General features: G+C 43.7%; 1 protein-coding gene and 1 long non-coding RNA gene across 2 annotated transcripts; one reads left to right on the forward strand and one right to left on the reverse strand.

The window, feature by feature from the left end:
• Positions 1-12,826: 12,826 nt before the first annotated feature.
• LOC109151955 lies at positions 12,827-13,576 on the reverse strand. The gene has a single exon (XM_019299546.1). The coding sequence runs from the start codon at positions 13,574-13,576 to the stop codon at positions 12,827-12,829; it is 750 nt and encodes a 249-aa protein (XP_019155091.1).
• Positions 13,577-36,176: 22,600 nt separating this feature from the next.
• LOC109151950 lies at positions 36,177-39,315 on the forward strand. The gene is made up of 4 exons (XR_002049312.1): positions 36,177-36,250; positions 38,797-38,836; positions 38,943-39,005; positions 39,151-39,315. It is a non-coding gene; the product is annotated as an uncharacterized LOC109151950 (long non-coding RNA).
• The last annotated feature ends 32,774 nt before the right edge of the window (positions 39,316-72,089 follow it).

Consider the following 72,089-nt stretch of genomic DNA (forward strand, 5'->3'; position numbering starts at 1 on the left):
GTGCTGGGTCGATCTCAATTTCCTCTAGCTCGACGGCCGGCTCTGGGCGAGGTATCACTGTTTTCTTAGGGGGCCTCTCGGTGATCTCGTGGACCTGCATCCCACGCTTGCCCATTCCTCTACATGCTTGCAGATAGCAGTCGCGGGCGACCTTGCGGTCACAACGCACCGTTCCTATTCCGTTTGGCGTGCGAAACTTCAAGCATAAATGTTCAATTGAGATCAGGGCCCCGAGGTCTTCCAAACCCGGGCGGCCAAGTATGGCGTTGTGTGAGCAGGCTAGATCGACCACGATAAACTTCATGCTCAACCGTTGTACGTCCGGATAGCTGCCGATTTCCACAGGAAGAGTGATGGACCCTTCCGCCTCCACCGAGTCCCCGGTGAAACCGGCGAGAGGGGTGTTCACAGGCCTGAGCTGTTCTCGGGTCAGCCCCATCTTGGTAAAGGTCTCCAGGTACAGTACGTTGACGCTGCTCCCGGTGTCGACCAGGATTCGGCGAACAACCACACCGTTGATGTCCATGGCGATGACCAACGCGTCTCGATGCGGGGTTTCCCCGGCTGGCAGGTCCTTATCGGTGAACACGATGGGCTCCCGGCGTATCTTTTTGGAGCTCTCTTCTCGACCATAGACTGTTTCGACATATAGCTGCCGAGCCCAGGCTTTTCGGGTGTTCGCGGAATCGCCGCCTTCTGGCCCGCCGACTATCATGTTAATGATCGGCTTCTGGCGCCATTGGGCTTCGTCCTCTTCGGAAGCCGGCTGCTTGCCTCGGCTGTTTTCTGAGTCGGCGACGGGTCCCTCACCTCCTCGACTGGTCGACCTCCGCTTCCATTGGTTAGGGGGCGGTGTCCCTTGCTGGATGATCCCCTCCATAATCTTCTTTAGATAGTAGCATTCTTCCGTGCTGTGAGTATAAGATTTGTGATAGCGACAATATTTAGAAGTCTTACCCGTATCCTCGCCCGCTGCACGGTCGTCCATCGGCGGAGGCGGAGGCGGGGCGACCGCCTGTTCTTCGTGGACTGGTCGCTCTGGAACCGGTCGATAGGTGTGAACGACGGGTCGGTCATACGGTCGCCTGACCTCGGGTCGCCGGGCGGCATCCGAACGCCTTTCTCTCGTTTCCACCCGCGTCCTTTTTCCACCGACCTCGCGCTGCCGTTTATGCTTCATGGCCTGCTCTGTGTTGGCCCTCTTGTTGGCCATCTGGACAGCCTCCGCGTATGTCGCCGGGCGGTTGTCCCTTAGGTCTCGATACAGCTGTCCGGATCGCAAAGATTCAATGAAGAAGGTGAGCGCTGTTTGGTCCTCCACCTCTTCTATCGACTGGATCTCCTTCTGCCAGCGAGCAAGATAGGCTTTCAAGGACTCGCCTTCATCCTGATAGATGTCGCCTAAGTGCGTCAGATCCTTCTGTGGCTTGATGTTAGCGGCATAGTGGCTCATGAAGCGGTCTGCCAGTTCTTCAAAGCTGTGAATCGACCCTGGGGGCTGACTTACAAGCCATCTTTGGGCGGGCCCCTTCAGCGTAGGTAAGAAGGCACGGCACATGACCGGATCCCGCACTCCCAGGACTTGCATCTTAGCTTGGTAACTCAATAGATGTTCTCGCGGGTCGCCTGATCCGTCGAATGTGGCTTGCTCCGGGAACTTAAAGTCGCTCGGTATCTTAAAGGCCATAACCTCGTCTGAGAAGGGTAAGGCGGTCAGCAACGTACGTCCTGGGGATTTGGTTTTTCCCTCCATCCGCTCTTTCAGACTTCGTACCTCCTGTACTAGGTTGGCCACTTCGATCCTCTCCCGAGTGCGATTTCCCGTGGATTCCGTGCTTTCGCCGACTTCAGATTCAGCCGGTTGGACGGGGTTGCGAGGAGGTTGCTCCACACGACGAGTCTCAGTCCTGGCTCTTTTGGTTCGGCTCTTCTCTCGTGCAGCTTGTCGGTCGCGGGTGACTAACGGGGCACGACTGGGCTCCCTCCGGCCTAATCGCTCTCTTGCCGACCGACGTCCGATGCTGGGACCTAGCCGGGAATGAACGGATTGCACCGGTTGGCTTTCAGCCCGTCGGCTCAATTGCCGGTTGTCTGGCCTCTGAGGCGGTTGCAACTCGCGTTGCAGTTGGCGAGTGATGGACTGTTCTCTCACCCCTAGGCTCGCTTCCGCGCAGGCGCGTCCGATTGCACGCAACTGCTCCGGGGTGAACAACACTTGAGGTAATTGCGGGTTTCTCAGCGGTGTCGGCGGCGGTGTCGTCTCGTTTTCATGGCTTCGGGCATTTCTTCTATTCAGCTGGTTTCTCAAGTCGGCCTCTCGTCCGTTGTCTTGACGGCTCGACTGTTCCCCGCTTCCAGCCATGTCTGGAGTTTGCCTGATTCAACTATTGTTTCTCGGACTCGCCTTACTCAAGAGGACACGCGACTCTTCGTTTCGATTCCCACGGACGGCGCCAGCGATGGTTTTTGGGTTTTCGGGCCCAAGGAGGTCCAACACAACCTTAAGCTGGAGGATACACCTTTCACAAAAAGTCCAGATTTTAGTGAAGTATGATGCTTAATAGTGCTCTCTATTCCCTCTCCGGGTTTTCTCAATCTGCCTCTTACAAGGGTGGAGGAGCCCTTTTTATAGTGGCTCCTCCTCTACTGACTTAAAGGCTCATGATGGCCGACTTCAAGATTACATTTAATGTGCCGAGCCGTTGGGCGACGTTACGGACTCTGCCAATGGCTCTCTTTGGCTAGTAACTGGCGGACCGAGTCCGGCCTTTAATGCCTCAACGGCTCCTTGCCTTAACTGCTTTGAAGGTTCCCTCAACGGCTCTCTGGACCGAGTCCTCTACTGGGCCGGGCCTGGGCCGACTCCTCGTCCCCGTTTGGCATTGGGCCGTCCTTCCGGTCTCTGAACTGGGCCTCCCTCTTTGGACATGGGCCGAGTCCTGGACTCGGCCCATGCATTCTTTCTGGGCCTCTTTTCTTGGGCCAGGGTTCTCACCCCATCAATAGGCTTGCTAACTCTATTCCTTTTAGGACTAGGGGTTGGGTTTAGAGAAGAGGGCCCACGGACTATGGTGGGCCTTTTCCAATTTAATTATTGTAATTTAATTCTTTCTTTGGATAATTGGTTAAATGATTAATTGGTTTTAGGGGTCGTAACACGGGGTGTTACACTCTCGCCCCCTTAACGGGAAGCTTCGTCCCCGAAGCTTGGTTCTTGCCGAGCGACTCCCTCTTGGTTACCTGGTGTGAAGAGTTCGGGGTAGCATTCCTTCATCGTGTCCTTGAGTTCCCATGTTGCTTCTTCGGTCCCATGGTTGGTCCAGAGGACTTTTACCATTTCTATAGCCCGACGAGGGTGGTTCTTGTCTTGGTGTCCAGGATTCTTACGGGTCTTTCTTCGTATGCTAGAGACTCGTCGAGGTCCACGACCTCGGGTTGTAGCACGTGGCTTGGGTCGTGAAAGTATTTCTTTAGCTGGGATATGTGGAATACGTTGTGTACTCGTTCTAGTTCGATGGGTAGAGCGAGGCGGTAGGCTAGTTTCCCGACCCTTTCTATGATTTCATAAGGGCCGATAAATCGAGGGCTGAGTTTTCCTTTTCTTCCGAATCTCATTACCCCTCGTGTGGGTGAGATTCTCAACCAGACCTTGTCCCTGGGGTTGAATTCGGCTTGTTTTCTCTTTAGGTCGGCGTAGGATTTCTGGCGGTCCAGAGCAGCCTTCATCCTTTCTTGGATGTGTTTGACCTTGGTTATGGTGTCTTGTAGGTATTGGGGCTCTAGTGTCACCGGGTCGACCATGTCCTCCCAACATAAGGGGGTTCTACATTTTTGTCCGTATAGGGTTTCGTAGGGTGCCATACGGATGCTTGCGTGGTAGCTGTTGTTGTACGAGAATTCAATGAGGTCTAGGTGTTCTTCCCATGTCCCTTGGAAGTCTAACACACAGGCCCTCAGCATGTCTTCGAGAGTCTGAATGGTTCTCTCGGTTTGGCCGTCAGTGGTGGGGTGGAACGCCGTGCTTAGTTTTAGTTGTGTCCCCAAGGCCGATTGCAGTGATTTCCAGAATTGTGAGAGGAACTTGGAATCTCTATTGGACACAATGTTTCGGGGAATTCCATGGTATTTCACCACTCCGGTTAGGTAGGCTTGGGCTAGTTGTGTCATCGTCCATGTCACCTTCATGGCAATGAATCGCGCCGTTTTGGTTAGTCGGTCCACTATGACCCAAATTTTATCCTTGCCGGTTTTTGTTGGGGGTAACCCTCCGACGAAGTCCATGGATATGGAATCCCACTTTCCTTGTGGTATCTCAAGGGGTTGCACGAGTCCCTTGGGTTTGCATCGTTCGGCCTTTACCCTTTGGCAGTTCAGGCATTTGGCCACGAAATTTGCGACTTCCTTTTTCATGTTGGGCCACCAAAACGACCTCTTCACCTCTTGGTATAGTTTGTCACCCCCGGGGTGCACCGAGTATGGGGCGTTGTGTCCCTCCTCCAAGATTTGTTGTTTTAAGTGGGGGTGTGTCGTGGGCACGCACCACCTACCTTGGTAGCGGAGACTGCCATCTTCGTGTGTTTTGAAGGGTCCTTCTTTCCCTTGGGTTAGGTCGAGGGGTATTTTATCTAGTTCCGGATCCTGCTGTTGTCCTATTTTGATTTCTTCGAAGAGTGTGGGTATGATTTGTGCGTTGATTAGGTGGATCTCGGGGTGGGTTTGATTTTGCTCTACTATTTCCAAGTTCAGCTTCTGGAAGTCTTTATACAGCTGGTCGGGTAGGACCCAGGTGGCGTTGAGGGAGTGGTTAGCCTTCCTGCTTAGGGCATCTGCCACAATGTTAGCTTTTCCCTCGTGGTACTGAATGTCTAGGTCGTAGTCTTTTATGAGTTCTAGCCACCTTCGTTGTCTCATGTTTAGGTCTTTCTAGATGAAGATGTGCTTTAGGCTTTTATGGTCTGTATAGATCTTGCATTGCACTCCGTATAGGTAGTGCCTCCAAATTTTCAATTCGAATACGATAGCGGCTAGCTCGAGGTCATGGGTGGGGTAATTTTCTTCGTGGGTTTTGAGTTGCCTGGATGCGTATGCTATTACCTTGCCTTTTTGCATTAGCACGCACCCCAACCCCTTTTTGGATGCGTCACTGAAGACCTCGAATCCTTCCACCCCGGAGGGGATGGCTAGTACGGGTGCCGTGGTTAGTTTATCTTTCAATTCCTGAAAGGCCGTGATGCAGTTGTCGTCCCATCGGAAGGGGGTCTCCTTTTTCAAGAGTTTGATGAGAGGTTGAGCTATCTTAGTAAAGTCGGGTACAAACCTCCTGTAGTAACCAGCCAGGCCTAGGAAGCTGCGGACCTCTGACAGCGAACTTGGTGTGGTCCATTCCTTAACGGCATGGACCTTGGCGGGGTCTACCTTAATTCCCTCTTTGGTTATCACGTGGCCTAGGAAGGCCACGCTGTCTTTCCAGAATTCGCATTTGGAGAACTTAGCGTATAGTTGGTGTTCTCTTAGAGTTTGCAAGGTTATGCGGAGGTGCCTTTCATGTTCTTCCTTGTTTCGGGAGTAGACTAGGATGTCGTCAATGAATACAATGACGAAGTCATCCAGGTGGGGTCGGAATACCCGGTTCATGAGGTCCATGAATATGGCGGGTGCATTGGTGAGTCCGAAGGGCATTACTGTAAATTCATAGTGGCCGTAACGCGTCCGGAAAGCCGTTTTCTGAATGTCTGGTTTGGCCACTTGTATTTGGTGATATCCGGATCTTAGGTCAATCTTCAAGAACACCCCTGCCCCCTTAAGTTGGTCGAACAAGTCATCTATCCGGGGAAGGGGGTACCTGTTCTTTATTGTGACTTGGTTAAGTTCCCTATAGTCGATGCATAGGTGCATGCTCCCATCTTTCTTTTTAACGAATAGTACCGGTGCTCCCCATGTGGAGGTGCTGGGGCGGATGTAACCTTTATCTAGCAATTCCTGGAGTTGTGTTTTCAGTTCCTTCATTTCTTTTGGTGCTAGTGTGTAGGGTGGTTTAGAGATCGGGGCAGCGCCAGGTACGAGGTCTATGGTGAACTCGACTTCCCTGGTTGGGGGTGCCCCGGGGATTTCGTCTGGAAAGACGTCGTTGAATTCGTTTACCACTAGAATGGTTTGTGGTTCGGGTGGTTTGGTGTTGAGGTTCTCGACCGAGCATAGGAAGGCCTCGCTTCCTTGGTTTAGGTACTTCTTCATTTTCATCATGTTTACAAGTTTGATCCCGGGATCCTGACGGGTCCCGCGATATGACACCCTTTTACCGTTCGGTCCCCGTAGGACCACTTTTTGTTCTCCGCACAGGATTTGTGCTTGGAATTTCCCTAGCCAGTCCATGCCCAAGATCACTTGTACCCCATCCAGTTCGAATTGTATTAAGTTGCTGGGAAACTCCACTCCCTGGATGGTGATCATTACGTTCTCGTACATGCGGTTGCATTTTATGATTTCGCCAGAGGCCACCTTGACCTGGAGTCGGACCTTGGTGCTGGCGTTAAGGCTGAGTTGAGTGGCAAACTCGGTTGCTATAAATGAGTTGGTAGCCCCTGAATCAAATAGTATAGTGGCGGGGGTGGCGTGTACTAGGAAGGTTCTGGAGACTATGTTGCTGTCTCCGATCCTGGCCGTGCTTAGGGTAAGGATTCTTCCTTGAGTAGTCGGTGTTGTGACCTTGGGAGGTGAGACGGTCCTGGAGTTTTTAGGCCCTCGGGTGGGATTTGTGTGATTCCCCTCAGGTTTCCTTTTGTACCCCAGGTGTGTAACACCCCGTGTTACGGCCCTAAAACCAAATAATCATTAACCAATTATCCAAAAGAAAGAATTAAATTATAATAATTAATTAAGAAAAGGCCCACCATAGTCCGTGGGCCCTCACCTTTAAAATCCAGCCCTAGCCCTAAAAGGAATAGAGTTAGCAACCTATAGTACCTAGACCCAAATTAAGACTCTAGGGTATATAAATAGGGAGCATGAAAGGCACCTAGAACCCCCACCACAATAATCTCTCACCACACCAAGAATTCCAAGAATTCCCCTAGGAGAAATCAAGAAAGAAGAAAGCTTAAAGAATGACCCTTCATAGCCAATGAATTAATTAAGGCTAAGAGGTAACCCATGTCTCAACAAAACCTATTTTCATAGCTATGATTCCCCTCTTAGGATTTCCCCCATATTCTTGTGTGTTGATGATTCGTTATAATGATCTTGATAATTGGTGCTATGATTCCATGGGTAATTGTGATGATATGATGTTCTTGATGATTATATGATGTTCTTGATGTTTATGTGATATTCTTACCGAATCTTGATATTAGAAGATGAATTGTGTTTTTGTTGATTTAAAAGTGATTAGAACCCTAGGTTGTATCGTGAAACACGTATGGTATTATTCTTGGTGTATTGGGTGGGAATTTGCATGTTTGGGTGTTGATTATGTTTAGAAAAGCATGATAGGTTACGTTCCGTATGTTTCTTGCGTTTGGATCCGTTAATTGTCCACGTGTTGTTGTCAATTGCGTTTAAAAGTGTCTGAGCATGGTTTCGGGTTCCACAAAGGTTCCCGGGACGTTTTTTGGTGATAAAAGAGTCAGTGGGGGGTAGGTGGGGGTAGGGGACCAGCCACCTACCCGCGGCCATTGTTGGCGTCGCCGGCAGCGGGCAGCCGGCGGCCGAGCAGCTGCCCGCCGGGCAGCCGCTGCCCGGAATCATCGTCGCCGGCGGGCAGCCGGCGGGTGATCCCTCACCCACCGGCTACCCGCTGGAAAATACCCCACTTGGGATTTTGGCTTCCCCGTTTGATGTTCCCCCAATCCCAGTGGCGTTCCAACGGACTCCGTCTATCGTGCCTATGCCTAGTTTGATATTTTGGGTACCGTTCGTAGGTTGTATGAGTCTCATATATTGCATGCTAGTTGAATTGGTATCCCGTTGACCTAGGTGAAAGAAGTATGAACCCCTTAGGATTATTCTTAGTATGTGAAGGATCACGCATAGGTTTTGTTATACGTTTCCCCCCCCCCCCCCTTCCCAATGTGTTAATCTGGGTTGCATGTGCTTGCTATGTGTTATGTGTGCATGATACCCCAATCCGGTTGCGATCGGATTGGTTATTCCTGAGCTGCGGTTCAGAAGCTGGCTGCGGTCAGATTTACACTCTCGGGCTGCGGTCCACCGTTTGGTTGCGATCAAACGTTTCTACATGAGCTGCGGTTCATATTTCCTGGCTGCGGTCAGATGACATACCCTTGGGCTGCGGTCCACTGTTTGGTTGCGATCAAACTATGATGAGCTGCGGTTCATCGGTCGGTTGCGATCGACCCCTCCGTGTTGCGATACGGGGCAGGGTGCTGCGGGGCCGTGTCAGAGCTATATGCGCTGACCCTCATGTATCGGCATGCGATTGGTCTTGTGGCGCCAACAAAGTGCGCTATGTGATGAGATATGGATGAGTTGTCGTTATGAGCGTCTCGGGAGGTGACTTCGGGATTTATGCCGGGAATAGTATATGTTGGGTTATGGATATTAACTGTGCTTATCCTTATCTGCCTTGCCTGTTTCCATATGCTTGTGAATTGTTTATGCTTGGTTATGTCCGTTGTCTGTGCTAAGCCCTATCTGTTGAGTCTATTCCCTGTTTTGAAAGCTAGAGTCTCTTAGGATATATCCTCATGCTTCGAAATGGTTTTTTGTATATCTATGTATATATCTATATATATATTGTATTTCAACGCGTTGGAGTGGGTTACCAGCATCTCTCGCTGAACAGATATATTTGGCTTTCAGGCACAGAAGAGTAGACACTGGAGCGCGCTAGAACCTTGAAGCGTAGAAGTAGTTAATTTCCCGTTCGACCTGCGTGCCATGATTATGCATTTACATTATTGAGGATAATAGTTAGTTAGCCTATGCACCTGAGTTCTCTAGCTCAGGTGTGGCATAGCACCTGGTACTCTTTGTATTATGTTTTGGGAATTAATGAGATTTCACCTCTATTATATAAGCTTCAAAAGTTTAAAAATGTCGGGGTGTTACAAGGTGTGTCTCCCGGGGTTGGTTTGTTACTTGTTGTAGTTGGAATGCCTTGGCATAGGCTTCCCCGAGGGTCCTTGGTTCTTGTGTGGCCAGGGCTTTCTGGTGTTCGGGATCAAGGCCTGTTATGAACTTCTTGACCTTGATCATCTCGGTGGGTACTAGCTCGGGGGTGAGGCGAGCCAGTCTGCGGAATTGCTGGTAGTATTCTGTGATCGGGGTTGCCCCTTGTTTTAGGTGGAGAAACTCTTCGTATATGGTGGCTTTTAGATGGTCGGGGTAGAATTGTTCTCGCAGCCGTGTTTTTAGCGTTTCCCAGTTGAATTCGGGGCTTTGTTCGTATGTGGGTCCCTCGGGAGCCCACCAGGTGTCGGCCTCGTGTCTGAGGTAGAAGGAGGCTATTCTGACTTGGTGGTTTTCTGGGCATTCAGTTGCCCTGAATATCTTGTCAAAAGTTCCGATCCACTCCTCGAGGATCGTGGGGTCTTCGTTCCCTGAGAAGGTGGGTGGTTGGTGTGCCGAAACTTGGTGGTGGATTTCCAAGTTCTCGTTTGTTGGTAAAGGTTGGGGAATGGTAGTACTCAGTGTCTGGGCAATTTGGGCCAGGCGTTGTAGATTCTGAGTCAAGAATTCCTGAGTGGGGAGTTTCGGTGTTCCTACTTGTCTCCTTTTCGGTGTCATCCTGGTGTTCATAGGTCGATGTTATTTTGCATTCTTACCTTGATGCGATAAGCGGAGGGGGAGTTTTCTTTAAGTAAGTGAGGGAGGGTTATGTGTAGGTTTCACAATCTCACCGTGCGTCCTAAGCTTCCTGAGTCCTATGTCCCTAAGTACCTAGAGTTCAAGCCTAATGTCTTAAAGTTCAATCTTAAAAGTCTTATCCTAGGGTCAAACTTAGGCTCTGATACCAACAGTAACACCCCGAAATTTTTAAACTTTTGAAACTTATATAATAAAGGTAAGTTCTCATTAAATCTCAAGACATAAAATAAATAGTACAGGGTGTTATGCCACACCTGAGCTAGAGAGCTCAGGTGCACAGGCTAACTAACTAATATCCTCAACAAGCTAAAAGCATAAGCATGGCACGCAGGCCGAAAGGGGAAACTATCTACTTCTACGCTCCACGGTTCTAGCGCTCTCCAGTGTCTACTCTTCTGTGCCTGAAAGCTAAATATATCTGTTCAGCGAGAGATGCTGGTAACCCACTCCAACGCGTTGAAATACATTACATATAGATATATACATAGATATATGAAAAAACCATTTCGAAGCATGAAGATATATCCTACGAGACTCTAGCTTTCAAAACAGGGAATAGACTCGACAGATATGGATAAGCAGAACCAACAGTCATAACCAAGCATGCACAATTCACAGGTGTAGGGAACAGATACGACAAATACAGATAAGCACAGCCAATAGTCATAAACAAGCATATACAGTTACTAGCATGTATCCTAGGGTCACGCGTTCATAACAATCCAATCACCCATATCTCATCACATAGCACACTTTGTTGGCGCCACAGGACCAATCGCATGCCCATACATGAGGGTCAGCGCATATAGCTCTGACACGGCCCCGCAGCACCCTGCCCCGTATCGCAACACGGAGGGGTCGATCGCAACCGACCGATGAACCGCAGCTCATCATAGTTTGATCGCAACCAAACAGTGGACCGCAGCCCAAGAGTAGTCATCTGACCGCAGCCAGGAATATGAACCGCAGCTCATGTAAAACATTTGATCGCAACCAAACGGTGGACCGCAGCCCGAGAGTGTAAATCTGACCGCAGCCAGCTTCTGAACCGCAGCTCAGGAATAACCAATTCGATCGCAACCGAATTGGGGTATCATGCACACATAACACATAGCAAACACATGCAACCCACATAGGCACATTGGAGAGGGAAGAAATCGTATAACAAAACCTATGCGTGATCATTCACATACTAAGAATAGTCCTAAGGGGTTCATACTTCTTACGCCTAGGTCAACGGGATACCAATTCAACTACCATGCGATATATAAGACTTATTCAACCTACGAATGGTACCCGAACATCAAACTAGACATAGGCACGATAGACGGAGTCCGTTGGGACACCACGGGGGTCGGGGGAATATCAAACGGGGAAGCCGGAATCCCAAAGTGGGGTAAAATCCAGCGGGTAGCCGGTGGGTGAGGGGTCACCCGCCGGCTGCCCGCCGGCGTAGTGGTTCCGGGCAGCGGGTGCCCGGCGGGCAGTCGCTTGCCCACCGGCTGCCCGCTGCCGGCGACTTCAAGGTTGGCCGCGGGTCCCCTACCCCCCACTGACTCTTTCATCACAAAAACGCCCCGGGAACCTTAGTGGAACCCGGAACCATGCTTAGACACTTTCAAACGCAATTGATAACATCACGTAGACAATTTAACGGATCAAAAGCAGGAAACATACGGCACATATCCTATCATGCTTTTCTAAACATAATTAATACCCGAACATGCGAATTCCCACCCAATACATCAAGAATAACACCATACGAATTTCACGATACAGCCTAGGGCTCTAGACACATCCAATTTAACAAGCACACGATTCCTCTTTAAACATCAAAAACAATCAAGAATGGCACATAACCATCAAGAAACTAGGTTCCATCAAGAATCACACAATCATCAAGAATCCCTTTTCATCAACAAGATTATCAAGATCGCCCATGGAATCATAACACCAATCATCAAGAACAATATAACGAATCATCAATACACAAGAATAGGGGGAAATCCTAAGAGGGGAATCATAGCTATAAAAATAGGTTTTGTTGAGACATGGGTTACCTCTTAGCCTTAATTAATTCCTTGGCTATGAAGGGTCTTTCTTTAAGCTTTCTTCTTTCTTGATTTCTCCTAAGGGGATTCTTGGAACTTCTTGTGTGGTGAGAGATTATTGTGGTGGGGGTTCTAGGTGCCTCCTATGTCCCCTATTTATATATCTAAGAGTCCTAATTAGGGCCCAAATACTATAGGCTTGCTAACTCTATTCCTTTTAGGACTAGGGGTTGGGTTTAGAGAAGAGGGCTCACGGACTATGGTGGGCCTTTTCCAATTTAATTATTGTAATTTAATTCTTTCTTTGGATAATTGGTTAAATGATTAATTGGTTTTAGGGGTCGTAACACGGGGTGTTACAAGGAGGCTCCTTCTTCGTGTTGAACAATCGTTGTAGAGATGTTCCTTCCTTCATACGTTCCATGGACCACGGTATGTTCTATCTCTGCCGCCGCTTGGTTAGGAGTGACATTTCTGCCACCCCGACCTTTGAATCCACCCCGAGTTCCTTTTCTTTGGTATCGAGGGGTTCCTGCTGGAGCTCTTGGTCTTTGCTCTGTTGAGATGTCTATTTGCTCAAACCCAATGATTGCCGGTCTGGCTGGTGTTCTGATTCTGGGTAGAGATTGAAAAAGAAAGGGGTGTTGGGGTTTATGATTAGCAAGCTGATTGCGGTCGGGTGTGCTTCGGGAAGGCAAGTTGTTCGTTCTGGATTTTGGTGAACGTTGAGACTGGGGGTGTTGTGGCTGCATCACAGGTTGAGACTGGTAATGTTGTGGCTGCATCACGGGTTGAAGGTTAGGTGCAGTCTGGTGGTTTTCTTCTATGTCCGCAAGAGATGAGAATCTTGACTGAGTGGCGAATCCTTCCACTGCTGGTTCCTTGCCCTTCGTGGTGGGTTGATGCCTTGTATCTTGGTAGGCAGGTGTTACAGAATTCTTATTCTTGTTCTAATTTCTTCGGTCTTTTCTTGTCACCAGCATCCACGCTCCATATTTGCCCGGCGGTCCTTGCTTTATTGCGTTCGGCCTGTTCTCAATAGTCATTTCTTTTTCACCTGTTGTTTGGCAGATTTCAGTGATGGGATTTTCCTTGCCACATTGATCCTGGCGATGTCCATAAAGTCCACAGTCGAAGCACACCATGTGGAAACCTTCATATTCAATAGGCCATTCTTGAAAGTCCAAAACAAATTTGGAGACAAGTGGCTTTGTGATATCCACCTCCACACATACCCTTGCAAATTTGCCTTTGGAGGCCAGGCTAGTAGTAGTATCGACTCTGATCGGTCTTCCAATTTGCATTCCTATTCTCTTCAAGAATTCATTGGGAAAAGCAGGGAACCTTATCCAGACTAGCATCTTGCGCACCTTGTTGTTCTTTGGGACAAAGTTAGGTACCCACTCCTGGGAGATAAGATAATGGCCTAGCACCAAGTATGGACCCCCAAATTTCACAGATTCATAGTCTTTTAGGTTTTCAAATCTTACTAGAAAAAAATCTTGATCTAGGGATATTAAGTCGAAGGCAGCATCTGTTCTCCACATCCGCTGTAATCTTTGCAACAAGAAGTTGTATCCCACTGTTCTACCCAAAAGTTTGATGATGAGCGATCTTCTCCAAGGCCTACGAAGTCTTTCCTTTTCTTTTTTCGATACCAAAATCACCGGGTATTCAGACTGTAAATATTCTTCGGTCATTATGTCATCATCTGAGTCATTCGTGGTATCTACTACAGTGCTGTAACACCCCAGATTTTCAAGATATTTAAAACTTATAAAATAAAGGTCAAATCTCATTAAATCCCAAACAGAGTACCAGAGTACGAGGTGTTATGCCACACCTGAGCTAGAGAACTCAGGTGCACAGGCTAACTAACTAATGTCTCAATAATGTAAATGCATAAACATGGCACGCAGGCCGAAAGGGAAACTAGCTACTTCTTCGTTTCAAGCACTAGCGTGCTCCAGTGACTTATTCTTCTGTGCCTGAAAGCCAAATATATCTGTTCAGCGAGAGATGCTGGTAACCCACTCCAACGCGTTAAAATACAATACATATATACATATATACATAGTTATACGAAAAGTCATTTCGAAGCATGAAGATATATCCTACGAGACTCTAGTTTTCAAATCAGGGAACCGACTCGACAGATAGGGGTACACACAATCAATAGTCATAATCAAGCATGAACAATCCTCACATAGGGAACAGTTATAGATAAGCACAACCAACGATCACAATTAAGCATTACTAGTAAGAGTCCTATGGTCACGTTTCCATAACAGTCACATCATCAATTCTTGTCATCTCATCACATAGCACACTTTGTTGGCGCCACAGGACCAATCGCATGCCCATACATGAGGATCAGCGCATATAGCTCTGACACGGCCCCGCAGCACCCTGCCCCGTCTCAAAATTACGGAGGAGTCGATCGCAACCGACTGATGAACCGCAGTTCTATATAATATTTATATACCTGACCGGTCTTTACCAGCCTGGTTAACAGTTGGGATGGTTCTCAACCCATTCAACTGCCCGTATAGTGGACCTTTGTCCTATATAATATTTATATACCTGACCGGTCTTTACCAGCCTGGTTAACAGCCAGTATGGTTCTCAGCCCATCCGACTGCCCGTATAGTGGAACTTAGTCCTATATAATATTTATATACCTGACCGGTCTTTACCAGCCTGGTTAACAGCCGGCATGGTTCTCAGCCCATCCGACTGCCCGTATAGCCCGATTGGTCTCAACCAAATCGGGGTAACATGCACACATAACACATAGCAAGCACATGCATCCCATATTAACACATTGGGGAGGGGGAAAACGTATAACGAAACCTAGGCGTGGTCATCCCCAACTAGGAATACTCCTAAGGGGTTCATACTTCTTATACCTAGGTCAACGGGATACCAATTCAACTAGCATGCAATATATAAGACTCATACAACCTACGAACGGTACCCGAAACATCAAACTAGACATAGGCACGATAGACGGAGTCCGTTGGGACACCATGGGGGTCGGGGAAACATCAAACGGGGAAGCCGGGGTCCCGAGTGTGGGAATTTTCAGCGGGTAGCCGGTGGGTGAGGGTTCACCCGCCGGCTGCCCGCCGGCGTTACTGTTCCGGGCAGCGGGTGCCCGCGGGCAGCTGCCCGCCCGCCGGCTGCCCGCTGCCGGAGCTGCCCCTTTTTGGCCGCGGGTAGGTGGCGGGTCCCCTACCCCCCACTGACTCATTAACACCCAAAAACGCCCCGGGAACCTTCGTGGAACCCGAGACCATGCTCAGACACTTTCAAACGCTATTGATAACACACGTAGACAATTAACGGATCAAAATCAAGAAACAAACGACACATAACCTATCATGCTTTTCTAATCATAATAAACACCCAATCATGCGAAATCCCACCCAATATACCAAGAATAACACCATACGAATTCCACGATATAACCTAGGGTTCTAATTATTTTTAAACCAACAAGAACACAATTCATCTTCCAAAATCAAGATTCGATAGGAATATCATATAACTATCAAGAACCTCATATAATCATTAAGAACATCAAGAACACCATGTAATTATCAAGAACGTCATTTACTCATCAAGAACGCCATAATTATCAAGAATCCATCATCGTCAAGATCATCAAGAATATCAATGGAATCATAACACCAATATAACGAATCATCAACATACAATAATATGGGGGATCCTAAGGGGGAATCATAACTATGAAAATAGGTTTTGTTGAGACATGGGTTACCTCTTAGCCTTAATTAATTCCTTGGCTATGAAGGGTTTTTCTTTAAGCTTTCTTGCTTTCTTGATTTCTTCTAAGGGGATTCTTGGAGCTCTTTGGGGTGGTGGGGCGTTTATTGTGGTGGGGGGTTTCTAGGTGCCTCTTAAGTCCCCTATTTATATATTTAGGAGTCCTAGTTAGGAACTAATATTATAGGCTTGCTAATTTTATTTCTTTTGGGACTAAGGATTGGGTTTAGGGATAAGGCCCATGGACTATGGTGGGCCTTTCCTAATTAATTATTGTGATTTAATTCTTTCTTTTGGGTAATTGATTAAATGGTTTAATTGATCTTAGGGATCGTAACACGGGGTGTTACAAGCGCTCTTACGTCTCTCAATCCAAGCTTGGCTGGGGGTCACCGCCGGAGTTGTCCACCGGCTGGAGTCCAGCGTGGAGGTCTCTACCGGGAGAGTGTTTCTCATGGGTGTGTCTTCACTTCGGGCAGGGATGGCTGAATCTGGGTTTTCTCTTAGCCTCTTTGTCTTTCTAGTGCTTCGTTCCAGCAGTTCTTGGTCCTCCGGCGACCGATCGGTCGTATCCGGCGGAACCTGTTCAGAGAGAGAATTCGTCTCCATCGCTCTAAAAAAGCCTCATTCTTTGGACTGAAATCACGCTAATAGTGGAGGAGAGAAGCCTATTCAAGCTCAGCAAATTGTTTCAAAAATGACATCGTCCTCCACCATGCTTAATGTTATCCCGTCCTCATCATCAGACCTCTCTTTCACCATGTTTAGTCACCACCGTCACCAGTTTCATCCAAGGTCTCGCCTCAACATCCTCAGAATGGATGGCATGCGAGAGGGATGTTGAGATGGCTTGGGAACTGGGAAAAGACAAAGGTTTGGTATTGCATGCAATTTAATTGGGGAATGAGTGGCGGTGGAGTAAGAGCAGGACAAAGAAAAATGAAAATTAAATATTGCATGCAACATGAGTGGTGGTTGATGGTGGTGGAGTTGAAAAAGCAAGAAAGTGGATGCCAAATTCTAAGAGAATTATTGAGTGCTTTCCTCTGACATTGCTTAAGTGCGATCGGAAAATGCAAACTGTCTTTGAACTTTAGCATATAAAGGGGAACCCCGTCTTCCCAACCGGCAACTCGAGCATCACCGTCGTTAGTAACTAGCTGTGCTGTAACACCCCCGATTTTCATGACATTTTTAAAACTTAAATACGTAAGGCAAAGCAACTAACAGGTATCATAAAACGAAAGCAACAGCGGAGGTCTTAGATTAAAACCGGGAAAACCAAGAAGTGCTATGCCACATCCACCTCAACGTGGATGCACAGGCAAGTCTAAAATCAACAAACTATCTTGTTCAACATAAACTTGGCACACAGGCCCAAAACTCTATCTACAAGGTTCAAGGGTGCTACACTACAACCAACAGCTAACGCACTTGTCATATCTACTCAGGACCTGTAAAGCAACATAAAGAAAGGGGACGACGCCCGGTCAGGGAATATTGTTGGTAACCCATCAATACGCGTTAAGTAGCATATATAGATAGTATAATACAAAACCATTTTCGAAATGGATTACAGTATATATTAGTTTAAAGTCATAAAGAGAAGTCAACTGCAAAGACTCTATTTCACTCTCAAAGAACAAGGGAAATCAAAATCCCAAGACAACATCAAGACAAGACAACAACAGTACAACTCAACAGAGCTCAAGATGTAATCTACTGATCATGAAGTAGGAGAACATCAAGGCAAAGACAACAACAATAAACAAGTACAACTCGAGGTGTATTCTACTGATCACAAAGTAGATGCCACTCGACATGCTCATCAGAAAGGAATAGACATTCACACATTGGCACCACATGCAACCGTGACACTACATGTCACATGTTCTAACCTTATGCCCTGTTCCAACCTTATGCCTACCCCTGGCCTTATTACAATTCCAACCTTTACCTCCGAGTGCCACCCTGTACTTCCAAATCCAACCTTTTGCCTCTAGGAACCGTCGTTCCCCCTCCAACAACCACCAATATCATTTCCACCGATCTCGCAGTACTCGAGGGTACCGATCATTTCAATCACACAACCGCCAACACATGAGCCTGAAGCCTAGTTTATAACTCCAATATCATTTCATGGCCACCACAAGGACCACATCTGTACCTTGGTGATTAATGTCCCATACCATCAACCGTGCAATCAAGGTACAGCCAATACACACGCTTTCATCACATGAGTCAATCAATGGATCACAACAAAGATATGAAACCATAATCATCAAGGAAGGATTACAATCCGACTCCAAACGATGATCAACACAAGTTGTCAATCTCAAAAGGAAAGAACAAACCGCACACACTAGCATTTCAACATCAAACTAGCATGCTTATCAAACGGGTAAACCAAACATAGTTCCAAAGAACATACAAGACTCATTATTGTTCAACGGATCACAAAGTTGAACACTTAGCACGATTCAAGACATCAAATCCTACATGGATTCCTAACATACCGTTCTAGACATACGAAACATCAAGAAGACACTCAAATAGCCCAACAAAACAACATCGGGAAGTCAAAACATCAATTACCGAGTCAAAAGAATCACGAGGAACAAATTCCCAAACATCACCAAATATGTACCCCGCGGGTGGGGCCACGGGTGGACCTCCACCCGTGGTTCCACTCGTGGGTACCATACCCACGAGAGGCATGTACCCCGCGGGTGGGGCGGCGGGTGGTTCCCTGCCCTGTAACACCCCCGATTTTTGTGCCAATTTAAAGCTTAATTATGTAAGGCAAACTAACCAACATAGCATAAAAACGTAAACACAATGGAAGTCTAATAATAAAACGGAGAAAATCAAGGAGTGTTCTGCCACATTCACTCGCACGTGAACGCACAGGCAAAAACTAAAACCATCAATCTAATGTGTTCAACATTAGTGGCACACAGGACAAAACACAAACTAAACTGTTCAGGGGAGCTAAACTATCCATGTCTAACGCTCTCTCCATCTACTCAGGACCTGTAAAGCACATAAAGAAATGGGACGACGCCCGGTCAGCGAATATTGCTGGTAACCCATCAATACGCGTTCAATATCATAAGTAGATAGCATAATACAAAATCATTTTCGAAACGGAATACAGTATATATCAGTTCAAAACCATAAAGAGAGAAGTCAACTGTAAAGACTCTATTACACTCTCAAAAGAACAGGGAACCACATCACAAGACCACATCAAGACAAGAACGACAACAGAACAACTCAACACCGCTCAAGATGTAGTATACTGATCACAAAGCAAAAAAACATCACGGCAAGACAACAACAATAACAAGTACAACTCGAGGTGTATTCTACTGATCACAAAGTAGAATACCACTCGACATGCTCAACAGAAAAGGATAGACATCCACACAATGGCACTACATGCCACAGTGACACTTCATGTCACAAGTTCCAACCTTATGCCCTGTTCCGAACTTATGGCTACCCCCAGCCTTATTACAGTTCCAACCATTACCTCCGAGAACCCCTGTACTTCTGAGTCCAACCTTATGCCTCCGGGAACCGTCGTTCCCCCACCAATACCACTAACAATTCCACCAACACATAGTACACGAGGGTACCGTTCATTTCAATCATACAACCACCAACAAGTGAGCCTGAAGCCCATAAAACAACTCCATAATATCATTTCATGGCCACCACGAGGCCCACATCTGTACCTTGGTGACTAATGTCCCATACCATTAATCGTGCAATCCAGGTACAGCCAACACACACATCAACATAGGAATCAATCAACGGATCACAACGAAGATATGAAACCATACTCAATCAAGGAAGGATTTACAATCCGACACCAACGATGATTAACACAAGTTATCATACACAATAGGAAAGAACAAACCACACACGCTAGCATTTCAACATCAAACTAGCATGCTCATCAAACGGGTAAACCAAACATAGTTCCGAAGAACATACAAGATTCATCATGGTTCAACGAATCACAAAGTTGAACACTTAGCACGATTCAAGACACCAAATCCTACATGGATTCCTACTATTTCGTTCTAGACATACGAAACATCAAGAAGACACTCAAATAGCCCAACAAAAGAACATTGGGGAGTCAAAACATCAATTATCGAGTCAAAAGAATCACGGGGAATAAATTCCCAAACACCACCATTAGTGTACCCCGCGGGTGGGGCCACGGGTGGACCTCCACCCGTGGTTCCGCCCACGGGAACCACTTCCCATGAGGCATGTACCCCGCGGGTGGGGCGGCGGGAAAGCCACTGCCCACCGTTCCGCCCGCGGGTATAACCTATACCAAAAATAATCCCTTCGGGGATTTTCAACACCAAGTCCAAAACACCCAAAATCTCACAAAATACAACAACATAACTTGAATCAAAGGAATAGCCAAGCAATGGCATACAAGAACCCTAATAACAAGCTCTAGATATGCATTCTCACAAGACAATGCATCAAATCTCACATTTCATAGTAAAAATCACATGTAGAAGTCAAGACATCATCATATAGGTAAGAAAATAGATTTTGTAAAGCATGGGTTACCTCTTGTAGCCTAAACCTTCACTTTTCACACCTTTACAAGCTTCTAACAAGGTTCTCCTTTAACTTCTACTTCACAAACACACCAAAAGGCAACAAATATTTCATCTTTAGAAAAAGACACCTTAAAAGGTACTAAAAACACTAAAGGACCAAAGATCTTACCCTCCTATATGCTCAAGCTTAAGAACGTTTGAATCTTGGAGACCAAGTTGAAGAATCTTGGAATGCCCAAACTTGGCTTGAAGAAAAAGCTAGCTATTTTATAGAGAGAAGTAGGAGCTTTTCTTTTTAGGGTGTTAGCTAAAAGAATGAAAAATGACTCTAGGTTAGCTTGGAATACAATCATGATGTGAAAGGTCTTCTTTACCCTTACTAAGATGGAAAAGTGTAAGGAGACAAGGGAACAATTCACAAAGCTTAGAGTACAACTCATTGACTTGGATTGACTAGTCAATTTCTAGTCCCCGACTATTGAATTTTCAGGATTTTAGAAGTAAACTATCAATTAAGTTAGGATTAATTACTTAATAATCCTTAAATAGAATTTGGATTTACGGGGTGTCACATGCCCGCCGTTCCGCCCACGGGTACCAACCTGTACCAAAAATAATCCCTTCGGGGATTTTCAACACCAAGTCCAAATTCAAGTCCAAAACACCCAAAATCTCACAAAATACAACAATATGACTTGAATCAAAGAAATAGCCAAGTAATGGCATACAAGAATCCTAACAACAAGCTCTAGATATGCATTCTCACAAGACAATGCATCAAAACTCACATTTCATAGCAAAAATCACAAGTAGAAGTCAAGAATTCATCATATAGGTAAGAAAATAGATTTTGTAAAGCATGGGTTACCTCTTATAGCCTAAACCTTCACTTTCACACCCTCAAAAGCTTCTCCTAAAGCTCCCCTTCAACTTCAACTTCAAGAACACACCAAAAGACAACAAAGATTCTATCTTTTAGAAAAGACACCTAAAAAGCTAAGATACTAAAAACACTAAGGGATCAAGGATCTTACCCTCCCTTATGCTCAAGGTTAAGAAAGTTTGAATCTTGGAGACCAACTTGAAGAATCTAGGATTGCCCAAAACTTGGCTTGAAGAAGAAGCTAACAATTTTATAGAGAGAAGGTGGAGCTTTTGTGTTTATGGTGTTAGGGAAATGAAATGAAGGATGACTCTAGGTTAGCTTGGGACACAAACATAAGGTGAAAAGACTCCTTTGCCCTTACTAAAGTGGGAAGTGTAAGGAGACAAGGGAACAATTCATAAAGCATAGAGTCATTGGCAACCGAGACAGCCGAGAATATGCTGAAAAAATGAAAGGGGATCAAGGTGTGGTTTTCGTTGGCATGAGTGAAACTGCAGCTCATGGGGATGGAGGGCATGCCGTGGTTTCTTCGGGTGGGGTGCAACAATGTGCATCTCGGCCGTTAATCGAGGGCACTAACACTCAGGCTGGGGGGAATGGTTTTGGCCATATTCCCGCAACATATAATGCCTTGGTGGGCGCTCATGTGAGCTTGCCCAACCCTAAGTGCTTAGCTCATAACCTTTGCTTGATGTTTGGATGGAGTTGCCCATTTGTGATAGATGATAATGTGGGGTTGGTTGCTAATGGTGAGCCAACATTAGATCATACGCCACTTTTGTCTACCAAAGGGGTCACTAGGCACGGTTGCAATCTCACACCTACTATGGTTCATAGCACGATTGTGCATTCCGAGTCTTTGGGTAAGGAAACGCAGGTGAGTGGTGGGAATGATAGTGGGGGTGGCCGAAATCTTCAACAAGGGGGAGCAAATGCTTTAAAGGCCTTTTTGCCGAAGGATGCTTGCACGGCAACAGGTAATGTTTCTACCCCTCTCTCTTTTGTTTCGAATCTAAGTGTGGGAAGTGTACAAGAGACATCATTTTCTCACCCTAACCGGCAAGCTCAGGCTGGGCAAGCTGGTCATAGAGCTCATGGGGGCGATCCTAATCGGCTAGTCACTTTTGACAATGCTGGTCATAGGCCCCATGAAGATGTTAACTCGAGTGCAATGCCCACACTTAGAGGGCAAGATTTGCAACATAATGCTGAGGGCTTAGTAGCTAATCCCTCTTATGTTTCCGGCCCTCTCTTGCCAAGCTCGGGAACAGCCGCATTTTCTAATCACCCTAAGTCCATGGCCTCGGTTGTGGGCAATGCCGGAGTGGTTGGGATGGGGCAGCTCTCGGACACGTCCAAACTAAATACAGGCAACATGACTAATAGCCAGGGGGTTGGGGTAATCCTCCTTTCTTCTTTGGTCAATTTGGAGACACGTTGTCCGTACTTAGTTTTTCTGGGGGCAACGTGGGTGTGGATGGTTTGAAAGCTACGCAAACTTTAGTGTCTACGCCTTTGAATGTCCCACATGGGGATGCTATTGGGAGCAAGCAAAATGCAATGCCAACCCCCAATAGCAACCCCAACCCGAGACATGGCACTAATGCAGGAGGTGTGCATGTCTTGGGTCCTACCGTGCCCAATGCCTGGGCACGGCTTGCTACGCTTCATGCGCATAATGCGGCCCCAATGGGGGCACCAAGCTTGGATAATACGGCTCAGGTAGGTAGCTCAGCAGCCGTGAGCTCAGGTACGCTTCCTTCCTTTGCTAGTCTTTTTGCTTCCACGGGTCTGCCGGCTCAGGGTGGTAATGCGGGACATGCCTCGGGGCTTAATATCCCGGATAAAATGGTTGAATCTTATGAGGGGGAGGCCTGCATTACCTTTGAGGACACAGAGGTGCAACAGATGAACAAGATAGGGGAAACCCTACTTATTGGAAAGTTCTCTTATGGCTGGCCCGTACTTTCCGTTATAAGAGAACACTTTGCCAAACGCTTAAAGTTGAAAGGAACGGTGAGTGTTGGCTTAGTGGACCCGCGGCACGTATCTCTTGCATTTTCCAATCCGGAAGATTGCATTAATACGCTAGTCAAGGGTCAGATTCTCTTTGACGGGAAGTGCCCGATGAGGCTTTTTAGGTGGACGATGGATTTTGACACGAGGTTTGAGACGTCGCTGGCCCCGGTTTGGGTGTTATTGCCCAACCTTAAGGCCAACTGTTTCTCAGAACCTTGTCTCAAACAGATTGTTAAACCTATTGGAAGATTTTTACAGGTGGATACGCCTACGGCTAAGTTCACCCGGCCCAGTGTGGCTAGGGTGAAGGTTGAGATTGACTTGCTAAAGCCCCGGTGCCGCAAGATGTTCATCCGATTAGGGACTGCGCGCCCGGATCGGGAGGCCGTGGGGTTTTGGCAGGCGATAGAGTATGAGCGTATCCCCCGTACTGTTTGAACTGCAGGAAACAAGGCCATTTGGCCAGTAGTTGCCGTGTCCCTGGTGGTGGGGCAAGCGCTCCACGTTCCTCGGCATCACATGTGCCGGCATCAATGGCTGATGCTGGCCCGCTCCCTACTGGGGGGGTCGGCCAGGACCGGGGATCAGCTATTGTGTTGGATCATCGGGACATGACGGCCAGTCAGAGGAAAAAACAAAGTGAGAAAGAAAAGCAGACAAAAGGTAAGGCCCCGATGGTTGACAATAGTCAGGGGCCGGGTGGTGGTGGTACAGGTAATAAGGTATGGCGGGCCCTCTCAGCTGGCCGGACCACCCCGGTGCTGGTTAGTAATGGGTTCGCTGTGCTCCAGGACGAGAGCTTAGTCTCTGAGGAGGCTATTGTGGGGCTGGGGGGTGGCGACTTGCCAACTACCCCGGTTGATAGCAGGATATCCGTAGGTACGGCAGCACCCGGGGCAGGGAATGGCCAGTCGCCTGGCCAGTTGTCCACTATCCCGGAGGTTACGGGAGGTCTTAGTCCCTCGGGAGGGCGGGCTGAGCAGAGCCCGCTTCAGGTATCTTTCTCTTTCACTCCTTTTTCTCATTCTCCTAAGTTTCCCTGGGGGCCGAGGAGGGGGAGGGAAAGGGCTTGGTCAGATTCTGACGTGCCGGTGTCTGGTCATGAGCGTGAGGAGTGGGCCCCGGAGTCGGGGTCAGACTCTGAGGATCGGGTGCTTGCTGGTGTAGGCCCGGTAGGACGTCGGCTTATACATACCAGAAAAGGGGGGGGGGGGGGGGGGCTCCCCTCACTCGGAGCCGGGTGGTCTAATATGATGATGCTCGTGTGGAATGTGCGGGGGGTGTCCTCCCGGGGTTCGGCACGCAGGATTCGTGTTTTGTTAAGAATGCATTCTCCTGTTGTACTTTGTCTGCTCGAGCCTTTCAGCTCGTCTGATTGGCTTGAGTTTTTTAGAATTCGTTTTAATTTTGATAATGGTTTTGCTTCTAATAATAATAAAATTTGGCTATTTTGGAATAATGACTTGGCAGTAACATTTGAGAGTCAGACTAAGCAGTGTGTTACGATATCTTGTGTGCACTCTACGGTTCTCACGCCTTTCTGGCTCTCTTTTGTTTATGCCAAGACCAAGGTACGCCTCCGGGACCCCCTGTGGGTTGAGCTGAAAACTATTTTTTCTAGGACCCCCGGGGGTGTGCCTTGGGCGGTTGCGGGTGATTTTAACTGTCTGTTAAGTGTGGACGAGAAAAAAGGTGGTCTACCGTATTCACACCAGAAGACTACTGATTTTCAGGAGTGTGTCAGTGCGTGTGACTTGATCGACGCGGCCTATTACGGTTCCTGTTTTACTTGGTGGAATGGGCGCCGTAGAGAGGCGGCTATATGGATGCGTTTGGATCGGCTCCTCTACACCTCGGTGTGGGAGTCGGTTTTTACGTCATCCGTACGGCATTTGTCAAAGTCTACGTCTGACCACAGTCCGCTTCTAATATCCTTTGAGTTGATAAGTATGCAGGTAATTCCGAAGCACTTTGTGTTCCTGAACGTGTGGATTAAGCATGAGGATTTTCTGAGGGTGGTGCGTGATAGCTGGCAGGTTCCTGTAGAGGGGGCCCCTATGTTTGTAATAGCCACCAAGTTGAATAGGTTGGGGAAAGTTCTGAGCACCTGGAGCAAGACTGTATTTGGGGATATCTTTGTGAAGCTCCGGGAGTATGAGGATAGTGTTCAGGCCCTAGAGGCTGCCTTAAAGCAACACCCGGATGATGAGAATGCTTTAATTGAATATAAAAAGGGTGTTGCTTTGTTACAGAAACAGATTGCTATAGAAGAAGAATTTTGGCAGCAGAAGGCGCGTATCACCGACGTTCAGGATGGGGATAGAAACTCCCGGTTCTTTCACTCAGTTGTTAAAGAACGTAGGCGAAAGCTATATATACACAGAGTGAAGGGTGGTGACGGTGTGTGGCTAGAGGATAGGCAAGGGATTGCTAATCAGGCGGTCTCTTTCTTTGAGCATATGTTCACCGCGGAGGTTGGGGGTTTTGATTTTACTAGGTTGGACTGTGTCCCACGGTTGGTTACAGAGGAGGATAATGAGGTTTTGACGGCGGTGCCTGAGGTGGAAGAGGTGAAGGCAGTGGTAATGCAGATGAACTCTACGAGTGCGGCAGGGCCGGATGGTTTCTCGGGGGCCTTCTATAAGGCTTGCTGGGATATTATTCAGGATGATGTTGTTAGCATGGTTCGGAGCTACTTTGCGGGACGGGAATTTACCAGGGCTATCACGCACACATCTATCGTCCTGTTGCCGAAGAAGCCGAGTCCGGAGACTTTTGCGGACTACAGACCCATCAGCCTATGCAACTTCAGTAGTAAGCTTATCACGAAGCTCATGGTGGTTCGGATGGCTACAGTCTTGCCTCGGGTGTTGTCGCCGCAGCAGAGTGGGTTTGTGGCGGGCCGGTCTATTACAGATAATGTGCTTCTAGCGTCCGAGATGTGCCACGGGTTGAGCTTGCAGAACCGGGACATAGTCCTTAAGTTAGACATGGCTAAGGCTTATGACCGGGTATCATGGTTTTTCCTGACTTCGGTGATGCGCCGCCTGGGTTTCAGTGAGGTCTGGATAGATATGGTGTTCCGGGCCGTGTCTAACGTGTGGTATTCAGTGATTGTGAATGGAGTCAAAGAGGGCTTCTTCACGTCTACGCGAGGTCTCAGGCAAGGGGACCCGCTGTCCCCGACTCTGTTTGTGATTGCAGCTGAGGTCTTGTCGGTGTACATTGCGCGGGTCTATGATGGCACTACGGTGCCCCGGTTTACACAGCCGCCACGGACACCACATATTCACCACCTGGCCTATGCGGACGATGTTATTATTTTTAGTACGGCCAGGTTGGGAGCTATTGAGGTCGTGATTGGGGCGTTAAAGGAGTACGAGGAGATCTCGGGACAGTTGGTGAGCTTTCAGAAAAGTGCATTTTACATGCACCCTCGTACGCCGGCCCACGAGATTGAGCAGATTTGCCGGGCAACGGGCTGTGTGCATAAATAGTTTCCTTTTACATACTTGGGCTGCCCGGTGTATATAGGCCATAAAAAGTGTATCTACTTTGCCTCGGTGATTGATAAAGTTAAGGCTAGATGCTTGAGTTGGCAGCGCCGGCTGCTCTCGAAGGGCGGGAAGGCAATCTTGATCTCTTCAGTCTTGCAGGCCATACCGTTGCACATTTTTACGGCCTGCGCTCCGCCTAAGCAGGTCATACGGGATTTGGAGAGATGTTTTGCGAGTTTTTTCTGGAAACAGTCAGGGGGCGCCCGGTACCACTGGAGTTCGTGGAAAACCCTCTCTCGTCCTAAGAAGGAAGGGGGGGTGGGGTTCATGGATTTAGACTTGATGGTAAGGGCGGCCAGTGTTAAATTGTGGTGGAATTTCCGGACAGATCATACTTTATGGTCGGACTTTATGAGGGCGAAATATTGCAGTCGGGTTCACCCGGTTGCTAAGTTGGTTCAGAATAGAGATTCGCACACTTGGAAGAGGATGCTGGCGGTTCGTGATGAGGTCGAGGGGGTTCTCACTTAGCGGTTTTTCCAAGGCCGGGTTAGTTTCTGGTGGGACAACTGGTCGGGTCTGGGCCCACTTGGCAGGCTTTATCCACACCGGGGGGTTTCCTACTCCCGGGAGTTACTTTTAGACTATGTGCGGGATGGCCAGCTTGATTTGACAGACCACGATGACTTGGCATTTGCTGGGATTGGGGCGGACCTGTCCCGCTTGGGGCAGGGCCCGCGTGATATCCCACTCTGGACCGTGGCGTCCGACGGTATGTTTTCTTATTCCTCTGCTAAGGCCTTTCTTAAGCCTGCTTTGCCCACCACACCGGACCCGCTCTTAGCTAAGTGTTGGCGCAAGCACCTTCCTTTTAAGGTTTCCTTCCTGGCTTGGAGGGTGTTCCGAGGGCGGCTTCCCACGGATGACATCTTGGCCCGTTTCGGTCATGCGATCGTCTCGAGGTGTCGGTGTTGTCCAGCCCCGGTCCCCGAGTCTATTGATCACATCTTTTATTCTGGGGAAACAGCAAGAGCTGCTTGGAGATATGTTTTGGCGTCCCTCGGCCTCTACTTGCGACACCGGAGTCTTAGGACTTTGATTGCAGGATGGGGTCGGGCGGGGGCGCGTAACCCTCTTTTGTCTTTTGTTGTTTGCAGGTTGCCGTATCTGGTGTTGTGGGAGCTGTGGAAGCACCGTAATGGGTGCATGTACGGCCGAGACACACCCAGCATTGCACGGGTGATGCATGGGGTAGCAAAGGGGGTGGCGGAATGCCTGTGTAGGCGTTGGCCCATGCAGCATATCCTGCCCTCTAACTGGAGGACTATTGTGGCATACTTGGAGGCACATGTACCGAGGCGTGTTATTAGGACGGTCAGGTGGTCTCCCCCGGTTGCCGGGGCGTTAAAGATCAATCTTTCTCGGTCTTCGGCGGTTGGGGGGGCTGCGGCCGTGGTGCGCAACCAGGAGGGTGGCTTCTGCTACGGGGTTGCGTGGTCTGGCCACGGGGAGCACGCCCGGGGAATGTTCCGGGTCCTTTTCTCTTGCCTGGAATGGTGCCTGGCCGGGGGAACTACTTTGATTGATATAGAGTCCACTTGGGCGGAGTTGGCTAGCTACGTTGATATCTCTGTTCGTCTGCCGTGGATTCTAGATGATGTTGTGACCAGACTCCGGTTTCTGTGTTCCTGTGGGGTGGTTACTGCTTCTGTGTGCCCGTCCAGGGCCAATATGCCTGCACAGGCGCTAGCTAACTGGGCGGTGGATAAGCCGGGGGAGGCCATCTTTCGGAGCCTCAATGATCTGCCACGTAGGGTCCGTGCTTTACTGATACATGATGATGTGCCCTATGTGTTTTTTGATATTGATGATCCCCCGTGATTGTACTTGTACTTTGTTTGATTTGTTGGAAATTTGGAAAAAAAGAAAAAACAGAAAAATAAAAAAGAAAAGAAAAAAGGAAAAAAGAAAAGGAAAAGAGATGGAAAAAAGAAAAGAAAAGGCTGAGGGATAGAAAAGAATCGAGTGGAAAGAATGAGTGAAAGAAAAGAATAGAGTGAAAAGAATTGGAGTGAGAAAAAGGAGAGTTGGGAGGAAAAGAAAGAGTGGATGGGAGTTAAAAAACAGTGAGTGTGTGAGGTTCTCTGGGGACCGGGAAGCCCTGCTTCGCAGTGCTGAGTCTCAACGTAAGGTGCTGGCGGTACAACAGGGCACCCTAGTCCGGGCTGAACGGTGTGCCGGGCAGGATTACCAAATCCGTTGACCTGGTCAGGCTTGCTGCTGGCCAATAGTAGCTGAGTTCCTTCTGGACTCCGGGGGGACGGGCTATTATTTGGGGGGTTGCTTTTGTTCGCGTCAGCCTGGTATAAACTTAAACACTCACCCGAGATAGATGTGATAGTTGGGTCATGGGAACACGATGCGAGCTTGTTCTATCTTGTTTCTATTTTTTCAGGTGCTGCTTCTTTGACCTCGGAGGCATGAACTGGTCTTGGGCTCTTTTTGGTTTCGCCTTTGCAAGCATCTTTGGAAAAGACCAGGTCTCAACGCCGATGCAAGCGGTAAAAATTGCATCGTAGCCCGGGCTGAACGGTTGCCGGGTAGGTGTTTTTCAAATCCGTTGGCGGTAGTCCAGGCTTGCTGCTGGCCCATAGTAGCTAATCCCGTTAGGGTTGGTTCTGGTTCATGCTGGTGCTGATTGGGAGTTCTGCTATTGGCTGCCTTGTGCCGTGTTGATGATTTATTGGCTCGGGATCTACCGTCTCAGGACTGCGTGCCATTACTGGACTTAAGCCTGCGTGCCATTGTTAGTCGTATAGTTAGTGATAGCTAGCATAGGGCTTGGGGCATGCATGTTAGAGCCCCGGGGGCCACTTTATGTTATCTTGTCTTATCTTACTTTTCCTTACTTAGCTTATTAGTAGGATTTAGGCCATGTGGGGCCTAAGTCCATCCGGACCTTGTACTGGCCTTGGCCTTCCTTTTTTAATAAACTTCTTTAAAAAAAAAAAAAAAAAAAAAAAAAAAAAAAGCATAGAGTACAACTCTTTGACTTCTAGTCAATTTCTAGTCCTCCGACTATTGAATTTTCAGGATTTTAGGAATAAATTACCAATTAAGCTATGATTAATTATCTAATTAATCCTTAAATAGATTTTGGATTTACGGGGTGTCACATGCGTGCTGAACAAGTGTAGCACAAATCTAATTGGAATCATCGGTCGGTCAAGACTGAGCCCGCAATTTTTCATGCGTGAGCAGAACTGGAAAAATTTTAGAATTTACTGCAACGACAAGACCCGATCAAGATAACCAGCAAGCTAGGCTTTTGTTGAACTGATTGGGAGACTTCCAAACCACAGAGCCGAGCAATAAATCAAAAGTTGTAAATCTCTAGACCGCAGTTAGTCATAGTTTCCTGACCGGAAGCTGCTGATAGTAAGAGCAAATAATACCGCAAGACGTGACCAGAGCTATGACCAACAAAGTTCCGAGCACACCGGACTACAGTGATGATCTGAGTTCTCTGAAAGTTCTGCTTCAACAGACCGACTTCCTGATCGTATGGCTATCGCAGGATGAAATGAATTTAATCAAACCGCCCAGCCCAGTGTATTTGATCGGACCGCCAGCTAAGTCAACCGGCCTGAAATCTTCCGCCGAGTGAAAGTTTCCCGAGCGATTAGCACTATGCAAAGCTCCGGGCATTTTGTTAGAATTTTGTATTTGTAACTTAAAGATAGTGATTTCAAATTGTATTGTAAATTTATGCCTTAGAACAATACTAGAAAATTGTATTAGTTGTAGCTCTATATTTAGTTAGAGTGGTCCTAACAAATTGTAATTAGGAAAATTGCAAATAGGAGAATATATGTATTATAAACCCGGTTAGGTTGGTATTTCCACCACCGGCACCGTAAGCCCAGTCAGGTCGGCTATGCCACCACCGGCACTGTTAAGCTCGGGAAAAATCCCAGCATCAAGCCCTACTAAGTAGGCAATTTTGGTCTCCTGACCCGCAAGGACGAGCCCGACCGCAACTCCCCACCTAACCGTCTAGAACCAACACCCGACCGCAAAGTCGCTTAAACTTCTCTTGGCTCTCTAGACGGTGACGACCGCGACGTCGCGTAAACTTCAAATTCCGGTTCAGTACTGATCAGGGCCCAAGCCCGACCTACCGACCTTAGTCTCGAAAAGCTTTATGTCTCGGCTCATACCGTATGTATGGGTTAGTTATGTGCTAAGTCCGGTTAGGTTGGCATTGCCACCACCGGCGCTCTAAGCCCGGTTAGGTCGGCATAGCCACCACCGGCGCTCTAAGACCGGTCTAGTTGGCATCATTGCCACCGCCGATGTTCTACGCCCGGTTAGGTCAACATAGCCACTACCGATCCCTTGATCAGTGCGGCTAGATCTAGCAAAATTCCAAATTCCTACAAATTAGGCAAGGCGACCGACGGTACACCAGCGTTGTGCGCCCGATCGGGTCACTTCCCGATCGTCGACGCTGTGAGTATGATCCAATACCTCGGCATCATGAGAATCAGTCGGGTCATTTCCCGATCGCAATCTAATTTGCAAAGCAAACTTGGGAAATTATCGTACCTACTCCCTTAGGTTGACGGTTCTCGCAACTAAGGGAGTGGGGGGCTAGACTCATAAGGTTGTAGAGCACGCTCCCTCAACCTGTAGAGCTCGAGCACTGAAGTGCTTTACGAGTAGATCGACCTTCCCGGTCTCGTAGATCGCTCCACGCGTAGATCGACCATCCCAGTCTCGTAGATCGCTTCACGCATAGATCGACCTTCCCGGTCTCATTGATCCCTTCACGAGCAGATCGATCATCCCGGTCTCGTAGATCGCTTCACGCGTAGATCCACCTTCCCGGTCTCGTTGATCGCTTCACGAGTAGATCGACCTTTCCGGTCTTGTAGATCGCTTCACGCGTAGATCGACCTTCCCGGTCTTGTAGATCGCTTCACGCGTAGATCGACCTTCCCGTTCTCGTAGATCGCTTTGCAAGTAGATCGACCTTCCTGGTCTCGTAGATCGCCATGCAAGTAGATTGACCTTCCCGGTCTCGGTTTCATTAGACCTTTGCATTTCCTAGCGCATCTCGCCCTCGTTAGACCATCGGGTCTCCCAAGTGTCCCTCCGCTTGGGACTTTCAATTCGTAAACCGTGCGCATCTCGCTATCATTAGACCTTCGGGTCTTCTAGTGTTAGATCGTTGAAAGTTCGATCCCTAAGTCATAAATTAGTCCAACCTTCCGGTTGCCGCTAGCAATCCGGTCGCTAGATCGGTAGAAATCCGGCCTCTTAAATCATGCTGTAAATCCAATCCCATGATTGGTAAAGTTTGATCTCCCGATCGCAATTAGTCCAACCTCTTGGTCGTACCCAGCAACCCGGTCGGTAGACCGGTAAAGTAGACCTCTAGATCGTAGCTTGCCCGATCTCTCGATCTTAGCTAGCTTCTCGGTCGCTCGATCGGTAAAGATTCGACTTCTCGAATCGTGTTGCAAAACCGACCCCTAGGTCGAGCAACTTCCTTTTTAGTCCACCAGACTACGTTTAGCGTTGTGCTCTTTTTTCCTTTAGCTAAAAATTTTTCCCACTGGGTTTTTTATTAGCTCAGAGGTTTTTAACAAGGCAACCGGCGTATGTCACGAGCCGTATGATCAGTTTTCCAGCCCGAACCCTTCCTCGCTAACTCGTCGTCACGGCACGGACTGGGGTGGGGGGGGGATTCATGATGGGGAATATACCCCGGGTTCAGGCTCCCCGTCCGCTCCGTGCTTCTATTTGGGTCGGGTCAAGGTCAACTGGTCAAGGTCAAACCCGACTTGGTTTGACCTATATAAAGGCATTTAACCCTTCATTTAGGGGCCCCTTCTTCCATTCTCCACTAGCTCTCTCTCTCTAAATTAATGCTCTCCCCCTTCCCTCTAGAAAGAGATTCAAGAACACATGAATAAAATACCACTTTGAGCTATATCTCTCTTGTTCATACCTATCACCTACGGTACATACATTCTACATACACACGAGAATTAACCGTATCAATAATAATAATAATAATAATAATAATAATAATAATAATAATAATAATAATAACAACAACAACAACAACAACAACAACAACAACAATAATAATAATAATAATAATAATAATAATTGTTTTTAAAAAATATAAAATATAATTCAGTCAATCATATTAACTACTTGGGGGATTTATTGACAAAAAGAGTATTCAAATCACACAACAAATTGAAGTGGGAAACTACCTTGCAATGTCCTTGTTTGGCAATCAGCAGTTAGCTCTTCAATATTAGTATATATTTAATATTTTATACCCTAATTTTTATTTGCTCTCCCTTATGTCACATATTTGGTTTCAACCATACCTATACAATTATTTTATTGACAATTATAATCAATCTTGACTATATTATCTTGCATTTGTAAACTTAGAATTACCTATTTCAATACGCAAATTCAACATTCAATTATCTATGCATGAACAATTCCAATATATTCTTGCCTTGATATACTTTAAAGTACTTCTTTAAAAAATAACATTGGGCATTATCTCAATCGCGCAATGCGCGTAGAAAACTAGTCTACTATACTAATAAGAGTCCAAGAGAGTTAGGCCTATAATGGGAAGAAAAAATGGCGGTCAAATTTTTTAATCAAATGAATGGCTCAGATTGATCAGATTTTAATTTTTCCTTAAGATTTACTAATTTATCCTTAATAATGAATATGATTATCCGTTAACTTTTCCGTTAAATATTATCTTTTCTGTTAATTTCTATTAGTTGACCGTTAACTTACTCATTGATTTTAATAAGAAAGGTCTTAGGTTCGAACCCCACCCCAATTAAAGTTGGCATAATTAGTACTCTATTTTACTCTTATTAAATTAAATAATAATTTAGTAACTACAACAAAAAATAATACATATGCATTTCTTTAATTTAGTAACTACAACAAAAAATAGTACATATGCATTTCTTTAATTTAGTAACTACAACAAAAAATAATACATATGCATTTCTTTAATTTAGAACAATGTCTTTATTCAAAAAAAAAATTATTCATTATCAATAAATTAAATAAGAGAAATAATTTCATTAGTTATATTGTCTTTATTTTTCTCGAATATAAAAATTCTTTACATTCAAACTCATCAATTGATTATATTCGCTACATTGTCCATACAATGTCTTTATTTTAAAAAAATTTATTTATAATCAATAAATTAATTAAGGGAAGTAATTTTATTAGTTATATTGTCTTTATTTTTATCCAAACTAAAAATTCTTTAGATTCAAATTCATCAATTGATTATATTCACTACATTGTCTATTATCTTTTTTGTGCACTATTTTTTTAATTAAATATCAAAGTTATAATACAAAATAATGCTATATATTTATTTACCAAGTATTTTATTAATACCATGAAAAAATAAAAAAAAATAATTAATAAAGCCAATCATAATAACTACTTGAGGGATTTGTTGACAAAGAGAGTATTCAAATCACACAACAAATTGAAGTGAGAACTATTTCACAATGTTCTTGTTTGACAATCAGCATTTAGCAGTTAGCGGTTAGCGTTAGCAAATTTGACAAGCGAATTATATCAACGGTTGGTAAAAAAATATTTTAAAAAAATTAGCTGTTTAGATTAACATGTAAAACGAACTAAGGACATACATATATTTAATAATAATAATAATAATAATAATAATAATAATAATAATAATAATAATAATAATAATAATAATAATAATAATTGTTTTAAAAAATACAAAAATAAAAAAATATAATTAAGCCAATCATATTAACTCTTGGGAGATTTATTGACAAAAAGAGTATTCAAATCACACAACAAATTGAAGTGGGAAACTAGCTACCTCACAATGTCCTTGTTTGGTAATCAGTAGTTAGCTCTTCAATATTAGTATATATTTAATTTTTTATGCCCTAATTTTTATTTGCTCTCCCTTATGTCCCGTATTTGGCTTCAACCATACCTATACAATTATTTTATTGACAATTATAATCAATCTTGATTATATTATCTTGCGTTTGTAAACTTAGATTTACCTATTTAAATACGCAAATTCAACATTCAATTATCTATGCATGAACAATATAATTCTAATTTAATTTTGCCTTGATATACTTTAAAGTACTTATTTAAAAAAAAAAATAAAAATTGGGCATTATCTCAATCGCGCAATGTGCGTTAAAAACTAGTATACTAATAAGAGCCCAAGAGAGTTAGGCCTATAATGGGTAAAAAAATGGCGGTCAAATTTTTTAATCAAATGAATGGCTCAGATTTTAATTTTTCCTTAAGATTTCCTAAATTATCCTTAATGAATATGATTATCAGTTAAATATTATCTTTTTTGTTAATTTCTGTTAGTCACGGTTAATTTACTCATTGATTTCAATAAGAAAAGTCTTAGGTCCGAACCCCATCCCAATCAAAGTTTCCATAATTAGTACTCTATTTTACTCTTATTAAATTAAATAATAATTTAGTGCTACAAAAAAAATACATATGCATTTCTTTAATTTAGAATTATGTGTCTACAATGTCTTTATTCAAAAAAAAAAATTAGTCATTATCAATAAATTAAAAACAGTCAAGATTGATTATAATACATAAAAACCACTAAGTTTTACCAAGTATTTTATTAATACAATGAAAAAAATTTTAAAAAATATAATTAATAAAGTCAATCATATTAACTACTTGAAGGATTTGTTGACAAAGAGAGTATTCAAATCACACAACAAATTGAAGTGAGAATTATCTCGCTTGTTTCACAATCAGCAGTTAGCGGTTAGCGTTAGCGAAGTATATTAGCAAATTTGACCAGCGAATTATATCAACGATTGGTAAAAAGATATTTGAAAAAATTAGTTGTTTAGATTAACATATAAAATGACCTAAGGGTATAATAAGGAATAAGGGTCAAATAGGCCATCGAACTGCACACAATAATGCAATTAGGCCACTGAACTTAAAAAAACAACAATTGGATCCCTAAACTAACCATTTTCATGCAATTAAACCAATTTACAGATTTTGCAAGTTAGTAACAGGTCATCCAAATTTTAAAATATTATATATTTTTAAATTATTATTTAAAAACAATAATTAAAAAAAAAAAGTTTAACCCGAGACGAGTTCCTTCGTCTCCGGGCCATGGAGCCGAAGAAAGATTCTTCGTCTCCATGGCCGGAGACGAAGAAACTCTTCGTCCCCGGCTAGAGACGAAGAGAACCAAAGACGAAGAGACTCTTCGTCTCCATGGCCGAAGACGAAGAGACTCTCCGTCTCCGGCCATGGAGACGAAGAGTTTCTTCGTCTCCGACCATGGAAACGAAGAGTTTCATGCATTATAGAATTTCTTTCAATATGAATTGCACTTTGCAGCCTGTTATGTTTCTACTTATGCAATGTGGTTCTTAATTGTTAACAGAATTTGGACATATCCAATGTGTCTGTGTTGTACAATGTTGATGAGCCAACTGCACGGAGCCTTAATGGATGCAGGTGATACGAACCCGTATCAAGCCGGCACCGCTTTGAGTGGGTGCAGACTCCAAAGATGGAATTAGGGGAGGGGAAAAATCAGAGAGAGAGAGGGAGAGATAGAGCGAGAGAGATTTCAGAGAAGGAAGATGAGAGTAGAGAAGAAAAAGATAATAATAATTCGCATGTCTTTCCCCCTAGCATGCAGGGTGATTATATACTAAGTTACTCCTATTATGCTTAGGACTATGATTCCTAATTAATATGATATAATAAAGTATTAGGACTAAACTAATGTATCCTATTACGAATAAACTTAGTCTAACAAATGTAATCAACCATCCATGCCGGTTTCCTTCGTTTTCTCCTTGGCCTAGTAGCATGGGTTGTTTCTTTTCTTTCTCCCAATTCTTGATTTTCACCTTCTTCTACTGTGGATATACTCGTATCACTCCCCTTCCCTTCGACGACCACCTTGTCCTCAAGGTGGAGATTCGGGTACCATCGTTCCATTTCCTCGGCAGCTTCCCAAGTGGCGTTTTCTGGACTACTATCTAACCATTGCACTAAGACTTGGCGTTGTATTTTTTAATTTTTTAGAACATTCTGTTCCCCACAGAGTGCTAGTAGAGCTGAAATTGGTGATCGGCCCACAATTTCTTCTGGTAATTGGACCTCTATATTTTCTTCAGTTCCTATGTGTTTCTTGAGTTGTGAGACATGGAATACTGAATGAATTCTTGCTTGTGGTAGTAGCTCGAGGCGGTATGCAACTTCCCATATTTTTTTCAAGATGTTGAATGGACCATAATAGCGTCGTGCTAGTTTGTTAGAGCTTCTACGTGCTACTGATATCTGTCTATATAGTTGTAGACGAAGCCAAACCTTATCTCCTACTGAAAATTTCATTTTGCTTTTTTTGGCATTGGCTTTTTGGGCCATGCGATGCTGAGCTTCCCGAAGATTGTGTTTCAGTGGCCTTATCAATCTGTCACGATCCAACAATAATTCATATAGTGCTTGCACTGTTGGTGTGTCTTTTGTATACGGTGCTAAGGTGGGTGGTGGTCTTGTATATAGTGCTTGAAATAGAGTCATTTTAATGCTGCTGTGGTAGCCTGTATTGGCGCAAAATTCTGCCCATCCCAAGTATGTCGTCCAATTGGTTGGTTTGATGTGAGTAAAAGCCCTTAAGTATTGCTCTAAGCCTCGATTCATTACTTCTGTCTGCCCGTCAGTCTGTGGATGGTATGATGTGCTTCTCTTCAGTGTTGTGCCACTTAGTGTGACCTTCAAAGTATGTAACTGTAGTTGCTCAGCAATTTTGGGTTGCACAAAGTTATGGGTGCTGCCACTATGTATTAGAATCTGTAACTTTCGGTCATTAACTTCTCCCAAAAGTTTAAGCGATCTGGGATTACCCGGGCCTGCCAATGAGTTTAGAATGGAAATATCTCCTGCGATTATGTCATCTTGCCCATGCACTATGGTTTCTTCTCCTAAGATTGGATCTTCTGTGGTTTGCTGTGTCAATTTTGACAATTTTCCTTGGGAATCCTCAAAACGAGACTCGCCGAACCGCTTTGTGACATTCTGTAAAAATTCCTTCCATGTAGTTAACATTCCATTCCTTTTCATCCATTGATACCACCCAGAAGCATTCCCTTCCATTGTGAATCCTGATATTCGCAATCGCTGTGTGTCTGGTGTATCATAAAAATCAAAATATTCTTGAATTCTAAATATCCAACCATGAGGGTCTGAGCCATCAAAGCGAGGTAACTCAAGTTTCATATGAAATCGTTGAGTCCCTTGGCCACTCTCCGGTTGCAAAGACGGTTGTAGATGATTATCAAGTGGAGGCCCTAAAATTCCATGTGTTTGAGGTTGCATTGCTGCATTTTTATTTGTTGTTACCATCGTTTCCAACCGTGACACGGAGGTAATGAGTTGTTGAATGAGTTGGCGATTTGTAACAGTTTGTCTTTCAAAATTTTCTTGAAATTCGGCAATTGCCTGCTCCCAAGGACGAGTTGTTGATGTAGATTGGTTGTCTGACATAATGAAGTAGGATTACAGTTTTGAGTGTGTAAAAGAACAAGAAAGATGAGTTCGATGCAATGAAAGCACCAATTGATACGAACCCGTATCAAGCCGGCACCGCTTTGAGTGGGTGCAGACTCCAAAGATGGAATTAGGGGAGGGGAAAAATCAGAGAGAGAGAGGGAGAGATAGAGTGAGAGAGATTTCAGAGAAGGAAGATGAGAATAGAGAAGAAAAAGATAATAATAATTCGCATGTCTTTCCCCCTAGCATGCAGGGTCATTATATACTAAGTTACTCCTATTATGCTTAGGACTATGATTCCTAATTAATATGATATAATAAAGTATTAGGACTAAACTAATGTATCCTATTACGAATAAACTTAGTCTAACAAATGTAATCAACCATCCATGCCGATTTCCTTCGTTTTCTCCTTGGCCTAGTAGCATGGGTTGTTTCTTTTCTTTCTCCCAATTCTTGATTTTCACCTTCTTCTACTGTGGATATACTCGTATCAGCAGGGTTGCTGATAAAATTCTCAAGCTTGTTCCAAATGTTGAGGTAATTTTCTATAAATATGAATGTTGAACCTGAAATGGGAAATAAAACAATGAGTAATTTTTTTAAAAAATGTCCATAGAACTAATCTCGAACTTCTGAACTCTAGAATTTCAGGACAACTCTACAATGTGTGAAGTTTTGGGCTAATAAACGTGGCATTTATTCAAATGTGAGTCTTTTTCATATTATCTTTTCCCCTGCTTTTATTTTGAGTATTGACATCATTCCTTTTGCCATTTTCTGTCTCTCGTTTTCTTAATACAAATTTACTTTTCTTGTTGGGTCTTGGGTGTTGGGTGCTTATGGTCATTCAGATGATTTGATTTCTTGGAGGTATAAATTGGGCTCTTCTTGTTGCTCGAGTGTGTCAACTGTATCCCAATGCATCTCCTAGTATGCTCGTTTCTCGGTTCTACCGGGTTTATACTCTGTGAAGATGGTCAAATCCCTTGATGCTTTGTGAAATAGAGGATTTTGAGCTTGGATTTTCAGTATGGGATCCTCGTAAAAACCATTGGAACAGAATACATCAGATAGCAATCATAACACCGGCGTATCCATGCATGAATTCTAGCTACAATGTCTCAGCAAGTACACTTCGGATTCTGACCGAGCAGTTTCCGGCCGAGCGGAGAAACATTTTTTTTTTTAAAATTTTAATTTATTATTTTTAAATAATAATTTTTTAAAAAGTATTTTAAATTTTTTGGGTGACCTGTTACTAACCTACAAAATCTGTAAATTAGACTAATTGAAAGAAATTTGTTAGTTTAGTGGCCTAATTGTTGTTTTTTAAAGTTCAGTGGCCTAATTGCATTATTGTGTGCAGTTCAATGGCCTATTTGACCCTTATTCCGTATAATAATAATAATAATAATAATAATAATAATAATAATAATAATAATAATAATAATAATAATAATAATAATAATAATAATTGTTTAAAAAATTTAAAAAATAAAAAAATATAATTAAGTCAATCATATTAACTACTTGGGGGATTTATTGATAAAAAGAGTATTCAAATCACACAACAAATTGAAGTGAGAAACTATCTCGCAATGTCTTTGTTTGGCAATAAGCAGTTAGCTCTTCATTATTAGTATATATTTAATATTTTATGCCCTAATTTTTATTTGCTCTCCCTTATGTCCTGTATTTGGTTTCAACCATACCTATACAATTATTTTATTGACAATTATAAACAATCTTGACTATATTATCTTTCATTTGTAAACTTAAAATTGCCTTTTTAAATACGCAAATCTAACATTCAATAATTATCTATGCATGTTTCAATATAATCTTGCCTTTGATATACTTTAAAGTACTTATTAAAAAAAAAACATTCGGCATTATCCGTAAGACATAGCATTTTCTTATTATTTTACAACTATTGACTCTATTAGATTATTGTAGTACTTTCTCAACCTGTTGAAGCAATAAAGAGTCAACATCGCCTCCACTGAGACACGATTTCATAACCTCCCATATGAAAGAGTCACTACATGCCATCTGAGCACAAGGTGCTTAACATTTTCTTATTATTTTATTAATTAAATAAATTCAAATTTAAAAAAATAAAAATATGTGCATTAAAATGAAAAATTAAAAAATTAAAAAAATCTTAAGATTTAAGAAGGGAGGTTGGGGGCAAATTATTGTGTTGACCACGGCTCAAAACGACGTCGTTTTGGTGTTAAACATTTTTTTAGTTAATAACAGTGTCTACTACAGTCATTTATTTGTTAGAATAATGAATTTTTCTAGGGATAATGTATTTTATGAGTTAGAATAATGTACTTTATGTGTTAGAATAATAAACATTCTGGTAGAGTTGTCGAAACGGACCGGCGGGACAGGACTCGCAAATTATGCTGTGGACTCGTGTCCACAATGCATTGTGGACACGAGTCCAAAACGACGTCGTTTTCAGGGAAAACGCGGCATTCCAGTTTTAAAAAAAAATTTTGATTTTGTCTCGTCGTTAACGCCGTTATTCGTTTGTGGCATTATGAATGTACAGTTATGGAATTATGAATGTACAGTTATGGAATTATGAATATAAGTTATGGAATTATGAACACAGAGCTCTGACATTATGAACTTACAATTATGAACATATAGGGATAAAATTATGAACATAGAGCTCTAAAATTATGAACATAGAGCTTCGAAAATTATTAATATACAGTTATTGAATTATGAATGTACAGTTACGGAATTATGAATGTACAGTTATGGAATTATGAATGTATAGTTATGGAATTATGAACACAGAGCTCTGACATTATTAACATATAGTAATAAAATTATGAAAATATGCTCCTATAACAAAGCGCTCTGAAATTTAATAAAAAAAAATGGTGGAAGATAACAGTGTCACCAACGGCACCGTTACTGTGTCCACAATGCATGCTGGACACGGGTCCATAGCATAACGATTGTCTAAGACCCGCCATATGGTGGGGCGGGCTAAAAAGCCCGTCAAAATACGAGCCTAAAATAGGTCGGCTAGCGAGCCTTGGCGGGGGCCCGCCAAATTTAAAAATTTTTTAAATTTAAATAAAAATTAATATGAAAAAGTTAATAAGTGTGTACTAAAATAACCTGCGTGCGGTTGTGCGGTTGGACGCACATTAAGCATTAAATTGACGCACGTTAAGTACACAACACACACACGTTAAGCACACAAACAAAACACTTTAAGAACACAAATCACGCACCTTAAGAACACAAATCACGCACCATAAACACATAACAAAGCACCTTAAAAACACAAACCACGCACCTAAGGTTTTAAAAATGGTTCACTTTAAGCTTCACACAACTGACGCACCTTAAACATACAAATCACGCACCTTAAGTATGAAAACAACGCACATTAAGAAGGAAACTCACGCACCTAAGTTTCAGCAACTACTCACATAAGTACAAACTCACGTACCTTAAATACAAAACTCGCGCACCTTAAGCACAAAACTCACGTACCTTAAGTTTAAACAAATACTACCATTAAGTACACAACTCAGTCACCTTAAACACAAAACTCACGCACCTTAATCACAAACCTTAATTTTGACCTAGATACAAAAATTACCAAATTGCCACCGTATTTTAGCTCTGTTTTAATCGCACTTGGGACTGCCCACCACACCTTATATATATAAAGGGCCAACCTACTGAAACACGAAGAACCAATAACGCCTCCATTGAGGTTCGAACTCACAACCTTCCAAATGGAAATCCAACCCAAATACCATTAGACCACATAGTCTTGGTGCCTTTTGTTAACACTATTTGTGTATTTTTTAGCGGCCGCACCGATTGCACGGAAAGACACGACCGCATTTGAGCAAACTTATATAGTATTAATACTTCCAAATAATGCGACCGCTCTTTACTCATTTCCTCTCTCGTCCCATCAACATAAATTTGAATATACTTGAAATAAAGTATACAAAATTACTCTTGAAAAAAGTGGAAGTGATGCAAAGATTTGATTTTTATAATTTGATGCAAAAAAGAGGAAAAATGACATTTGTTTGTTTTGTTGGGTATAAATACTTAATTTGTAGTCAAACACCTTATGTTCAGATGCACCTTTGTGACTCTTCTTGAGGAAAGGTCACAAGATCGAACTTCGGTGGTGGTGGAAAATTGATTCTTTGAATTGCGACAAATAGAAAAAGTATAGAACATATACTACATTCTAATAGAGTCAATTATAGTCTAACAAAAAAAATATTTAATTTGTAGACATTGTTCAGGGATCACCATGAGATTTGCTTTAAAGAGGACTGTAACGGTTCCCAACAAAGTTGAAAGCACATACTCCCAAGTCCTATATATGCTGTCACTTCTACCAAAAAATATATATGCTGTCACTGTAGTGTTCATCTGGGAGATCAAAACTTTGCGAAAAGTGGAGGAGAAGAAACAGATTTCTTCCTCCCTCCCTCCTTAAATAACTAAAAACTCAGCACACCTCACCCCGCCCTTCATTTTTCTTGATTCTGTATCCAATATAATCTCTCTCAGCAGTCAGCTCAATCAGGCTTCACTCTCTGCATTTAATTATTACTTCCCCACCACTACCAATAACAGGCCGGTGCACCCCTTGTCGACAATAGCCTGATGGGCCGCCCACCACCATCTTTTTTTATTTTTACAGCTCTGTTGTTCCAATTCATTTGCATGAGTTTTATTTTCTAATAATGCTGGATTCTTTTTTTTTTTTTATACAGATTGAATTTGGCAAAGCCTCACCCAAATTTAATCATCTTCTCTGATCTTATTGGGGGGTTTATGGGTTGCTGATGTACTTTAGAGGTGCTTTGTCCAATTTGTTTGTGTAAATCATAAATTTACAAGTAAATGAGATTTAACACATTTATTTATATATGTTTCTTTGAAAAATCCATTGGTCTGTATAAGACAGTGATGTATACAGGGGCGGAGTTAGGGTGGGGGCAGCTGCCCCCACTCACCCCACCCCCACCCCTAGCCCTTGTATATATATATATGTATATATATTACGTGTATTAGATATAAATATAAACAAACAGTTAAAATTAACAATAGAAGTGTTAGACGAGTTGGCAGATGCGTGTTTAGCCTTGTGAAAGGTAAGGGTTCGATTCCCATTGCTGCAATTTTGGAATTTCAACTGCTTTCCACAACCCATTATATAGCAGTTTTACAATCCATTTCAAAATATGAGAGAACGTAGAGGTGTATTATCCCGTACGTAGTTGATCATAAACCTTGTATTGTAATTTATAATGTATTTTGTATTTTAATAATATTGTATTTGAACTTTGTATTTAAACATTTTTGAATTTATTTTCTCTTTGTATTTTAATAATATTGTATTTGAACTTTGTATTTAAACATTTTTGAATTTATTTTCTCTTTGCTTCTTCGCCCCCACTGAAGAAAAATCCTGGCTCCACCACTGGATGTATATATATATTTCAAAATTTATTATTTTGGTTGTTGGTGATTCACTATTAATTGTATGCTTTGGTAATTTGGTTCATTTTAGTTGGTGACTTTATTTTGTATTTTATATATATATATATATATATATATATATATATATATATATATATATATATATATATATATATATATAGAATTAGGTTCTGGTGCGGTTAGGTTGCTCATGTGCGGTTGTGCGGTTTAATCTGGGCCATTCATCTCGCTTAAATCAACGTCCAGGATTACCAAATTTTTTTAAAAAAATGCAGTGGCAATTTTGTAATTTTTGTATTTAGGTCAAAATTAATGTGAGCTGTGATTAATGTGCGTGAGTTTTGTATATAATATGCGTGAGTCTTATGCATAAGGTGCGTGAGTTTTGTGCTTAATGTGCGTGGGGTTGTGCTTAATGTGAGTAGTTGGTAAAACTTAAAGTCTGGGCTTTTGTGTTTAAGGTGCGTGAGATTTTTTCTTAATGTGAGTGGAGTTTGTGCTTGTTTGCGTAGGGTTTGTGCTTAATGTGTGTGAGGGTAGTGATTCAGTAATTGTTGAAACTTAAAGTCTCTGAGTTAATACTTAAAGTGCGTGGGTTTTGTGCTTAATGTGTATTGGATGAAGAAGCATGCAGCACGTCTAAATGACCAAAAGCGTCTACTAACCAAAAGCGTCTACCAAAACCAAAAGCGTCTACCAAAACCAAAAAGCGTCTACCAAAACCAAAAGCGTCTACCAAAACCAAAAAGCGTCAACCAAAACTCACGCATAAGCACAATCCAACCATGTGCGTGAGTTTTATGCTTAATGTGCGTGAGATTGTACTTAATGTGCGTGGGTTTTGTACTTAATGTGCGTGAGTGTGTGATTAAGATCTAACACGTGCGTGGCTTTCTTCCAAACACGCGTTTTTTTTTTCTTTCTAATTTTCATTGATTTGAGCTGTTGATTTAGATTTGATCAACGGCTCAGATCTAACCGCACAACCGCACGGGAAGCTATATCCGCACATGAACCCTTCCCTATATATATATATATATATATATATATATATATATATATATATATATAGATTGAATTTGGGGAGTATACTAATTCATACGCTTTCATGTTCAAGTGCTCTTTAGAATTAGAAAATGATTTTGATTTTAGAATTGCAGAGAACCGTTGTGGATTTCAGCCTGTTAGTTTGAAGTCCGTAGTTATTCAAGATTAGTTAGAAAATCATATAGATATTTACATAGTCCATGTGTACAAAAAATGTGAAAATGAAAATTTTTGATTTCTACCATCCTTACCTCAAAAGGCTGAATCCCCAAACCTAAGGGCCCCCACACTCTGACTCGACAGAGCATGTTCGATTTCTACAATCCTTATTTATGTATTTGCTGTGAATCAGACCCTTATTATTTTTCTTAAACCTGTTAGATTGCTAGGTCCCACAATTAGATGAGTGAAGATTGGGAGGTAGGGGGTGGGGAGGGCAAGAGCAATTATAAGGGTCAAAAACATATTGCAATAATGTAGATTATTATGTTCGGTACACGCATGACATTGGAGTATTTTTGGTATGGAAAATCAATATATAAGTGATGAAGTAATGGAAAGTGCAAATTTTGGCTTGGTTTCTCTTCTAGCTACCTGCTCTCTGTTAGTTGTGATTTGTGAACTTTTAGAAAAATATGTGGTGACTGCATTTTTTTCTAGTTTTATTATTCATTGCCCTTGCCCCCCTATTAAAAGGAAATTCAGAACTATTTTATCATCATATATTATTCCTATAATTAATAATAATTTGCATCTATCTGTATGGTCTCATTCAATTGTGTAGCTTCTTATATATATGCCATGGAGAAGCCTAGTTTCACGCAATATTCAATTATAGATTAGTTGATCATGATATATAGGTATATACACTTTACATCTATTTAGTATCTTCTTAGCATACTTAGTTGGCTGCTTGGCTTGAATCTAAGCATATCAGAACACTGCTTTTGTTCTGCCCTTTAAGCCATTCTTTGTATCTCATTTGTGGATGGATTGATTGAGACACTTCCAGTGCACTAATTGCTTTTTTGCTACTACTTGGAGGATAATCTTTCTTTTTCTCATGTTTCCTACGTACTGAGTGATAACATTTGAATTTCTCTTATATTCTATATTTCCGAAACGGATCCTATCAAATATTTCACATTTTCTATGATTATCTCTATTTCAAGTATTCGGGGAATCCTCCTTAATAGATGAAATATTCCTATTATGTCAATGCCATTGAATCAATGTTATTAGCTGTGAATTCGAACTTTTTTGTATTTTCTGTTTTTTCGGATGATATGATGTGTCAATCATTTGCTTCATTGGTTCCAACGGTGACAGCGGTTGAAGCTGCTATTGGGTTAGCTATTTTCGTTATTACTTTCCGAGTCCAAAGGACTATTGCGGTATAATCTATTAATAGCATTCAAGGTTAAACATGACTCCTAGAGAGTTACCAAAATACCAAGTTCTCTTCCCCTTTCGTTCTCTTCTTTCTTTTTTATTTTTACTTGGATGCATGGTAGGGTCAAGGGCTTTCTCGCTAGGCGAGCACATCCGATTCTAAAGTGCTTTCTTAAACCACTTCCTGTTCAGTTGCTGAAAGATAGATAGAAGGCTTTCTAAATGAGATTGAGTTTGCAGGCTAGAAATATGTTATTCGCTGCTATTCTATCTATTTGTGCATTAGGTTCGAAGAAAATCTTAATTTATAATTAACAAATTATTGTAACTGATTAGCTCAAACATGATTGATCAAAGGAATTGTAGAAAGAGAAAGTAAGAGATCAGACAAGGCAAGAGAAAAAGTAAGAGAGAAAGGCAAAAGGATCATCTTATTCATTCATCTGTATATCCACACACACGCACACACACACACACATATATATATATATACATATATATATATATATATATATATATATATATATATATATATATATATATATATGTATACATAATATACTAGTATAACGGAAGACGTAATGTAGTCATTAATCTCCTAACCGTTACAAAATCAATACTAATAATTGCCACAGTAAATATATTTATAACTAAAATGATAGTAGCTCGTTGTTTTATAGGCTTTATCATATTCAATTGGAAGAGTTTAGGTAATACTTTAAAAATGATTCTCGATGGGAGAATCCAGGCTATTCAGGAAGAATGGCAGCAATTCCCCAATCCTAACTAAGTAGTTCCTCCGGAATCCAATGAACAATAATGATTACTTAGGAACAACTTGTGAATTTGTGGCACCGTAGTAGAGTCATTACCAGTGGCATGCTGTGCGCCTAAGTGCGAAAAGACAGTGCAAGCTTTGTTATGCCGAAACCAATGTTAAGTCAGCAACACTTCCAAATGCCACTTCTTCCCGTCGCACCCATCTTCAGGACGATATAGGCAGAAGGTTTCACGTCTTAGTGGGGAAAAGATTTAGCCCCTGGTGTATATCGAAAGAAGAAAGAGTAGAACTCATTCGTGAGAGCTTAGTGGTCTTAAGAATGGTTCGGGTGGGGGATTCTTCTAAAATTAAGTGAAAATGCGTTGGAAGATTCTCTTTTTAATGTTTGGTCTGGATATGGATAGTCTAGTACTGACTATGCATAAGACTACTAAGGTGAAAAGACATCATGTATTTCGACGAAATGCTATGGATTCTAGGCGGACTATAATGAGGAGGATGACAGACCCATCACGATCTACTAAACCGAAAGTTTTCCAAGATAGGGAGATATTGGTTCAAATCCAATTCGTGAGACCAAAAGAAAGGTCCAGCAGAAGAGCCTTACTTTTTATTATATTAGTAAAGAGCTAGCGCCTAACCTATACAAGCGCTTTTAAGGGATAGGGGAAAGGAAGAAAACAAAGAGGGTTACTCTTTTTTTTTTTTTAATTTTAATTTTTTTTTTTTATTTTTTTTATGAACATGACTCGTTCATTCACTTGCTCATGAACTTTTTTTTTTTTTTTTTTTTTTTTTTTTTTTTTTTTTAATGAACATGACTCGTTCATTCACTTGCTCATAAACTCACAGCTTCACCAGAAGCGACAAACCCTTGATCCTAGCCGACGACTACATGTGGGGGAAGCTATTGTAGAAGCTTTACCCCTTGCTTTACAGAGATAGTTATGAACTTACTAAATGACTAGATTCTCCCGGAATGCTAGCTAAGCTAATAGTCTTAGTTCCCTTCAATTCGATTAATATGCTTTTTTATTGATTTAGGGTGCCACCCCCTTTCATTATGCATGCAATGACCTTAAATAGCCATTAGCAAGCAGATTACAACCACATGAATGAAATAATTATTAATAATATGATAATCTATTCCTAACCAACAAACTAAGATAAACATAAATTATAATATAATTCTAACAAACTAAATCTAAAACAATTTTAAGATAATCATCCTAATTAATTAATAAAACTAATTCTAAAATATTCTAACTTCCAATTGTTGATTCTCGTGTCCACAACATTCCCTCTCCCTTTAGAGGGATTCGTCCTCGAATCCATGTTACAGGCACCGTTGAATGTTTTATGAGTCTTCACGAAGAGACAACCACGTGCTCTGATACCAAATGATGCGAACCTGGTTGGCCCGATCTTCTCTTCACACTCTGACTAAAATAATATTTTAGAACAGTTTATTAGGCTAGGTGAAATCTGATTAAAAGGTTTAATTTAGGTTGCGAAAAGGGCTAATTTTTGGGTTTTGATACGTCCTCGGCCACACCGGGTTATAAGGTGATACGTAAGATTTGGGATGACGCCACAAGTGAGGTTTCACACTTGATAAGTCAGGATCACCATGACTTGATCATGGTTGAACTCTCCCGAGTTCTAGAAAACACTCAGTTTCCTATCACAAAAATTCTCAACTATGTATTTCATTATGCATGCAATGACCTTAAATAGCCATTAGCAAGGAGATTACAACCACATGAATGAGATAATTATTAATAATATGATAATCTATTCCTAACCAACAAACTAAGATAAACATAAATTATAATATAATTCTAACAAACTAAATCTAAAACAATTTTAAGATAATCATCCTAATTAATTAATAAAACTAATTCTAAAATATTCTAACTTCCAATTGTTGATTCTCGTGCCCACAACAGAAAGGGTGACCGACATGATAACTTTTAGCACTAAAACAATATTCGTAGATGAAAATTAATACTAAAACAATAGTCGCAGAAGAAAATTGGTAGGAATTTAACTTTTAGCACTAAAACAATATTCGTAGATGAAAATTAATACTAAAGCAATAGTCGCATAAGAAAATTGGTAGGAATTAAACATGTGGACCAAAACTGTCGTTTTTATTAATTCGTGGGACCAAAATTAATATTTTCTCTATATAAAATAGAATTAGAAATAACTTCAAGTCAAACTTCTTTAATTGAATCAACTCCTAAAATGGAAGAAAGAGTATAAAATCCTTACAAAAATTATCATTCTCTATCTTCCTCCCTCCCTCCTTAAATTACTAAAAACTCACCACACCCCACGCCGACCTTCCTTTATCTTGATTCTGTATCCAATATAATCTCTCTCAGCTCAATCACCCTTCACTTTCTGCATTTAATTATTACTTCCCCACCACTACCAGTGTTCCTTTAATTTAACAGTATAGCTTCTTGGCTGTTGGCAACCAAGTTCGATCTTCTCCCAGATTTGCTTCATCATTGCTTTAATTTGCAGAGGTTGAAGAAGAACTGGGCGGGTTTGAGAGAGATATACAAAGATATATATATATATATATATATATATATATATATATATATATATATATATATATATATATATATATATATATATATATATATATATATATTATAAGATTTTCCCTAATAATATATATTATATATTATATACTAGGGCCTTAATTAAGTGGTGCAAGTTGACTATGCTTATTAAGTGGTCTGGTTGGAGTTAATAACTAGTAGTTGTTAGTCAACCAAACTCTGTGCCTAATATAATCCTGGATTGATGGGATACAGGATGTTGGATGTTAGCACATTCAGTTACGGTACTCAGAATGCTCAGTAGATACCAATACACCATCTAGGGTTCTGAGTCAGGTCTAAGGCAAAACATGACTAACGGTCTACCGTTAAGAGGCAACACAACAGGAACACCAACTATAGCTGGAGATCAACACGGCTACGCTTCCGCTCTCATACGAGGTCAGGTTTCCGTATACTATGGTTTATTATAGTTAGACTATTTAGATCTAACATTTGGTATCAGAGCCTTTTATAATCTCTGCCTGGTTGATTGTTTTGCCTAAAACAATATTAAGTTAAGTTTCATATACATAAGTATTTGTATATGTTTCGTGTATTAATTCTTTGAAATATACATACAAAATATATCTATTCAGTCAGGATATAATTAAGTAATTTAGTGTGTATATTTTCAGTAAATTAATTACATTTGTTTTTGCTCTAATTAATTTTAGATCCTTAAGCATAATTTTGATATTTTCAAAATTATTGAATCTGGAAATCACCTTCTTCCATAATTTATTTCCGCCGGTAAATAGGAGAACTCCGGTTGTTGTCGCCGGCGGCCACGAGATGGCAGGAGTGACAGCGAAAGTTAAATAAATCTCTTCAGTTGCCATAAGTGAGGTCGTCGGCCGGCGGAGGTGTCACGAACAGGGGCGACCGGTGGCTGTCACTAGCGCTGCGGAGAGGAGATGCGGCGGAGGCGAAGCTGGGTTCCCCGGCGACGTCGCTGCTCCATTCCCTCATTCAGGCGACGCCGGCGACATCACGCTGCTGCTATTCCCTTTTCCAGTCACCGCTGCTGTCTTTGTCTCACGGCTTCGTGTTTAAGAATTCTCGCGGCGAACCTGGTGTCGCGACGAGGAGAGATGGCGGAGGCGGGCTGGATTTCCGGTGTTGTCACTGTCATCTTCCCTCCTTCAGGCGGCGCTGTTCATCCACATGGCTGCTAGGTTTTCTTGTTTCAATTAACATGAAGAACAAGATGAAGCACATGATGGAAGTAATAATTTGGGCCGGGTCTGACCCATATGGCAAGACTTGGATCATTTTAAAGTATTGGGTCTATTCTTTGGATCTTGGGCTACTGATTTTTCCCCATCATTCCTTTGTTTCATTTGGGTCTTTAGTTTATTCTCCAAATGAATTGCTTCTAATTAATTGATTTATGTTTAATTCATTATTAAATTATTATTCAATATGAAACAAATATTAAGCTTTCATTTGTTGTTTGAATTTTAATTTAATGTTAATGTGCATATTAAATTGCCTCAAGTGTTGCAATTTATTAAGTATATATGGGTTAATAATGTATTAATTTGCACATCCAAGCATGTTACGGATATTTATAAATTATTGTTATAATTATATATTCATAAATGCATGCATTATAAGGTTGGATTTATCATATTTTTTTGAAAGCTACTGGCTCTATTACATTGTAATAGATGTTCATATACTTCTTTCTCAACCTAGTATCTTTTCATATACTTTCTCAACCATATACTTCTTTCTCAACCTAGTATCTGTTCATATACTTTCTCAACCTAGTATCTGTTCATATACTTTCTCAACCTACTGAAACACAAAGAAAGAACATTATAGTATCTGTTCATATACTTTCTCAACCTACCGTTATAAAGAAACACAAAGAAAGACCTACTGAAACACAAAGAAAGAACATTATAGTATCTGTTCATATACTTTCTCAACCTACCGTTATAAAGAAACACAAAGAAAGAACGTTATAGTATCTGTTCATATACTTTCTCAACCTACTGAAACACAAAGAACCAATAACGCCTCCACTGAGGCTCAAACTCATAATCTTCCAAATGGAAGTCCAACTCGAGTACCATTAAACCACATAGTCCTGGTTGGATTTAGCATATTATTAACTCATAAATTCATTATTAAATATCATTCAATTTTGGATCCTGAGGTCAATTTTAGGTATTATGACCTACTAAAGTTGCTTGTTTGGTTTCCCTTTAATTTTGAACACATTTTAATTTTATGTGTCTCTGGGACTTTAGAACCTATTTTGAACAAGCTATTTGGGACCTATCTTGGGTAATTAAACTGTTAAAGTATGGATCCCACAATTTTGATTGATATTTAAATAATAATTGTAGCTCTTTTATTTGATTATTATAACATGTTTATTAAGTTTTAATTCTTACTAACTTCTATATTTTGGTATTCATCGTTGGTAATAATATTAAGATTTGGGTCTACTTCAGTATTAGACCATTTTCCATCCACGTTATAATTCATTTGGGCCATTGAGGTTTATGAGCCTAATTTGAATGATTAAGTGCCATAATTATTGTCTCGGCCTATTTAGAGACATTAAGGATTTAAGGATTTAAGGATTTAATTGTTATTTTGGCCATTAAGAACTACAACTATTGTTTAAGTTGATTAAATTTTTAATCTATCAATAGTTTTTCAGGGCCTTAATAATAATATTAACTCTTTAATTTTATGGCAAAAGCAATATAGTTAATATATTGTGTATAATGGTAATATAGTTATTACCATAACTTCAGTCTCCCTAAGTATCATAATAGTCATGATTAATTATTATGTGGTGAATTGAGATTAGTATTTGGCATCCCTTAATTACAGTTTTGTCTTTATTGTAATTATTATTAATTAGCATTATTAATTACTGTTATTAAGTTTAGGGGCTAATCTCCTTTTATTACTTTTCATAAAAATAATTATTTCATGGTAATCTGCTATATTTGGTTCATTGTCATGATTACCACTTCATTTTACATGATTATTAATATTGGTAATTAAGTCTTACCAATAAATTTTTTAACGTACCATTGGACGCTGCATTGAGTTTATTGACACCGATAGTGAAGATTGGGAGAATTTTAGAGTCTTTTCTTCTCTTGTGGATCATCATCGTTGTTAGCGCAATGGGCAGATGCGGTTTGCATCATTAAGGTTAGCCATTAATTATCTTTTATGGTTATTATTGATAATTAGTGCTACAGTTACAGCTAACCGCTAATTTGGACTAGTCACATATTTTATCTTTAGAAAAATGGAAACATTTAAAAGGAGCATCACCATACTTTGATTTGTAGTTATTATTAATGTTAATAGTGATTATAATGTTACTTATTACTATTAATAATTAATGATTAATGATGACATTAGTATTTTTATGGTATTCAGATGTGTACCTTGAACTGTTTCCAAATAAATTTATGTGATAATATTCCAGTACAGAAAATAATTTTCTTGACATTAATGTTTTTCGGACTTCAAATTTTATTAGGTTTTCAAAATTTTATCCGAAAACGTTTATTAATGTTAGCGGTTTTAACTATTGTTTTTCCATATTTAGTCTCCTACATAATGTGATAATATTATTATAGCTATTTATTGCTATTTTGGTTATTTGCAATTTTGCCATTAATAATAATAATATTATTACCTGAGTTATGGAGAGTGATTTTGAATCAATTTAGTAATTTTGGAAAACATATTTTCTAGGCAATTAACCTTTGCCATTAATTCCATAATTCATTTAGTTCTTTGAATTATGATTGCCCATATTTGGTTAAGTATGAAAAGATGAATATTTGGTGTAAATTCATATTTTTTTAGTTGGTTCATACTCTTTAGATTGTTTTATGCATTCGATCACATTAAGTGCATAATATTAAGTTTGATTATGCAATTAGAGTTTGTGAGATTTTGATTTACAAATGATAGCTGATGGTTTTAGGGTTTTCGGGCCCAAGGAGGTCCAACACAACCTTTGGCTGGTGGGTGCACCTTTCGGTAAAATGTATGTCTATTTCGGAGATTATGCTAGTACTCGGAACTTTTTGGTATTCTCCCCTCTTTGGGTGTTCAATTGTCTCTCTCTTTTACAAGAATGGAGGAGCCTTTATATAGTGGCTCCTCCTCTACCGGCTTGAAGGCCTTTGATGGCCGACTTCATGGCTAATTAAGATACGGAGCCGTTGGACGCCATTACTCGGTCGACCAACGGCTCTCCCAGGCTTGTAACGGCCTGACCGTGTCCGGCTTTCAATGTCTCAACGACTCCCTTTTTAAACGAGCCTCTTCAATGCTCTCAACGGCTCCTTGAGCCGAGTCCTTTCCTGGGCTTGGGCCTCGGTCGACTCCTTGTCTTGGCCTAAGCTCCTACTGGACTCCTCTTGGCAGCTCGGAACTGGGCCCCATGCTTGGGCCTGGGCCGACTCCCGGACTCGGCCCAATTGCTCTTCGGGCTCCTCTCGACGCTGGCCCACTTCTCCTATCTATTTTCTTTGGGCCCCTATACCTTGGGCCGGGGTCCTCACCCCATCAACTAGTCCCTCACTTTTCCACACCCGGTCCGCTAGCCTGGGTTTGGAAAAGTAGCAACTGTTCATCCCTCCCAATCATCGTATCTTCGTCTTAAATATCCTTTGGTAACGTCCGGATCCTCAGCCATCTCCTCCGGATCTCGCGGGGCCGTTTGGATTCTTCCGTCTAAACTTGGCCCCTATAAATGGCGTCCTTCCTTCTCTTTCACCTTCTCAAGTCTATCATGGGTCGTTCTCCTCTGAAAGGAAAACGGATTGACTTCGGGTCTCCTTGGCGTCCGCTGCCCTCTAAGCGGACTCGGCCTGAACGAGAACACGGGAAGAAGACTCCTCGGCCAGCCCCTCAGAGGTCTCCTGCCGGCGCTATGTCCTCAGCTTCTCAGCCGCCGACTCCTTCTCGATGCGAGGTCACTCCGCCATCACGCCATCCGCCTACTCCCACGACTGCCCGAGTGACTTCTCAAGATGGGTCCTTTGTTGAGGTGGCGGTTCCAGAGCAACTTACTTTCAGAATGACCTTCTCGATTCCACTGGACGACCCGGACGGGCCGGTTACGAGCCTGATGAATGATGAGGATTACGCCCGCTACCTGGAGGTGTATCCGGATGACGAGGAGCCGATTGCGCCACCACTCATGCCAGCTTTCTGGGACTCGTTCTGCCCATCCCCGCCTGGACCATCGGGGGGGTTCTTTGGGGGCGACTCCTCCTCGCCTGGCGAGTGATCGTATGTACCGGAGTCGGCCATAGTTCGGAGGGATTTCTTTTAGGAGCATTTTCATATTTCTCATTGTAATAAGCTCCTTGCCCTTTGTATCCTCCTTTTTGCAATAATAATAAATGCTATCCTTGCCTTATGTTTTGTCGTGTTCTATTACGTACTCATCTGGACGACTGGTCAAGGGGTCGGTCACGTCAACGAAATCTTTTCGGTCTGACACCTGCAAGATTCCCCATATCCTGGGCGAATCCACTTTTTCCTGCATTGGCGTGCGAATCTCGCTCTTCTCGAGCGGATCTGATGGAACTAATCTCTGACAGAGATTCGCGTCATCCGTCTAATCCGGCTCAGTTATGTCAGTTATAATCTCCTCCGCGATCATCGCCTAGGTTTTTGCCTTTGCTGGGCTATATAAAGGCCCTTTACAGTTGATGCAAATCGCAACATTCTCCACTTCGCGAAGGTACGACGCTATGAGTTATAGGGACGGTGATCGCCGCTGGTCCATTCGTAACAAGGAGCATGCTCGTCTGGAGCAACTGAGGCAGAAAAGGTTGACTAACGGAGGTCGTTTGGTGGGCGACTCGGCCTCCGACCACATCGTGGTGCTTCCAGACATGCTGGACCTGATGTGCAGGGAACCCATTGACGTGGAGACGGAATCTGGGGTGGAGATGGAGCTGGTGGTGGAAGATCCCGAACCAATGGCGGAAGAGAAGTGGGAGGCTCCTCCCCTCTTCGGTGTGGCCATGTCGCCAAGCGCTCTGGAGAGACCTTTGCAAATGATCGATGACGGGAAGCCTGCCGTGTATCTGAACGAAATGCCTGAGCCTGAGCCGAGTCCTCTGCCTTTCCGTTCTCAATACCTCCTGGAAGGTCCTCCGACCGCTAACCCGTCGACAGAGAAAGAAGCCAAGCCTTGACTCGCTTTTTTTTTTTTTTTTTTTTTTTTTTTCTCTTTGTAATTTGCATCGGCCGAGTGTTGGGCCTTGTAATCTTCGTACTAATTAAATAAATTGTGTGTTTTTCTATCCGACCCCACATCTCCTTAGTATTTTGTCGTCCGACCTCTGGTATATGGGACTGATTCCTAGCCTTGCTATGGCGAGACCCTCCTGGTGAGGGAGTCGCCGAGTCTGATTGCCGACCTGGTTACGGGAGTCTCTTCGTGAACTCGGCTGATATCATTCGATGAGCCGGGTTCTACCGGGTCATTCTAGAAGCTTTCAGCTCGTATCACATGGGCCCAGAGGCCATGGCCCACTACGGGCTTCCGGCTTAGCAGGCCGGGTCACTTGACGTTCGACCCTAGCCTAGGACAGACGCGCCGTCTGTGGGCTAACCCTAGGCCTGAACCGTCGCCCCGCCTTTTGAGGCATTAAATGCGGCGTCCCTTCACGTCTCGTCACCTCCTCTTCCTCCAACGAGAAGGTGGCACGTGGCCGTCCTTTGAAATTCCTCCCCTTTAAATAGCCATTTCGTCTCTCCTTCCCTTTTCTTCTCCAGTCTTTCTTCTCAGCTTCAACTTTGAGCTTCTCCGGCCACTCAATATTTCCTCCGATCTCTCTCCTGACTTAGGTAATGTCTTCTTCCTCACATTCTTCTTCTTCTCGTCGTTACTCGGTCGATAACCTTGAGACGACCTCTCCCTCTTCGTCTTCTCCTTCTTCGTCTTCTTCTTCTCCTCCCCGTCGTATGGAACTTCCGGCGGACATTCCATCGACGTCCTCTCTTCGTCGTATGGAACTTCCGGCGGACGTTCCATCGACATCTTCTCTTCCACCGACCCCCTCTTCTTCGGGGGCGGTTACTCCGCTGAGCCCCGCTCCTCTAAAGACGGTGGCGGCTCTGCTGGGTGGCGTCGGACGGCCGCGGGGCAAGTTGGATTCCATCGTCCGCCCTTCCGGGTCACCATCCATTGTCAATGCGGTGGACCTGGAAATGGCCCGATACCTTCTTGGGCCTTCTACCGTAGTCCTCGCCCCGGAGGGCCGGCAAATTTACGACCCCCCCGAGGGTTATGTCGGTATTCATTTACACTCGGTTGCTTTTGGCTTCCGGGTTCCCCCGTGTCCTTTTCTTTTCCTTTTTTACCGCCATTACAACTTAGTTTCGGGCCAACTAGTGCCCAATTCTCACCGACCCCTCACTTGCTTCGTCAACCTCTGCCATTGGTGGTTGTGCGAGCCTGACCTAGACCTGTTCTGGTATCTTTTTACCGTGAACAAGGTCGGCTCGCACTCGCCGGGCTTCGTTCAAGTCACCGCTCACCCGGGGCGGCAGCTTTTCGAGGCGCTGTCCGATTCCATTAAGGACTGGAAGCTCCTCTATTTCTTCGTCCGCCCTGCTTTTTCTTCCTTCACCTTTCCGACCTTGTGGCCGGCCGCTCTATTCGACGTGTCGTTCCTTCTGATGATGCGGTCCTGGGCGGCGAGTTCTTGAAGGGCTTTGGGCCGTACTCTGTCAAGTACTGGTCCCGAGTCCGGGCCATGGCTAAGCGTGGTTTGCTACCGGAGGGTGCGGCCACCGTAGGTAGTCTTCGTTACCCCTCGTTCCTCTTCTTTTCTTATCTTGCCACATTCCGACTCGGAATACTTCATGGTTTCTCTCCCCTTTCCGTAGGTCCGTACGATTCCGACTCCTCCAGCTCCGACGAAGCGGTTGAGCTACTCCCGAGATGGCGGATAGAGCCGAAAAGATGAGGCGTCGGCTGACCCAGCGCACTTCCGGCACTGCTGCTGCCTCTTCATCCCAACCGTCTCCTGCTCTCAGGCCAACTCCTCCACCACCTCGAAATGTGGTGGATTTGACTCCGTCGCCAGTGGTGTCGCCCACTCGGCAGCCCCCTCCTCCTCAGACAGAGAGCCCCAGCTCTAAGCGCCCGGCCGGTCAAACTGATGAGCCGGCTCCAAAAAGAATCTGGCTGTGCCATGAGGTAGAGGAGGATGCCCAGATCTGGATGGGCACCTCCTCCGTCCGTAAGTGGTGTGCTAACGTCCTCCTGCCTAAGGACGTGGAGGCGACTCATGCTCTGGGGGACGCGTACATCATCGAGGCCTCGCTGCGCCAGTCGTACCGCGTAAGTGTTTCCCATCTAATTCCTCTCATTCGTTCTTTCCTTTTATTATCTGACTCGTGGTCATTTCGCAGAACCTCACCTTCTAAATGGAGATGAGTAAGCGGCTGCAGAACTACAGGACCGAAATGTGGTCTATGGTCCTCAAGCTGCGCCAGACGGAGGAGGCCTTTTTGGAAGAGCAGGCGAAGCACCTCAAGGCGGTGGAGGTGCACAATTCCGAGATGCTGAGGGTCACCCGTCAGTGGGAGGAAGAGCGTGACAAGGTAGCGACGATTGCTGCGACCTCTGTCGAAGAATACATGAAGTCGGCTGCCTTCGAGGCGGAGGTGAAGGCGGCGATAGAGGCTCGCCAGAAAGAAATTGCTAAGGAGTGGCTGTCGACGCCGGATGGTGACGAGTTCCTCCTGGACCTGGACGAGCGTGACTAACGCCTCGGCTTTCGCGAGGCGCAGACAGAGATCCATTCTGCCTTGCTGGTCCGGGACTCCTCTTTCACTCCCGAGAGCTGGGGCCTCAAGCCAGTAATAGATGCTCTTCCGGCCACTGAAGGACAGTCGGCGACTGTGAACTCCGGCGGCTCTTCCGGCAGCCTCTGATCCGACGACTCTTCCCTCAGCAACACCTCCTGAGCTCGCCGAGTCCTCTCTTCAGGCCGAGGACCCTTCTTCTGTTCCCCTGACTGGACCAACGGCAGGGGCCCAAGTCGAAGGGATTGACGTCGACACCCCCTCCCCAGTAGTTTAGGGCTATCCTGTTTGGGATAGTCCCTTTTGTAAAGGCTGGCCTCCTTTTCGGGCCTTTTTTAATAGAATTACCATTTTCTCTTCTCTTTCGTATTATCTTGAGCTTGAGGCTTTCTCTTCAACCCTGTTTCCTTAACTGCTCGCCGAGTCCCTCGGTCGAGGTGATTCCTTATGAATTTTTCACGAAAACGACTAAGGGTCCGGGCCCTTGTTTTCTAACTTCTTCTCGCCGAGTCCCTCAGACGAGGCGACTCCTTAGGCTTTTATTTTCTTAGAAACGTTTCAGGGTCAGTGCCCCATTGTTTCTTTATATACTCGCCGAGTCCCTCAGTCGAGGCGACTCCTCTTGGCTTTTTCACGGAAACGACTAAGGGTCTGGGCCCTTGTTTCCTAACTCTTTCTCGCCGAGTCCCTCAGTCGAGGCGACTCCTTAGTCTTTTACTTTCTTCGAAACGTTTTAGGGTCAGTGCCCCATTGTTTCTTTATATACTCGCCGAGTCCCTCAGTCGAGGCGACTCCTCTTGGCTTTTTCACGGAAACGACTAAGGGTCTGGGCCCTTGTTTCCTAACTCTTTCTCGCCGAGTCCCTCAGTCGAGGCGACTCCTTAGGCTTTTACTTTCTTAGAAACGTTTTAGGGTCAGTGCCCCATTGTTTCTTTATATACTCGCCGAGTCCCTCAGTGGAGGCGACTCCTCTTGGCTTTTTCACGGAAACGACTAAGGGTCTGGGCCCTTGTTTCCTAACTCTTTCTCGCCGAGTCCCTCAGTCGAGGCGACTCCTTAGGCTTTTACTTTCTTAGAAACGTTTTAGGATCAGTGCCCCATTGTTTCTTTATATACTCGCCGAGTCCCTCAGTCGAGGCGACTCCTCTTGGCTTTTTCACGGAAACGACTAGGGGTCTGGGCCCTTGTTTCCTAACTCTTTCTCGCCGAGTCCCTCAGTCGAGGCGACTCCTTAGGCTTTTACTTTCTTAGAAACGATTTAGGGTCAGTGCCCCATTGTTTCTTTATATACTCGCCGAGTCCCTCAGTCGAGGCGACTCCTCTTGGCTTTTTCACGGAAACGACTAAGGGTCTGGGCCCTTGTTTCCTAACTCTTTCTCGCCGAGTCCCTCAGTCGAGGCGACTCCTTAGGCTTTTACTTTCTTAGAAACGTTTTAGGGTCAGTGCCCCATTGTTTCTTTATATACTCGCCGAGTCCCTCAGTCGAGGCAACTCCTCTTGGCTTTTTCACGGAAACGACTAAGGGTCTAGGCCCTTGTTTCCTAACTCTTTCTCGCCGAGTCCCTCAGTCGAGGCGACTCCTTAGGCTTTTACTTTCTTAGAAACGTTTTAGGGTTAGTGCCCCATTGTTTCTTTATATACTCGCCGAGTCCTTCAGTCGAGGCGACTCCTCTTGGCTTTTTCACGGAAACGACTAGGGGTCTGGGCCCTTGTTTCCTAACTCTTTCTCGCCGAGTCCCTCAGTCGAGGCGACTCCTTAGGCTTTTACTTTCTTAGAAACGTTTTAGGGTCAGTGCCCCATTGTTTCTTTATATACTCGCCGAGTCCCTCAGTCGAGGCGACTCCTCTTGGCTTTTTCACGGAAACGACTAAGGGTCTGGGCCCTTGTTTCCTAACTCTTTCTCGCCGAGTACCTCAGTCGAGGCGACTCCTTAGGCTTTTACTTTCTTAGAAATGTTTTAGGGTCAGTGCCCCATTGTTTCTTTATATACTCGCCGAGTCCCTGGAGTGGTCAACCGTAACTCGTTCTTTTATTCAAGTCTTTCAGGACCCGCGGGCCCATACATGCTTTGTCCCTTTCTATTGATAAAACTTCTTCAGGTGGATGACGTTCCAAATTCGATCCACGGGCTTGCCCTCCATGGTTTCTAGTTTGTAGGTCCCTGCTTGGACAACCGCGGTGATGCGGTAGGGTCCCTCCCACTTGATCGCAAGCTTACCCCCTTCTGTGGGCTGACTGGCCTGTTGATCCCGTAGCACGAGGTCGCCGACCTGGAAGGCTCGCGGGCGAATCCGCCGATCGCGATATCTTTTCACCGCCTGTTGGTATTCAGCCATTCACGCACTCGCGGCTTCCCTCTTTTCTTCTAAGAAATTTTTCTCAATTCGAAGACTCTCTTCGTTCTCCGTGTCTGAATAGGTACGGACCCGGTGAGTGGGCTCGACCACCTCAATTGGAACCTTGGCCTCAAAGCCATACGCGAGGGAGAACGGACTATCTCCCGTTGCTCGTCGTTGAGTGGTGCGATAAGCCCATAGGACTCGGTCAAGCTCATCCGCCCAATTCCCTCGAATGTCCTCCAATGTCTTCCGAATTCCATCCACTAGCGTTCGGTTCACATTCTTGACTTGTCCATTGGCTTGTGGGTATGCTACCGACACCTTAGTGTGGCGAATTTCATGTCGGCGGCAGAAGTCAGCGAATGCCTGGCAATCGAACTGTCGTCCGTTGTCGCTAACGATGTGCTCGGGCAGGCCGAAGCGGCAAATTACCCTTTTCCATAAAAAGCGTCGGCATTGGTACTCGGTGATGGTGGCCAGTGGTTCCGCCTCGACCCACTTGGTGAAGTAGTCGATAGCTACGACACAGAACTTCAAACCTCCGGGGGCGACTGGCAATGGGCCCAGCAAGTCAATCCCCCACTTGGCAAATGGGATAGCGGTGGTGACCGGCGTGTAAAAAGTAGCTGGCCGAGTATCTTTCTTGGCGAATGCCTGGCAAACGCCGCACTTGGATATCCATTCAATACAGTCTCGCATCATGGTGGGCCAATAATATCCTTGGACGACTAACTTCCGAGCGAGTGTGTGGGCACCCTGGTGCGCGGCACAGATGCCTCTATGGGCTTCGTCCATTATTTTCTCGGCCTCGGGCCTGAGCAAACATCTTAACAAAGGTCCTCCGAACGACCGTTTATATAACTGCCCATCAACGATCTGGAAAGAGGGGGCCTTTCGTCGAACCCTCGCGGCGACTCCTGGGTCTTCCGGTAACTCGCCTTTTTCTACGAATCGCCGGATGTCCTCTATCCAGAACATCTCAGGATTTTTCTCTCGGTCCCATTCCTCGCCAGTCACTTGCTGGACCCTTAGCGGTGCTTCTTCGATGCTTGGTCCGGTACTCCTTCCAAGGCAATCTTGGACAATATGTCAGCTTCTATGTTATCCGTTCGAGATATATACTCTATTTCGTAGGCTCCGAACTCTTTTAGCATCTCAACCGCGCGTTCTCTATATAGAGTCATCCGGGCATTCTTTGCCTCGCATGTGCCTGAGATCTGCCCGACTACTAACTTAGAGTCAGTCTTGATTCGTAACCTCTCGACCCCTAAGGCCCTGGCGAGTCGGAGGCCGTTTAACACAGCTTCGTACTCGGCCTCGTTGTTGGAGGCTTGGAACAGATAGCTCAGGGCATAATACAATCGGAACCCTTCGGGGGTGATGAGCACAACACCTCCTCCGCAGTGCTGTCGACTCGAGGCTCCGTTCGCATGCATTTCCCACCATTCGCCTAGGCAGCTCTCCACGGCGTGTTCCTTTTCTTCCTCACTCGCGGTGCATTCGACCAAGAAATCGGCCAAGGCCTGACCCTTCACGGAAGGCCGGGGCTGGTATTCAATCCCATATTGGGTTAGTTCTACGGCCCATTTTACCAGGCGGCCGGACGACGATGGGTTTCGCAAAACACTTCCGAGAGGTTGGTCTATCAGTACTCGGACGGTGTGAGCTTGGAAGTAGGGCGCCAACTTGCGCACGGTAATCACCAAAGCGTATACAATTTTTTCCAAGGCGGTATACCTTGACTCGGCAGCCTTCAGAGACCGGCTTACGTAGTAAACCGGGTGCTGGACTCGCTCTTCCTCATGGACCAATACCGAACTCACCGCCTTGCGAGAGGCGGCTAAGTACAGAAACATGGGCTCCCCCTCCTGGGGGGTAGACAATACCGGGGGTGTCGAGAGGTATTGTTTCAATTCTTCAAATGACTGCTGGCACTCTGGGGTCCAAGCGAATCCTTCCTTTTTCTTCATGGCTTCGAAGAAGGGCACGGTCTTATCTGCCGCCTTGCTTAGGAAGCGGCTAAGGGCGGCCAATCGGCCGGTCAGCCGTTGCAGGTCTTTTATAGTGCTGGGAGGCTGCATGTCGACGATGGCCTGTACTTTCTCAGGGTTAGGCTCGATACCTCGCTTGGTGACCATGTAACCCAGGAACTTTCCACCTTGCACGACGAACGCACATTTCTTAAGGTTCAGCCGGAGGTTGTACCTTAACATTACCTTGAAGCAGTCGGCCAAGTCCTCTGCGTGTTTGCTCTCCTCTCGGCTCTTGACGAGCATGTCGTCGACGTACGCGGCCATCGATTTTCCCAGCAAGTGCTGAAACAATCGGGCCACCATTCGGGTATACGTGGCTCCGGCGTTCTTGAGCCCAAACGGCATGACTCGGTAACAATAAACTCCGTCCGGTGTCAGAAACGCGGTCTTTTCTTCGTCCGCCGAGTGCATGAATATCTGATGATACCCCCTAAAGGCGTCCTTAAAGCTCAACAGCGCCGACCCCACCGTCTCGTCGACCAGTTGATCGATCCGCGGTAAGGGAAACAGATCTTTTGGGCAGGCCTTATTAAGGTCGTTATAGTCCACGCACATCCGCCACGCCGGGGGCTTAGGTACAAGGACCACATTCGCCAACCACTCTGGGTACTTAACTTCGCGGACGTGTCCGGCTGCAAGTAGCATGCTCACTTCCTTCTTCACAAATTCTCTTCGGTCGTTGGCCAGGTATCGCTTCTTCTGCACAACCGGTCGATGCCCGGGATCCACAGCGAGTCTGTGCGATATGATCGATCGGTCGACGCCTGGCATGTCCTCCAGGCACCAGGCGAAGACCATCCGGTGTTCCCGGAGCACCTTTATAATTTCTTCCTCTACTTCCTCGGGGAGGCCGACTCCAATTCGGACTTGTCGGTCCGGCTGCGTGGAGTCGATCTCGACTTCTTCCAACTCGACGGCAGGCTTCGGACGTGGTATTATTGTCCTTTTTGGGGGCCTCTTGGTGATCTCATGGACCTGTATCTCGCGCTTGCCCATCCCCTTACATGCCTGTAGGTAGCAGTCGCGAGCGACCTTACGGTCACAGCGCACCGTGCCTATTCCGTTTGGCGTGCGGAATTTTAAACAAAGATGCTCAATTGAAATCAACGCTCCAAGATCCTCGAGACCCGGTCGGCCGAGTATAGCGTTATGTGAACAGGCCAGATTCACCACAATGAACTTCATGGTGAGTCTCTGTACGTCTGGGTAACTGCCGATCTCAACTGGAAGTGTGATCGATCCTTCCGCCTCCACCGAGTCCCCTGTGAAACCGGCGAGGGGAGTTTTGACAGGACTCAGCTGTTCCCGAGTCATTCCCATTTTGATGAAGGTTTCTAGGTACAGCACATTGACGCTGCTTCCGGTGTCCACCAGGATTCGTCGGACGACAACGCCATTGATGTCCATAGCTATAACCAGCGCATCTCGATGCGGTGTTTCACCGGCTGGTAAATCTCGGTCGGTAAACACAATGGGCTCTCGGCACACCTTTTTAGGGTTCTCCTCGCGCCCGTACACCGTTCCAACGTATAACTGGCGGGCCCAGGCTTTTCGGGTGTTTGTTGAGTCACCACCTTCCGGCCCGCCGACTATCATGTTGATAACCGGCTTCTGACGCCACTGAACCTCCTCCTCCTCGGGAGTCGGCTGCTTGCCTCGACTATTTTCGGCAACGGCGGCGGGATCCTCATCCCCTCGATTGACCGATCTTCGCCTCCACTGATTAGGAGGCGGGGTCTCTTGCTGAATGATACCCTCCATGATCTTCTTCAGGTAGAAGCATTCCTCCGTGCTGTGAGTATAAGTGTTATGATAACGACAATACTTAGAGGTCTTACCCATTTCTTCTATCGTCGGGCGATCGTCGGTCGGCGGAGGCAGAGGCGGGGCGACCGTTTTTATCTCATGGACCGGACGTTCGGGAATCGGCCGATAAGCGTGGACGACGGGTCTGTCATTTGGCAGTCTGACCTCGGGTCGCCGAGTCACGTCCGGGCGCCTTTCTTTGGTTTCCGCTCGCGTCCTCTTCCCGCTGGCGGATCCGCCGACTTTGCGCTGTCGCTTGTACTTCATAGCCTGCTCTGTGTTGGCCCTCTTGTTGGCCATATGAATGGCCTCTGCGTAGGTGAGCGCCGGTACAGCTGGCCATATGTGTTGGCCCTCTCGGTACAGCTGGCCGGACCGCAACGACTCGATGAAGAAGGTGAGCGCCGTCTGGTCCTCGACCTCTTCTATGGACTGGATTTCTTTCTGCCAGCGGGCCAGATAGGTTTTCAAGGACTCGCCTTCGTCTTGACGAATGTCACCCAAGTGTGTTAGGTCCTTTTGTGGCTTGATATTAGCGGCGTAATGGCTCATGAAGCGGTCTGCCAGCTCTTCAAAGTTGTGAATCGATCCCGAGGGCTGTGCCACTAGCCACCTTTGTGCTGACCCTTTCAACGTGGGCAAGAAGGCGCGGCACATGACCGGATCTCGTACCCCCAAAACCTGCATCTTAACCTGGTAGCTCAGCAAATGCTCCCGGGGATCGCCGGTTCCATCGAACGTGGCCTGCTCCGGGAACTTGAAATCACCCGGTATTTTAAAAGCCATAACCTCATCCGAGAAGGGTAAGGCGGTCAGTAACGTACGTCCTGGGGACTTGGTTTTCCCCTCCATCTGTTCTTTCAGATTTCGCACTTCTTGCACTAAATTCGCCACTTCGACCCTCTCCCGGGTGCGATTTCCTGTGGATTCCGTGCTCTCGCCGATTTCAGACTCAGCCGGTTGGTCGGGGTTGCGTGGAGGTTGCTCCACGCGTCGAGTCTCAGTCCTGGCTCTTTTGGTACGGTTCTTCTCTCGCGCAGCTTGTCGATGGTGAGCGGCTAACGGGGCATGACTGGGTTCCATCCGACCCAATCGTTCTCTTGCCGACCGACGCCCAACGCTGGGACCCAGCCGAGAATGAACGGACTGTACCGGTTGGCTTTCGGCCCGTCGGCTCTGTTGCCGGTTGTCGGGCCTATGAAGCGGCTGTAACTCGCGTTGCGGCTGGCGAGTGATGGATTGTTCTCTCACTCCTAGGCTTGCTTCGGCACAGGCGCGTCCGATTGCACGTAGCTGCTCTGGGGTGAGCAGCACTTGGGGCAATTGTTGGTTTATCGGTGGTGTCGGCGGCGGTGTTGTCTCGTTTTCCCGGCTCCGGGCATTTCTCCGATTCAGCTGGCTTCTCAGGTCTGCTTCCCGTCCATTGTCATGACGGCTCGATTGTTCTTCACTTCCTGCCATGTCTGGAACTTTTCTAATTCAACTGGGATTCTAATCGTTGTTCCTCGGACTCGCCTCACTCAAGAGGACACGTGACTCTTAGTTTCGATCCCCACAGACGGCGCCAGTGATGGTTTTAGGGTTTTCGGGCCCAAGGAGGTCCAACACAACCTTTGGCTGGTGGGTGCACCTTTCGGTAAAATGTATGTCTATTTCGGAGATTATGCTAGTACTCGGAACTTTTTGGTATTCTCCCCTCTTTGGGTGTTCAATTGTCTCTCTCTTTTACAAGAATGGAGGAGCCTTTATATAGTGGCTCCTCCTCTACCGACTTGAAGGCCTTTGATGGCCGACTTCATGGCTAATTAAGATACGGAGCCGTTGGACGCCATTACTCGGTCGACCATCGGCTCTCCCAGGCTTGTAACGGCCTGACCGTGTCCGGCTTTCAATGTCTCAACGGCTCCCTTTTTAAACGAGCCTCTTCAATGCTCTCAACGGCTCCTTGAGCCGAGTCCTTTCCTGGGCTTGGGCCTCGGTCGACTCCTTGTCTTGGCCTAAGCTCCTACTGGACTCCTCTTGGCAGCTCGGAACTGGGCCCCATGTTTGGGCCTGGGCCGACTCCCGGACTCGGCCCAATTGCTCTTCGGGCTCCTCTCGACGCTGGCCCACTTCTCCTATCTATTTTCTTTGGGCCCCTATACCTTGGGCCGGGGTCCTCACCCCATCAATAGCATATCTTTTTGGTTTGATATTGTTTGAATTTGTAAAAATTCAATTATTTCTCATAAATTTGATCGATCTTTATGCATTAAAACATTTTGCCATGGGCTTACGATTTAAAAAATAAATAAATAAAAAAATCAAAGTATATATTCAGTACATTATTATTCAAAATGTTGGGTCTCTTTTGGTTTGGACTCATCGGTGTTTGAATATTAAGTTTATACTTTAAAATCTCATATTGTAAATTGCTTTAAGTTATGAAATTTATTTGGAGTATATGAGTTTAATGTTTAATTTTATGCATATTTGTCCTAAGCATAATATTCTGTTTTAAATTATGCAATTTTATTATGCCTTTAGCAATGCATAGTTTGAGATGGAATTATATTAGTTCCTATTTAAGTTGGACTTATGCATAAACTTCAGTTGCGGTAGTGTCTGACGTTAAGCACGTTTAGTCCGCTATTTTTAGTTCACCATTTAAGCTTTAATCATAGGTGAATCATACAGTTTTCTGGTATATACCCTACAGTTTTAGGTTCATACCCCTAAACAGTTATACATTAAGTATATTTGAATTGGGGAGACATACTAGTTTTAATGGCCATGAGTTAAGAACATCTTGAGCCACTAGTCTCCTTAAATTGGTACTCTATTTAAGGAATTGGTTTTCAGTAAGACTTAGTCTCTAACCGCCTTTCCTTGGAGTATATTTAGATTTTCCCATCACAATCTGGTATAATCTGTTTGTCAAAATTTTAAGTATTCCTTCCCAATGTGATTTGATTTCGGTTCATTAAAGAATAGCATCTTTAATTTACTGAAGTCTCTTAAGTTTTCAATCTTGGTTAATTAAGGAATAGCTACAGCATATTAAGCTACCCATGATTATTAAGTTTTAAGCACATAAAGTTTAGGCAAGGATTTGATAATTGTCTAGTGATCTTATAATTTTAATTTGGTTTGGGAGTAGCCACAACATCCTTAATCTGTTAAAATTATATATTAAGCGGTTTATTTTGATCACATAAAGTTTTGGACATATCATTTGTGATTAATTGTATGTAATATGATGAAATTTAGCCCACAGGCAATTTCGTTATATTTGTATGATTAATCAGGATGAAATACTGGACTATGGTCATAATTTAGCCCACAGGCAATTATGTATCGGAATGTAGTTTAGTGGTTTTATCAGTGATGATAGAAATAAATCAATTTATTTACTTTATGGTTATTTGTAAATAATTTCCAATTCTATCGTGAAGTTTAATTTTATGATGTAAACTTTAGATCATATTTCTTAATTTGCCCACAGGGATTAAGAAAATGAACATGACCTCTTAAGTTTTTTATCATAATGGTTGTAATCAATCTTATTGAATAAAACTTTAACCTACTGGCAAGTTTTATGTCATTTGATTCTTCAACTCATTTGATAATATTGTTTCATCATAAATACAATTTTTCAGTTAGAATCTAATTGAGTAAAACTTTAGCCCACATGCAAGTTTTATGTCACTAGATTCTTCTGGCTATTTAATAATTGTGAAAAATATTATCATAAGGGTTTCTTAATTGGATTTAATAGAATTAAAACTTTAGCCCAAAAGCAAGTTTTATGTCAATAAATCCACCACCCATTAGATGATAATTTATCACAATTTCTTAGAGTTATAAATCCAGTTCAATTATAATTCTAAGTTTCATGGTTTGCATTGGCAAAACATGTATTCAGTCACTTCCTAAAATTTAGCAACTTTTATTAATTGATCCACGAATCTTGCTCGGTTCTTCGGATTAACTGTAGTAAGTTACGTGATTTGACATACATCTTTTGGATTCCATTAATAATAAAATGTATCTTTTGAGCCAAATTCTAGCTTGGTTTTGGAAGGTGTATTTTGTTTTTTTTAGTATGTCCAACTATGGTGGGGAATTATATCTTCATTATTCAGTTGGACTTTAGTTGGAACCAAAATTGATTATTTAGTATGTCCAACTAATGGTGGGGATTATGTCTTTCATTTGTTAGTTGGTCAATAAATCAATTATGAGTATGTATGTTATTAAGTTCATTTTATTAATTTCGCTGAAGAATGTTTTAATCAGTGGGAGTGATCATTTAGAAAAAGATCATTAAATTACTCCACTAAAGATTTTGGATTTAATTATTGTATTCATACATTCCAAATTGGGTTGTATGTTAAACAATAAGTCCAAAAGATTCCACAAGTATCAATCTTGTATTTGTTCATATAAATTCATAAGTTCAAATTATTGAACATTTGGTTGTGCAACGTATTTATGAAAATGTTGTAACAAATGAATTTATTAGAACAAAAGTATTTAACTTGTGGTGCACTGTCATTTAATAAATTCTTCAGTGATTAATAGAGTCTTTAGTTTCTTCAAAATTGATCCTGGGCCATTTTGGTTTGTAGGGCACAAAACAATTTTATGGGACATATAAATAAGACTCATTATGTTTAATTCATTTAAAAAGGACATTGAAGTTATTTGGGAAGTTATGGTGTATGATTAAGATTCCAAATTTATGGACTTAGATCTTTGATTTATTGTCTAAGTTATTGGAATGCTTCTGTGACTTGACTATCTTTTGGCTATTTTTGATGAGTGGGAGTAACAGACGTGTTAACTCCAAGCTCTTAGCCGTTAGAGATAGTACTTAAAGTTAACTTATAAAGAAGTCATGGAATACAGTTAGCATTATGCTAACATTAAGAGATCTCTACTTAAGGCATGCTTATAAAGTTTTAGAGATCATACAGTGTACTCTTTTGTACACTTTGGATGTGTTTTCTCCCTCAGTTGTGCACATAATGTATTTTGAAAAACATCCCTTAAAGTACCGAGAATAAACATAGGATTTGTTCATTAAGGACCTAAGTTGGAGAATTAAAATGCATGTGACCATAATGGATACCACTCTGATTAAATAGAGGACATATCACTATGATTCGTGTGTTTTGTTCTTCGATGAAGGTTGTGCTAGTACTTGCACCAAGTGGGAGAATGTAAGATTTTCCCTAATAATATATATTATATATTATATATTAGGGCCTTAATTAAGTGGTGCAAGTTGACTAGGCTTATTAAGTGGTCTGGTTGGACTTAATAACTAGTACTTGTTAGTCAACCAAACTCTGTGCCTAATATAATCCTGGATTGATGGGATACAGGATGTTGGATGTTAGCACATTCAGTTACGGTACTCAGACTGCTCAGTAGATACCATATACCATCTAGGGTTCTGAGTCAGGTCTGAGGCAAAACATGGCTAACGGTCTACCGTTAAGAGGAAACACAACAGGAACATCAACTATGGCTGGAGATCAACACGGCTACGCTTCCACTCTCATACGAGGTCAGGTTTCTCGTGTATATATATATATATATATATATATATATATATATATATATATATATATATATATATATATATATATATATATATATATATATGGGGTTTCTCCGGTTGCATGCATTCTATTCTTGGCAGGCAGTTTCTGTGGTGCTGTCGATCGAGAACCATTGGCATCGGGGGCTAAGCAGTGAACCAATTTCCCACATTGAATTCATACGGCAAGTATGTTCTCTTAATAAGCTCCTAGCTGGGAGGGTTGTTTGTTGGGCTTGTTAGCACAAACATATAACCTGAGTGAGAGCATTAAGATGGTGGAACAATTGGGTTTGCCCTGAAGGCTGGGCTCTGGGGTCTATTTCCTGTTTGAGTGTTACTGGCTACTCTTGTGGGAGGAAATGAGTGCATTACGACTGCTACCTGTTTGTGAATGCACTCCTAGATGTTCATGTGAGAGCTTGTTCAACCGATCCGATTTTTTATGGGACTAAATGATGAATTTATTAGTATTAAATCAGGAGTTTTAGTTTTAAGAGATTGGCACATTCAATAGATAAATGATTTGCAGCAGTTTCTGGATTCCACCTTCATCAAGATCAAAGATCTTGGCAAACTCAATTACTTTTTAATTTGGGAATAAAAGTTGCTAGATCATCCGATGGGCTCAACCTTTGTCAGAGAAAATATACTCTGGACACCCAAAAGAGCTCCAAGAATCCCCCTAGAAGAAATCAAGAAAGCAAGAAAGCTTAAAGAAAGACCCTTCATAGCCAAGGAATTAATTAAGGCTAAGAGGTAACCCATGTCTCAACAAAACCTATTTTCATAGTTATAATTCTCCCTTAGGGTTTCCCCATATTATTGTATATTGGCGAGTTATGATGATTATTATTGGTAATTGATGTGACGATCCCATGGGGGATCTTGACGATCTTGATATTGGGAGATTCTTGATAATTATGGTGTTCTTGATAATTATATGGAGTTCTTGATGATTATGTGTTGTTCCTGATAATTGTGTGATGTTCTTGATGCTTATGTGTTATTCTTACCGAATCTTGCAATTAGAAGACGAACCGTATTCTTGTTGATATAAAAGTGATTAGAACCCTAGGTTGTATCGTATGATCTTATTCTTGGATTATCGGGTGGGGAAATCGCATGTTTGGGTGTTGATTATATTTAGAAAAGCATGATAGGTTATGTGTCGTTCGTTTCTTGTATTTGATTCGTTAATTGGCTACGTGTTGTCGTTAATTTCGTTGTAAAGTGTCTAAGCATGGTTTCGGGTTCCACAACGGTTCCCGGGGCGTAAAGTGTGTGAAAAGAGTCAGTGGGGGTAGGTGGGGGGGTAGGGGACCCGCCACCTACCCACGGCCGCAAAACACCGCCCGGCAGCGGGTAGCCGGCGGGCGGGCAGTGTTCGTAGGTTTATGAGTCCCCGTGGTGTCCCAACGGACTCCGTTTATCGTGCCTATGTCTAGTTTGATGTTTCGGGTACCGTTCGTAGGTTTATGAGTCTATTGTATTGCATGCTAGTTGAATTGGTATTCCGTTGACCTAGGTGGAAGGAGTATGAACCCCTTAGGACTATTCTTAGTATGTGATGGATCACACATAGGTTTTGTTATACGTTTTCTCCCCTTTCCTAATGTGTAATGTGGGTTGCATGTGCTTGCTATGTGTTATGTGTGTGTGTTACCCCAATTCGGTTGCGACCGGATTGGTTATCCTGAGCTGCCGTTCAGAAGCTGGCTGCGGTCAGATTGATACTCTTGGGCTGCGGTCCACCGTTTGGTTGCGATCAAACGTTTCTATACGAGCTGCGGTTCGTCCTTTTTCCTGGCTGCGGTCAGATGACATTCTCTTGGGCTGC

The sequence above is a fragment of the Ipomoea nil genome, unplaced genomic scaffold (assembly GCF_001879475.1).
Source record: "Ipomoea nil cultivar Tokyo-kokei standard unplaced genomic scaffold, Asagao_1.1 scaffold2338, whole genome shotgun sequence".
Taxonomy (NCBI): domain Eukaryota; kingdom Viridiplantae; phylum Streptophyta; class Magnoliopsida; order Solanales; family Convolvulaceae; genus Ipomoea; species Ipomoea nil.

Coding starts and splice junctions, on each gene's coding strand:
- LOC109151955 (XM_019299546.1), bottom strand. CDS start 13,576: ATGACCGAAGAATATTTACAGTCTGAATACCCGGTGATTTTGGTATCG.